At 52.5% G+C, this 68,570-nt stretch overlaps 4 protein-coding genes across 16 annotated transcripts; 3 read left to right on the top strand and 1 right to left on the bottom strand.

Annotated features, from left to right (window-relative positions):
* The first annotated feature begins 16,083 nt into the window (after positions 1-16,083).
* Positions 16,084-42,687, top strand: MSANTD2 (Myb/SANT DNA binding domain containing 2). 13 transcript variants are annotated; one of them, XR_008629148.1, is made up of 5 exons: positions 16,084-16,746; positions 25,384-25,507; positions 32,053-32,142; positions 35,728-35,827; positions 37,617-37,640. XR_008629148.1 is itself a non-coding variant. In XM_055130672.1 (5 exons), exons 1-4 carry the CDS (start codon positions 16,228-16,230, stop codon positions 37,644-37,646), a joined length of 819 nt encoding a protein of 272 aa, XP_054986647.1. In that variant the 5' UTR covers positions 16,084-16,227; the 3' UTR covers positions 37,647-37,677; positions 41,135-41,272. The 13 variants fall into 13 exon arrangements, 5 of the variants coding, with proteins under 5 accessions (XP_054986647.1, XP_054986649.1, XP_054986648.1 ...); XM_055130672.1 differs by lacking the exon at positions 32,053-32,142 and adding an exon at positions 41,135-41,272 and having other exon boundaries at positions 25,338-25,507; positions 37,617-37,677; XR_008629152.1 differs by lacking the exon at positions 25,384-25,507.
* A 3,659-nt stretch (positions 42,688-46,346) lies between these two features.
* ESAM (endothelial cell adhesion molecule) lies at positions 46,347-53,922 on the top strand. The gene is made up of 7 exons (XM_004604782.2): positions 46,347-46,548; positions 49,172-49,359; positions 49,914-50,118; positions 50,313-50,468; positions 52,458-52,580; positions 52,911-53,043; positions 53,168-53,922. The coding sequence occupies exons 1-7, from the start codon at positions 46,479-46,481 to the stop codon at positions 53,481-53,483; spliced, it is 1,191 nt and encodes a 396-aa protein (XP_004604839.1). The 5' UTR covers positions 46,347-46,478; the 3' UTR covers positions 53,484-53,922.
* Positions 53,923-54,636: 714 nt separating this feature from the next.
* Positions 54,637-59,165, top strand: VSIG2 (V-set and immunoglobulin domain containing 2). The gene is made up of 7 exons (XM_055132195.1): positions 54,637-54,711; positions 55,017-55,229; positions 55,591-55,798; positions 56,320-56,478; positions 57,243-57,362; positions 57,439-57,583; positions 58,223-59,165. The coding sequence occupies exons 1-7, from the start codon at positions 54,637-54,639 to the stop codon at positions 58,353-58,355; spliced, it is 1,053 nt and encodes a 350-aa protein (XP_054988170.1). The 3' UTR covers positions 58,356-59,165.
* Positions 58,668-67,327, bottom strand: NRGN (neurogranin). The gene is made up of 4 exons (XM_012931970.2): positions 67,120-67,327; positions 59,867-60,093; positions 59,609-59,626; positions 58,668-59,405 (listed from the first exon to the last, which is right to left on the bottom strand). Exons 1-2 carry the CDS (start codon positions 67,132-67,134, stop codon positions 59,872-59,874), a joined length of 237 nt encoding a protein of 78 aa, XP_012787424.1. The 5' UTR covers positions 67,135-67,327; the 3' UTR covers positions 58,668-59,405; positions 59,609-59,626; positions 59,867-59,871.
* Positions 67,328-68,570: the final 1,243 nt, after the last annotated feature.

Raw genomic sequence — 68,570 nt, 5'->3', positions numbered from 1 at the left:
AGACAAAGTGAGGAAGCACTGGAAGGAACAAGAGATCAACTGTCAAACTTCTGCCAGGTCAAATAAAATGAAAGAGGGGGTTGGAGTGATAGTACAGTGGAGAGGGGAGGGTGTTTGCCTTGCATGTGGACCACTCTGGTTTGATCACTGGCACCTCACAAGAGTTGCTTTTTGGGGGGCCACACCCAGCAGTGCTCAGGACTTAGTCCTGATTCTGCACTTAGGGACCACTTCTGGCAGCCTTCGGGGACCCTATGGGATGCTGGGGCTCGAACCTGGGTTCACAGTGTGCAAGGCAAATGCCCTACCCGCTACATTATATCTCTGGCCTCAAAATGGGGTTTTGGCTAGGAATTTTAGCAATGTGGAAGCCTTCAGCAAGATCAGTTTTTTGTTGGGTTTATTGGGCAACTGAAGCCTGACTGGAATTAGTTCAAGAATTCGGCAGAGTGGGAGAGAAGACTGTGAAGCACCAGCAACATGAGCAGTGTTCTAGTCCCGGCAGCCACTACTAGTGGCCACGCCATTAGTGGCCAGACAGGCCAATGCTTGGACCCAACAAAATTAGAATTTTCAAATTAGAATTTTTTTCTTTTGGGGTTGCACCCAGCGATACTCAGGGGTTACTCCTTTCTCTGCACTCAGGAATTACTCCTAATGGTGCTTGGGGACCATATGGGATGCTGGGGATTGAACTTGGGTTGGCCACTTACAAGGTCAAAACCCTACCCGCTATACTGGCTCTAGCCCCAGTTTTTGACTTTTACGTTATTCTGGCCCCGAAATGCTAGGGGTCAGCTGGGCCAGCCTGGTGGTACTTGAAAAGGGCCATGTGATGCCGGGACAAACTCGGGGCCTGGCATGTGCACCGCGGTGCTCCAGCCCTCTGCGCCATCTTCAGGCCCTGTGGTACTATTTTCTCAGTACACATTTCTGCAAGTGGAGAAGCCAGATCATAGGGCTCTTACATTTTTCAAAACTTTAGATATTTATTTAAAATTTTCTACGGAATTTTTCCCCCAATTTATCCCCTCTCCCTATTTTTTTTAGGGGGATGTGGGGGCAGGGTTTGGACCATACATGGCTACGTTCAGAGGCCACTCTTGGCAGTGTCAGGGAAAATGCTTTTTCAGGAAGAAACCCAGACCTCTAGCATGCAAAGAAAGGTTGCTAGCCCCCCAGTTTACAGTCTTATTAGCAGCGTACAGACAGAACCTATTTCCCCAACCCTTTGTCAAGCAGGTATTATGAAACACTTTAGAAATGGAAATCACTTTTTTTCTTCTGAGTATAAAAATAATCCATGCTTATACTCTCATTTAAGACTATTTGCAAACTGAAAGGATAAAGATAGTATCTCATTATTTTAATTTATATTTCTTCTATGTTAATAAAGTTAAACATTTTGTCAGGAAAATGTATTATCTTTACTTCCCTTATATGACATTGATCTAATATATAATATTTCAAATGCTATTCATAAAACAGCATTTGAATATCCCAACATGGTATTGTGCCAACTATTAAACACACAAAGAAGCAAACCCTGAAAGTCTAAGAAATCCAATCCAAGAAAATCAACAAAAAAGGACCTACTCTGCGTACAGGACTGTTTTTGGGGTGGTTTTTTATCTGCCTTTCTTTCTTTCTTTCTTTCTTTCTTTCTTTCTTTCTTTCTTTCTTTCTTTCTTTCTTTCTTTCTTTCTTTCTTTCTTTCTTTCTATCACACCCGGCGATGCACAGGGATTATTCCTGGCTCTGCACTCAGGAATTACTCCTGGTGGTGCTCAGGGGATCATGTGGGATGCTGGGAATCGAACCCAGGTTGGCTGCGTGCAAGGCAAACGCCCTACCCGCTGTGCTATGGCTCCAGCCTCTGCACTCCAATTCTTTTTTTTTTTTTGCTTTTTTGGGTCACACCCAGCAATGCTCAGGGGTTACTCCTGGCTTTGCACTCAGGAATTACTCCTGGCAGTGCTTGGGGGACCATATGGGATGCCGGGGATCGAACCCGGGTCGGCCCTGTGCAAGGCAAACGCCCTACCCGCTGTGCTATCACTCCGGCCCCTCCAATTCTTATTGTACCAAATTTCACAATAGTTTCATAATTCCCCAGACATGGGAAAAGTGTCTGTCAACTGATGAATGTATTAAAAAGAGTCTCCAATGCTGCATCATTGGGAAGGACGAGTAGAGAGAGGCTTCTAAAATCTCATGGCTAGGACGAATGGAGACATTGAGACACTTGAGAAATTCGACGATCAATGGGATGATGATGATGATGATGATGATGATGGCTCAGACATACGGAAGTTTCCCACTCACTGCAAAGGACCCACACTTGGTAGGTCGAGGGAACCCAGGGAGACTCTCTGCGGATGCAGGAGGCAGTCAGAGCTTCCACCTGGTTATCCAACAAATAGTCCTGCCAACTCCCACTGGATTTCTCTGGGCACAGCCCTGTCACAGGTGGAGGAAGAGCTTTGGGAAGGAAGGAGTTCCTGTCTCACAGGATAACGAGGACCTTGTGGATGGCATCTGGCTGTGAGGGCAGACAGAGAGAGAAGCACTTCCAGGTGGAGGCAAAAAGGGAACCACTTGTCAGAACAGAGTAGGGTGGTGGTTAGTGGGGGAGAATGGGGGAAGTACCGAGGAAATATTTTAGAGTACAAATGTGAAACTAAAGGTTAGGTAAGTTCTGCAGCTCAAATGTCCACCATTGTGTTGGTGTTTTTGTTTTTGTTTTGTTGTTTTTTGCTTTTTTTGGGGGGTCACACCCAACAATGCCCAGGGGTTACTCCTGGCTCTGCACTCAGGAATTACCCCTGGCGGTGCTCAGGGGACCATATGGGATGCTGGGATTCGAACCCGGGTCGGCCGCATGCAAGGCAAATGCCCTACCCGCTGTGCTATCACTCCAGCCCCCTGTGTTGGTGTTTTTAACACCAACACCACATTATAAGATTCAAAGCTGCCCTTTATTTTTTTTTGAGGGGGTCACAACTAGCCAGATTCAGGGGGTCCATGCAGTACTGGAGAATGAATGTGAAGCATGCACGACAGCTGTTTGAGCCATCTTCCCAATCTCTCAATTCATTTTAATGTCAATTTGAGTCTTTGTTTGGGGGCCACACCTGACACAGTTCTCAGGCCTTACCTCTGGTTCTATGTTCAGGGATCACTCTTAGTAGGCTTGGGAGACTATGTTGGGTGTTGGGAATTGAACCTGGACCTGTGGCATGCAAAGCAAGTATTTACCCTCTGTACTCTCTCTCCAGTCCCAATTCGAATACAGTGTTTTTTGTCACTATTATGCAGTGGTATTTACTAATGATTTCTCACAAAATTATGAAAAAACAAAATTTCATGTTTTCCCTCTAGTGAAGTATAAAGTCATCCTTTTGTTTTGTGGCATATCTGATGGTACACAGGGTTACTCCTGGCCCTGTGCTCCAGGATCATGCCTGGTGGTCCTTAGGGAACCATATGTGGTGCCAGGGATCAACCAGGGTTGGCTGCATGCAAAGCAGGCAGCACCGAAGCGCTTTGCATCAATTTTGTAGTGGTGGTTACTGATAGCAAAAGACCTGAAATAATTTAGGCTGTCAGGAGGAAGGAAACAACTATATATATGTATATATGTGTCCATTTATTAAAAGACACAGACAAAAAGACTGATGGAGCGATACATGGTGAGGTCTGAATGGGTCCCAAGTATCTGAATTTCTGTCCCTGTGGAGTTGGGTGCGTCACCCTCCTGGTTTATGGACATGTTTACCAACCAGGAAGCTCTCTGAAGCTTGTGCTTTTGGGATTTTATGGAGGGCTCTCACGTAGGCATTGTGGAACAACTTCCTGGAACTATTTTGTAAATGACGTTGCTGAGGTACAATGAACCTACAAGGAATGTCTGTAGATTCTACAATTGCGAACTCCACTGAGCCCTTCAGATAGCACGTTTCCCCACCACCAGAGTTCCCTGTCATTGGTTATCTGATGTCCGGTGTGGTGGAAACCATTGTTTCATCTATTTTGTGAGGTCTCCTAGTACTTTAAGGGAGGTGGGGAGATCCTGGGACTGCACCCTGGTCAGTGGCAGCCTGCCCAGCACTGCTCCGAGTGTTGGATCTATTACAAGTGAACCAGTGAAACAAGACGCTCGGATTCAAGCAGCTTATGTTCTGGAGGAGTATTGCAGACAATAAATACATGAAAGAAAAATAAACATGCATAAATTAATGATTTCATAAAGTGTCGCCAAAATAAAATAGTAATGGGATAGAGAGGCAGTAACTGCATCTCTGGGGAGGTGACACTTGAAATGAGTTATCACAAGGAGGCTGTCACTTCAAGAGCTCGAAGAATTGGAAGATAAGGCCGTAGGACAAGTCCAAAGGCCCTGAGATAGGGCCTGGAGTGATAGTACAGTGGGTAGGGTGTTTGCCTTGTAAACAGTTGACCCAGGTGCCATTCTCAGCATCCCAGATGATCCTCTGAGCCTACCACGAGTGATCTCTGAGTGTAATGCCAGATAAGCCCCAAGCACCACTGGGTGTGGCCCCCAATCCAAACCAACTAACCAACCTACATACAAACACCTACCAAAAGGCTCTCAGAAATAAGCACAACTGACTGGATCCACTTTGACAGGCCAGATTTGGGTCTGGCTGCAGTGTATTTGAGGTAGGAGCTGCAGTTGCTGTGGTGAGCAGAGCTTGGGAGTCAACCCAGCCTTGCAGCTCAGGGTTCCAGTTGGAAGTATAACAAAAAATAGCAAGGGTGGCAAAACACACGACACTTGAATTTTGTTCCTGATTCCAGGCTGCCAGGGCTTGCTGGGAAGCTCTCGCTCAGGGCTTAGGAGGCTGCCGTCAAGTGCAGGCTGGGGTCCCCTCAAAGATTCCTCGTCCACATGTCTGCAGCCTGGATGACAGAAGCAAATAAGTGTGACCCACACAGAGGGTCACTGTGCGGTTTTTGCTCTGTGTGGCTTTCTCATGGGGATTTAGAGGAGCCCAACTTCTTATAGGGGAAATAAGAAGACACCTTCATAGTTGTCTTAATACGAAAGTATCTTAGCAGAAACACTTAGTTCTGTTCACTTTTTAACCTTCAGAGCAACCTGCAAAGACTGAGACCTGTACTCAGAAAGTTAAGCATAGGAAAACAAAACATCAGCCAGGAGGTCAGACCCCATCCTGTTTATCCTGAAAATCCCCTATTGGTTTTCAAGGAATGGACAAAATGGACAAATGGACAAAATGGGAGTTTCCATTCCCTCTTCCATACCCATAAATATTTTCTGAAATGGATGCTGGGGAAGAGAGACATGAGCATTGTTTATACCTTGCTTTGCTCTTGACTGCATAGTCTTTCTCTTCTTGCAAAGGCCGTTGGGACCTTATATTTGGCTTTCTGGTGCTCTGGGTAGAATGTCCATACTGCATCTTAGCTTTGGGGCATCCAAACCTGTATGAAAGTCACATGCAGTCACTTCCACCACCTTTGCTTTATGGAGGTACTCATGAAACTTACCCAGGTCCAAGTGCAATGAACATAGACGGAACTTTTGTTGGAAGCCTGTGCAATAATGTGGGGGTATGTTTATATAGTTTTGGTTTTGGTTTTTGGACTTAGTTGACTCTTGGCACCATGCCCAGTGATCACTCCTGGTGGGTCTCAAGGTAGCATATGCGATGCAAAGTAAGTGTGCTGTTCACTGTAATATTGCTACAGACCCTGAATCACACAATACACTGTGATCAAGGGAACAAGTTTAGATATATATTTACATTAGGAAGCCATTTGGTGGGCTTTTTTTTTTTTGGCTTTTTGGATCACACCTGGCAATGTTCGGGGGTTACTCCTGGCTCTGCACTCAGGAATTACTCCTGGCAGTGCTTGGGGGACCATATGAGATGCTGGGAATAGAACCCAGCTAGACCACATGCAATGCAAATGTGCTACCTGCTGCACTACTGCTCTGGCCCCCATTTGGTGGGTTTTACCAAGAGAAGCAATGTTACTCAATTGTTACAATTTTAGAAGACTGCTCAGGCAGGATCACTAGGTACAACTCAACATGCAAGAATCAAGCATACTTTTGTATGTTAAAAAAATCAATTAAAAAATAAAATGTTTCGAGACTAGGGATATAGCTCAGTGGTGGACAATATGCCTTAAAGGTATGAGGTTCTGAATTTGACTCCCAGAAATCCTCAAACTAGAAGAAAAGAAAATGTTTATAATAATACCATTTAAAGATTTTTTTAAAAAAACAACATAGGAATAAATCCAACAACAACAACAATAACAACAACAAAACATTAACACCTTTATATAAAAATATGTAAATTTTTAAAGAACTGGAAGATTAATAAATAAATATATAAATTCCAAGGATTTTTTTTTTGGGAGAAGCCATATCCTGAAGTGCTTGGGGTCACTCCCGGTGATTCCAGGGATCAAATTTGGCAATACAGCACGCACTTGGTCCTATTGAGCCATCTATACAGCCCATTTTATTCGGGGCCACACCTAATGACGCTCAAGGGCTATTCCTGTCTCTGTGCTCACAGGCCGCTGCTAGCAGTACTTAGGGAATTTATATGTGGTATCCCAAGATCAAACTGGGATTAGTAACATGCAAGGCAAGTGCCTTAACCTCCACATTCTCTCTCCAGCCCTCTTCTGCTCATTTTATTTATTTATTTATTTATTTATTTATTTATTTGCTTTTTGGGTCACACCCAGTGATGCTCAGGGGTTACTCCTGGATTTGCACTCAGGAATTACTCCTGGCGGTGCTCAGGGGACCATATGGGATGCTGGGAATTGAACCCGGGTGAGCCGTGTGCTAGGTAAACGCCCTACCCGCTGTGCTATTGCTCCAGCCCCAAGGTTTTTTTCCCTTCTTTCTTTCTTTCTTTCTTTTTTTTTTTTTAAGACTGATTGTTATGGGACTGGAGTGATAGCACAGCCTCAGGGCATTCCCCTTTCACACAGCTGACCCGTGTTCCATTCCTCCGCCCCTCTTGGAGAGCCCGGCAAGCTACTGAGAGTATTGCGTCCGCACGGCAGAGCCTGGCAAGCTACCTGTGGTGTGTTGGATATGCCAAAAACAGTACCAATAAGTCTCACAATGAGAGACGTTACTGGTGCCCACTCAAACCAATCGATGAGCAACGGATAACAGTAACAGTAACAGTGATAGTGATTGTTATGGGCAAGAACACTAGACGAAGGACAACCATTCGAGCAAGCCGGGTTCTGAAAAGGATTCAGCAGGATCGACCATATCCACACAGTGACCAAACTCATTGAAGTTTCACGAGAGTTCAAGATGCCGCTCTGTCTAAATTTAATCAACTTAAAGAAGGCCTTCAATTCTGTTGAGACTGAAGCGGTCATCGAAGCCCTAGCCAAACATAGCGTTCAAGCTCAGTACATCAAGGTCCTCCATGAGCTGTATTATGGATTCACCACCAGGATCTCACCATTTTACAAGGAAGTGATCAGTGACGTAAAGAGAGGGGTTTGGCAGGGCGACACCACTTCACCGAAACTCTTCAGTGCCACTCTCGAGAACAACATGTGATGACTGGAATGGAAAGGAATGGGAGTGAAGATACATGGTCGGCAACTACACCACTTCCGCTTTGCTGATGACATCATTCTCATAACGCCAAACATTAGCCAAGTGGCACAAATGCTGCTGACTTCGACCGCGAGTGTGGAAAGGTCAGACTGCAGCTGAATCTCAGCAAAACAATGTTTATGAAAAATGAACTAGTACTTGACATTCCATTTGCTCTCAATGGAATGAACATCTCCGAATGCAGCAGCTATGTGTACCTGGGTCGAGAACTCAACATGAGGAAAAACTTGGCGCCAGAACTGCGCAGGAGGAAGAGAGCAGCGTGGAATGCCTTCAAGAGCGTTGAAGAAGTGGTTAAGAGGACAAAGAATCTCCGACTCTGGTCATATCTTTTTTTTTTTTTTGGCTTTTTGGGTCACACCTGGCGATGCACAGGGGTTACTCCTGGCTCTGCACTCAGGAATTACCCCTGGCTGTGCTCAGGGGACCATATGGGATGCTGGGATTTGAACCCGGGTCGGCCGCGTGCAAGGCAAACGCCCTACCCGCTGTGCTATCTCTCCAGCCCCTGGTCATATCTTTTTGACTCCACCATTCTTCCTGCACTAACATACACCTCAGAGACCTGGGCCCTACGCAAACAGGATGAGAACGCTATTCAGGTATCCCAAAGAGGAATTGAAAGAGCCATGCTAGGAGTATCACGTTCCACTCAAGTGAGAGAAGGAATCCGGAGTTCTGACCTCTGTCGATGGTCAAGAACCAGGGACGCTGTCTTGTTAGCAAAGGTGTCAAAAATCAGATGGGTCGGACACGTAATGCGATTCAGTGATGACCGCTGGACTAGAGCTGTTACAGACTGGATTCCATGGGATGTCAAAACACTGAGTGACTGCCTATCAACGAGATGGTCAGACTTCTTTGTCAAAACCCTGAATGGGGGCTGGAGCGATAGCACAGTGGGTAGGGCATTTGCTTTGCACGAGGCCAACCCGGGTTCGAATCCCAGCATCCCATATGGTCCCCTGAGCACCTCCAGGAGTAATTCCTGAGTGTAGAACCAGGAGTAACCCCTGTGCATCGCCGGGTGTGACGAAAAAAAAAAAAAACAACCCTGAATGAACGATTTGAGGCTCTTCCTGTTCCTGGAGAAAGCAGATATCACTGGGCTACACTAGCACATGACAGGGACAAATGGAGACAGTACTGGCGCCCGCTCGAGCAAATCGAAGATCAAGGGGATGACAAGTGATGCAAGTGATTTATATGGAGTCAAAAAGATACTACTGGTATTAACGCAATTGACTTGCATGTAGCTGACACTGATTCAATCCTGATACTGTATACGATCCACCGAGCACTGACAGGAGTGACTCCTTGGCACAAAGCCAGAAATAGCTTCTGAGCACTCCTAGAGTAGCCCCCAAACAAACAAAAATGACTGCATCAGTTTTTCTTAAATTGGTTCGGAGATTCAATGAAATACTGGTCAAAATGTTCACAGCTTTGTCTGTAGTCACTAGTTTAATTCTAGAATGCATACAAAGGGCTGGCAATAGTTCAAAGGTGCTGGAGACCATGCAGTGCTTACTGGAGCCCTGGGCTCAATCCCAACACTACATAGTTCGCAAGCACTGAACACTTGGGAATAGCTCCTGAGCACTGCTGGCATGTCCATAAAACAAAAAAGATAACAGATATTTGAAAAGATGACAGATCAAGGTAGATACTACTAGAAAAGAAGAAAGAAGAAAATGAGGAAAAGGAAGGTTTTTTTCTACTTGACATAAGATTGATTACACAGCCAGTGTGACTTGTTACTAAGGCAGCATGATTGTCAAAAAGAGCACAAGGGGATAGCCAAATAGACCAATTTAGCAGGCAAGCTCAGGAGCAGAGCTACGCACAGAGGGACACTTGATTTATATCAGAAATGACATTACAAAAGAGGGTGGAAAATGATGCTCTTTTTAGTAAATGAAGCTGGAATAACTGGGCATCAATCTGAAAAGAAGGTAGAAGAAATGGGAGAGAGGGAAGGATGAAGGGTCTGTACTCAGTAGAAATATTTGCATTTAGACACTAGGAGACCTATACAAAATGTAGGAATGCCAATCTTAATTTATAAGATTATAATTTATAATCTTAATTTCTGAGAGAAAACTCAAAATTCCACAGTAGGTTGGATAAATAAGCTTTGATATATTCATATTTTTACAGCAACAAAATAAAGCCATATAAATTGCAGCTTTACAGAGACTACATGAATCTTAAAAGCACAATGTTGCATGAAAGAAGCCAGATGTAGAATACATATTATTACAATTATGGAAAAGCAGGGAAGGTGACCAGAGAGCAAGATCAAAGGGCCGAGTAGAGGCTTTGCATTTTGCAGGAATAGGTTCTATCCCTTCTACTGCACATTCCCTAAGCAGCCCTGGGAACCAGGAGCAGCCTCTGAGCATCACCAGGTGTGGCCCTCAAAAAAACTAAAACCTTGGGCTGGAGTGGTAGCACAGCGGGTAGGGTGTTTGCCTTGCACGCGGCCAACCCGGGTTCAAATCCCAGCATTCCATATGGTCCCCTGAGCACCACCAGGGGTGATTCCTGAGTGCATGAGCCAGGAGTGACCCCTGTGCATTGCTGGGTGTGACCCAAAAAGCAAAATAATAATAATAATAAAAAAATTGAAAAAAACCTAAAACCAGGGAAAACCTTTAGTGGTGTATAATAAGGTGTTAAAACTCATTTGAAGATCAGTCAGCACATGGGCTCTTTTTTTATTTCCAGAGGAAATAGGAATTAACAGAGCTAAAGGGTTATGGAGGGCCAGAGTGATAGCACAGTGGGTAGGGCGTTTGCCTTGCATGTAGCCGACCCGGGTTCGATTGCTCTGCCCCTCTCAGAGAGCCCGGCAAGCTACCGAGAGTATCTCACCTGGACGGCAGAGCCTGTCAAGCTATACGTGGCGTATTTGATAGGCCCAGAACAGTAACAATAGGTCTCACAATGGAGACATTACTGGTGCCTGCTCAAGCAAATCAATGAGCAACGGGATGACAGTGATACAGTGAAAGGGTTATGGAGCAGGGATTCTAGACACAAGCCCTCAAAGGTGGTTCTGTGGCATTAACTTTCTAGCAATTCATAGAGCAGCTCTGCATTAATTTTTCTTGGTTTTGTTTGTTTGCCTTTTGGACCACCCCTGGTAGTGCCTGAGAGCTACTCCTAACTTCCAGCTCAGGGACTGATCCTGGTGATGCTCCAGGGACTGTGAGGTGCTGGGAATCAAACCAGGATTGGCCACGTGCAAGGCAAGCCCTGTACCACTGTATCCAACATTCCTGTTTAATATATTCCCTTATATGCATATTATATTTGACAAGAAAAAAATGTTTCAAAAATTATGTTCACTTTGGCTACTGTGTGGCCAGGTCAGCCTGCAAGCAAGAATTCCATATGCCCAGTAAAAGGTATGATGGAGGCTTGAACTGGGGTTGAGATTAGGAGACTCAGAGACTAGGAAATTTGGAGTTAGAGATAGGAGCACATCATGTGGAACGTGAAGCGATAATAAAGATAGAGCAACAGGCACTGATAGCCATCAGTGAGAGAATGCAGTCAATTAGCCACGGGTTTGACACAGAAAACTGAGTGAGGTTTGCAGATATTAGATGAGGGACTTCTGTGAGGCTCATTAGGGGAGGCTGCATTAAAAAGCTGGGAGAAAGGACTGGAGTGACAGCACAGAGGGTAGGGCATTTGCCCTGCACTCGGCCGACCCAGGTTCGATTCCCAGCATCCCATATGGTCCCCTGAGCACGGCCAGGGATAATTCCTGAGTGCAGAGCCAGGAGTGACCCCTGAGCATCGTTGGGTGTGACCCAAAAAGAAAAAAAAAAAAGCTGGGAGAGGCACCGCATAGACTGTGAGCACCACTATTAAAGGGAATGGAGGGCCAGAGAGATGACCAGGGGTTAAAGAACTGCCTGGCTAGCAGCTGACGCTGGTTCCATACCTTAGCCAGGATTAACTCCTAAGCACAACAGAATGTGCCTCCCCCACCCCTCAAAAAATAAGAGGGATAGGGGCTGGAGTGATAGCACAGCGGGTAAGGCACAAGGCTGACACGGGTTCGATTCCCAGCATCCCATATGGTCCCCTAAGCACCGCCAGGGGTAATTCCTGAGTGCATGAGCCGGGAGTAACCTCTGTGCATCGCCTGTGTGACCCAAAAAGGCAAAAATAAATAAATAATTAAAACAAGAGGGATAGCTAGTTACAGGGAGAGTGTGTCGTACTTTTTAAAAATGAGGGTGAGGGGCTGGAAAAGGTATGACACTTGCCTTGTATGCTGCAAACTGGTTCCATCCGCAACATTTCATTTGGCTTTCTGAGCCCTCCAGGAGTAATTCCGGAGGAATGCAGAGCCAGGAGTAAGCCCTGAGCACCACCGCTGGGTGTGTCCTCCCACTCCCCATTTCCCACCCCTGCAAAAACATAAAACAAAAAAACTGGGATCATACCCAGAGGGCCCAGAATCCTTCCCAGATGCAGCCCTGTGCTGCCAGCAGTGCAGCCTACGAATCTGGTACTCATGCCTTGGGTGCTCTAGAACCACCAGAGCAACTCCTGGAGGTTCTGAGGGGGCTATGAGGAGCCAAGAATCAACCTCAGGCCTTTGCAAAGGCAGGGCATGTGCTATGCCAGCTCATCCATGTCCCTAGCTCTGTTCTATACTCTTGCACAGTCATTTTAAAATATAGTTTTAGGGGCTAGAGCGATAGTACAGTGGTAGGGCATTTGCCTTGCACATGACCGACCTGGGTTCAACTCCCAGCATCTCCTATGGGATGAGCACCACCAGCAGCAATTCCTGAATACAGAGCCAGGAGTAACCCCTGTGCATCACCGGGTGTGACCTAAAAGCCAAAAAAATAATTTTATACATTATCATTTTATACTTTATCTCAAAAGTCTCTTTATTAAAGATCTATTTTGACTATCATTTGGATTCACACTAAGAGGCGAAGCACATTATTTCAGAGAAAGCATTCCATAAATCTGACTGAACATGAACTCTTGAAGAAGTGTATTCCACAACCCCACAATCCAGGATTTGCCATGCAAGTTCACATGTCACACACACACACACACACACACACACACACACACACACACACACATACACACTCTGGTGACCTCAACACACAAGTTCCGCACTGCATTGCCTCAGGGTGCAGCACAGAGCACAGTGAGAGCTGCTACACTGCCGCCCAAGTTTTAACTTTAGGTTAATTCTGGAAAGTTTATTTTTGAAATGACTCTTTGCATTAGTCTGAGGGGTGTGGGAATACAGTGGATATCTAGAAATAATGTTGAGTTTGTGGAAAATGGGACTGATATATCAACTCTATCTAGGAAGGCTTCCTGTATGAGTCAGTGGATTTGAGAACCATCCAGAATTAACAATAGAAAGAGGATTCCCCTCCCACCCCCCCAGGCTCCTGGGAAAATGAAAGATAAGCAGTGGTTTTATTTACTTCTTTATTTTTACATGCTGGGGATCAAGGCCAGGTCCCGGTGTGGGACTCTGCTCTGCCATGGAGCCAGGTTCATAAGTGGTCTTTATTTTTTTTTAATTTAAATTTATTTATTTTTTAATTAGTGCATCACAGTGAGGGTACGGTTACAGATTCACACATTTTCGTGCTTGTTTTTCCCTCATGCAATGTTTGAGAGACCATCCCTCCACCAGTGTCCATTCTCCACCACCAATGAACCCAGTATCCCTTCCAGCCCCCCAATCCCATCCCCCCACCCCACCCCACCTCTGTGGCGGGGCATTCCAATTTAATATCTCTCTTTCCTTTTGGGTGTTGTGGTTTGCAATAGGGGTATTGAGTGGTCATCCTGTTCAGTCTCTAGTCTACTTTCAGCACGTAAGCGGTGGTTTTAGAGCACTCTGGAATCGAGGTGTGCTTTTCAAGTCCATGTTCTTCCTTAAACACCTATCTCCCGTGCCTAAACCCTGAGCATTGTCAGGTGTGGCCCCAAAGCCACCACCACAAAAACAGATTTTGCTTCTTCGCTTGTTTCCATTCTGGAGAAGCCTGTGTTCTCTCTTGAATAGGTAGGTACTTCTCTTGTTCTCTCCTCTCACATTTTTCTAAATAAATTTCATTAAAGACTATCTTGCCTCACCATTTCCCCTCCTCCTGCAGTTCTTTTCTGTGAGGGGGTGACCAAAAAAACAAAACCAAACCAAAATATCCAACAAACCACCTCTCTGAAGAGTGATTTCGTTTGCTTTAGAATGACACGCCTTTCCTACGTCCTACTTCCCTACCTTAGGACACAACTCTTTTTTTTGGGGGGGGGGGTCACACCCAGCGATGCACAGGGGTTACTCCTGGCTCATGCACTCAGGAATTACTTCTGGCGGTGCTCAAGGGACCATATGGGATGCTGGGAATCGAACCTGGGTTGGCCGCATGCAAGGCAAACGCCCTACCCACTATGCTATTGCTCCAGCCCCAGGACACAACTCTTAATGGTGACTCAGATTAGGTGAGAGTAAACTTGGCTTTGATAAATGTTTGTGGTTCCACTATAGGCCTAAGGGGTCTGAGAACTGAGAACACTGAAAACCAATAGTGAAAAGTAACAAAGGGAAATTCTTGTAACTCAAGCCAATGCTTATACCCTGTTTCCTGAGAGTGAGTTGCCAAAATCAGGCACTACTTGAAGGACATCACTGCTTCATTCCATTCTCACAACACTGCTTTATAGAGGAAGACACCGAAGCACAATCGGGTTGGCTGCAGAAAGCACCAAAGGGTTTGTCAGTCAGTTGAGGTGGAAATTTAAACCTGGCATAGCACTAGTCTTGCTCCATCCTTTAACCAATAGACCCTGTTCTTTTTTAGGAAAAGCAAATTCTAACTTCCTTATGCTTGGTCGATGTACAAATAACAGCAGCTTCTTCTCAGAAGGGGCGACATCGCTAAAGCATCTTGAGGTGACATTGGCTGCAAAGGAGCTTCTCTACCTCGTCCCAAATGCCTTGGCTCTCCAATGACAACTGTTCAGTTTGGGGTAGGGGAACTCTTGGGAGTTAAGACTGGCTGCCCTTGTCTCTATTTTAATCAAATCGAATATATTTGCTACTTCAAAAATTAAGGGAGGGGCCGGAGCGATAGCACAGCGGGTAGGGCGTTTGCCTTGCACGCGGCCGACCCGGGTTCGATCCCAGGCATCCCATATGGTCCCCCAAGCACTGCCAGGAGTAATTCCTGAGTGCAGAACCAGGAGTAATCCCTGAGCATCGCTGGGTGTGACCCAAAAAGCAAAAAAAAAAAAAAAAAAATTAAGGGAGTAGGGTGTTTGCCTTGCACGTGGCGGACCCAGGTTTGATCACTGGCCTCCCATATGGTCCCCAAGCACCACCAGGAGTAATTCCTGAGTGCAAAGCCAGGAGTAACCCCTGAGCATCGCTGGGTGTGACCCAAAAAGAAAAAAAAATTGATTATTCGTATGGGAAAGATACGAATGGGAAATCGTATGGGAAAGAACTCTGAGGATGTTCAACAGTTTGTTTTGAAGGGATGTGTACTGATACCCTCTCAGGAATAGGATGGTCAGCGCCTCAAAGGGGAAAAGTGGCCGCCAGCGAGGCAGCTTGGGGAGCGGGGGAGGGAAATTGGGGACACTGGTGTCAGGGAGCGGCCATTGGTGAGGAGACTGGTGCTGGGACATCTTACACCTGAAACTCAACCGTGAAGTGCTTCGTAACTTTGTCATTCCGGGTGACTCGAGTAACAAAGAGAAAACAGAAGCCCGTCTGCTCTATTGGACGCCCCTTGGCGTTAGGCGCTGATGTCCACCGCATCGCCGCGCTGAGGCGGCGTCCCTGAGGCGGCGTCCGGGCGCCTCAGCAACCGCGGCTCTCGTCTACTCTTCAGCCTCGCACGTTCTCCAGGCGGAGAAAGCGGGAACTCGGGGCAACTCCCAGATTCGGGGGGCTTGGGGGCGCGTGTGGGGAACGCGATTCGGGGGCTGGGCGCTGGAAAGGGAGGGGGGCCTCGGGCGCCACGCGGGCCCCGTGAGAAGCAAAATCGCGCTAAACACACACACACACCCCCCAAAAAGCCCAACCCGATTCTTCCACGAACGGTCACAAGAAGCCCGGCTACGGGGAACCGCGCCCCGAGTCCGAGCCGGGCCGAGCCGGCGGCCGGGGCCGAGCGGGGGGGGGGGGTGGCGGGGCGCGGGCGCGCGCCGGGTCCAGGGTCCCCCCCCCTTCACTCGGGGCCCCTGGCGGGCAGCCCCCCTCCCCGCGGGCGCCGAGAGCCCGGACGCGGCGGCAGGGCTGCAGCCCGCTTCTCGAGCACGGCGTCCTCATGCCTCCCCCCGGCCCGGCCCGAGGCTCCGGCGCGGCTCCCCCGCGGCCCCGGGAACGGGAGCGGGGCGGCAGAAGCGGCCGGGCGCGCGGCGAGAAGCCGGCGGCCGCGAGAGAAGCGAGCGACCGGGCCGCCGCGGAGCCAGGCCCCGGGGCAGCCCCCGAGCGCGCGGCGGCCGGAAGTGCGGGCGCGTCACTTCCGGGCGGTGCCGCGGCGGCCGCTCGCAAGATGGCCGCGCCCTGTGGCTCGGAGCTGCCCGCCAACTCGCCGCTCAAGATCCCGAAGATGGAGGTGCTCTCCCCGGCGTCTCCCGGCGGCCTGAGCGACGGGAACCCATCGCTGTCCGACCCTTCCACGCCTCGGGGCGCCTCCCCGCTCGGGCCGGGCGGCGCGGCGGGCTCGGGGGCGGCGACGTCCGGGGGTCTCGGGCTGGGGCTGGGGGGCCGCAGCGCCGCCTCGTCCTCGGTCTCCTTCTCGCCGGGCGGCGGCGGCGGCGGCGGCGGCGGGGCCGCGGCGGCGGCGGCGGCCGCTTGCCGGGGCATGTCGTGGACGCCGGCCGAGACGAACGCGCTCATCGCCGTGTGGGGCAACGAGCGGCTGGTGGAGGCGCGGTACCAGCAGCTGGAGGGAGCCGGCACGGTGTTCGGCAGCAAGGCCCCCGGGCCGGCCATGTACGAGCGCGTGTCCCGGGCCCTGGCCGAGCTGGGCTACGAGCGGACGCCGTCCCAGTGCCGGGAGCGCATCAAGGTAACCGGCCGCCCGGCCCGGGGCCGCGAACCCCCGGCGGAGAGGAGGCGCGGGCGGGGGCGGGGGCCGGTGTGAGCGCGCGCGGGGCGCCCCGCAGCCCCGCCGCCTTTTGCTGCGCCCCCGCGGGAAGGGGCTTTTTCCCAGCGGGCCGCCAGCCCGTAGGTTTCCCGAGTTTGAAGTGGGGCGTGCCTGCCGCCGCCCCTCTCGCTTGCCAATGGAGGAGGTTCCTGCTCCCAACTTGGGAGTTTCGGGCTTTGTGCGCGGGGGGCCGCGCGCCGCCGCCGCCCGCCCCTCCGCGGGGGCCCCTCGCTTTGTTCCCGGCCGAGGGGCCCCGGGTCGGGCCGGGTTAAGCGGAGCGGAGGGGGAGGCCGGCCGACACCCACTCCTCCCGGGTTTGGGATTTTTTTCCCCTCCTTTTTTTCCCCAGCGCGTGGCAGTGGCCGAGCCGCGCGGAAAGCGCCTGCCGACGGGCTGGCCTTTGTGTCACGTCGCCGCGCTTCGAACTTGAGCTCCCGAGGCCGTGGCCGACGCGAGAGGCTCCCGGCGACTCGGGAAAGGGCCGCTGGTGGCCGCGGAGCGCGTGCAGGCCGGCGCGCCCCCGGGGGCCGGCTGGCCTGGCCGCGAGTTGGTGGTGTGCAGTTTGGAAGGGCGGGGGCGGGGGGTTGCCCCCCAGCATTGGGGTCCAGCCCGGTTTCTGCCCTGGCCCCTCCCGCGTTTCCACGGTTTCGCCCTCCCTACCCCCGCCCCCGTCCCCGCCCTCGCGTGTGTTGGGATGCTTCGGTGTACGGGCCCGCTTTGGGGCCAGGACTGGTAGCATTTTGCGGTTTGTCCTGACCTGAGATCAGGGCTGTTGCGTCTGTATTGACCCTGCGGGGTTATTTTTCCCCCCCTTTCTTTCCTTTCCCTTTCTCCCCGCTTCTAATTTTTCGGATAGGCTGTTTTCCCCCAGTTTTCACTGAACTGCGTGCTTGGAGTCGTGGTGTCTGTGGACTTGGCTGAACGCCGCTTAGGGTAGGCGGGCGTGGAAGGGCAATCCTGTGTCCCCTCCCCCTCCCCCAGTTCAAGATCAGGGCTCAGAGAACGATCCTGCGTATGCAGTGTTGCTTGGAAAATTGGGGTCCGGAAGCTAAGATCTTGCAGACCTATTGTTCGAGTGATCTGGCACCTTTCCTAAGTTACCTTCTCAAGTATGAAATGCAGTTGGCTTGCTTGACACTGTGTATCCTTGAGTCGTCCTATGCCCTCCACCTCTTCTCTTTTTTTTTTTAAGTAAGGATGTCCTGAAGTCAGTAGCTGAGGGTCGCCACTGTTCTCTGGATCTCATTCATTGTTCTCAGGTTAAAATTGGGGGGAGAGATTTTGCCTTGTGCTGGCTCACACCTATCTCTTAACTGCAATAGAGTTTTCCCGAAGGGGAAAGGAGGTGTGTGAAACCTGGGAAAACACAAACCTCCCCATAAAATACATCACTAAAAAATTTTGTAGCATTTCAAACCCTTGAAAACAAATCTTGGGGCTGGAGAGATAGCACAGCGGGTAGGGCGTTTGCCTTGCACGCGGCCGACCCGGGTTCAAATCCCAGCATCCCATATGGTCCCCTGAGCATGGCCAGGGGTAATTCCTGAGTGCAGAGCCAGGAGTAACCCCTGTGCATCGCCGGGTGTGACCCAAAAAAGCAAAAAAACAAAACAAAACAAAACAAAACAAAACAAATCTTTAGATTCAGAGTGGGAAAAGCCCGTTGAGAACAAGTAATGCAGAAACCTTGAGAACCTCAAGAAGAGGTTCAGTAACCTCCGTGCTCTGGTTTTAAGAATAGAAAGAAAGTAGTGCAGTGAAGTGTAGGCTTGCCCAGGGAAGCCACTTTACATTGTGATATACCTATATATAGGTGATTACCTGAAGTCAATGATAAAAACTCAGTAAATAATTTCTTCTAAGTTTGAAGGGCTATAGGCTATCCATGGAAACTTGTTTTCACCTCCTTCAAGCCTGTGGGTGCTTCAGCCTTTCACCTCACCGTTGTGAGCCATTTGTCATGATTTCCCCTCCTGAATACCCACCAGCCTACACTTGAGGCCTCTCCCCTGTACGAAATAGTAAAACAAGAGGCCCAGTCACCCTTGGATTTGCTGTTAGGGCACTATTTTAAAAGATTATCCAGAGGAATTTACCTTTCTGAGCACCAGGATTTTAAATTTGAAGTAAAAAGCATTTGTTGCTGCATTGAGCTTTATTTTGAAGTCTGAACGTGTCATGTTATTAGTCTCTGTTCTGTCATTTAGGTCAGATGGTTGTGTTTGAGGCAGCCTGGTTCTGCAGATTCCACAAGTTTGGGTTCCAACGTTTTGTTGCTTTCTGTTTGTTTACCAGAAGAGTTTTCAGCTGTTAACAATTCCAGCCTAATTTTGGAGTCCTGTAAACAAATGTGGACCAGAATCTGCCTAGATATTTACAGGATAGTCTAGATATAGACAGATCCATAGATCTTTCGAGAATGTTCGTTCACCAAATATTTGAGTGCTTACTGCATGCAGGCTGTCTGCTAGGTGTGCTGATAGATGAAAGAACGAATAGCCCGAGAGCACCCAGTGCATTTGGCAGCTCCAGGCACATCAAAGCATTCGAGTGCTATACCAGAAAACCGAGGAACTGGGGCGCTGCGGTGCTTGATGAAGTGTTAGGAGGAGAGTGGACAGTAAGTGGGATGGCTTCAAAGGAGGGTGAGAGTGCCTCACAGTCCATACTCAGGAGTTGAAAGATGGAGCTAGACTTGGGGGAATTTATGAAAATGTTCCATTCAGAGCCAGATGCTGTATTCACACTTCAGCCCGCAAAACTCCTGCTCCAGTCCCATATTTTTGGGTGTTCTCCAGAAATTTGTCACTTGGGAGTTGGCTTTATATCTCTGAAACAGATGTGTTCTTCTGGCTCTGCCTCAGGATAAAATACAAGGTGTGGCCTCAGAATCCCATCTTTGCTGGATCAGGGCTGATTGCTCATCAGATGGATTTCAAAGTAGTAGGGGGTCTTTTACTTTGTGAAGCAAACAAAAGTGATGAAATTTCCAGTGACATTGCTTCCATTTACTCCTCAGTGTTATTATGGTTACAACAAATTTAGCACTCATATAGACAAGTCATGATGTAGTGTATTTGGTCTTGCATTTTGCTGTCAAGTCTTGTCACTGTTTTCGAGAGCAGAAAGGATAGATGAAAGGTAACTTTGAAGCCCAAAGCTGCTACCAAGTCCCAAGGGCTTTTCTCTGGTATTTGCGGATAATAAGACTTACACCCTGTGTTAGCACTGAAGAATGGCCCTGAAGTAACAGCACACTGCCCAAATTGTTTGTAAAAGAGACTTGTCAGAGTCTTGTCCCATCCCGTCCCACCCACTTTTCTGTTTCTGTCCCTATAGACGCCTCACTGCTGCCACTGATGGCCTGTGTGTGCTGTTTGCTTGCCTGCCTGGGAACCCACAAAGGTTTGATGGGACGCTTGGACTCAGCTTTGACTGCCCATTATCTGTTTATCTTTAGACTTGCAGCTTTGGAGGGAAGAGATCCAACATTCACATATTCAGATGGAATGAAAAGGCTTGCAAGTTTATTTCCTGGTGTTTGGGGAAATATAGTAGAATGAAGTTAAATTTTGTGGAGGATATGTAAAAGGAAAAAAAGAATTTCCACCAGCGCGATAACGTATCACTCACTTGTGGCTGACCTGGGTTCGATCCCCAACACCCCATATGGTCCCCCAGCACTGTCAGGAATTCCTGAGTACAGAGCCAGGAGTAACTCCGGAGCATCGCTGAGTATGGCCCCCCCAGAATTTCCAAAGTACACAGTACAGCTAGTGCTGTTCAGTAAAACTGCCTGTAAAGAGGAAAAACTGTCTAAGCAGTTTGATGTAAAAGCCACCTTCACTTGTTGAGCCCCTGGAAAGTGACTTGAGTGCCCAAGGAACTAACATTTTAAGTAGGCTATAATTCATTTGATTTTAAATGATAAGTATCTGCGTGTGGTCAAATGGCTCCTATATTGAACATTGTAGGTAAAAATGCTCTGAAGTAGGGGGCCGGAGCAATAATACAGCGGGTAAGCACTTACCTTGCATGAGACCAGCCCAGATTCAATCCCTGACACCATGAATCAGCCCCTAAACCCCTCCAGGAGTAAGCTCTGAGTACTAGGTGTGGCCCCAAACAAAACAAAGCTCTTTAGAGCCTGAAAGAATTTTCTGGGAAGGGGTTCTCTTGGCTACACACTCACACCTGCAGGGGGAGCTCAGAATTCCCTCTTGCCCTTCCTGGCACCTAATTCAGTAAAGACTCCGTAGGAAGGCCAAAAAAAAGGTTTTCCCTCCTGGGGGGCCCGGGGCAAACTCCTGGTGCAGATAATGAGTGGCACAGCCTCAGTTGGCCAGGCCACTGTTGCAGTCTCATTCTCACGTCCAGTGGAATTTAGTGGGATGACCCGTCCGTGCTCTTCGCCCTCACCATCTGGTACTACAGTGGCATTGGCCACAGAGGGCTGGGGAGCACTTGCCACGTCACTGCAGCTGTTGCTGTGACGGTGAGACAGGACTTGATGTTTCAGTCGATTTAAGTCTGAATAGTCACATGTGCCCAGTGAGTTTTCTCACTGTGCTCCCCTTCACACTTGAAAGCTGATAGTAAATGTTTTCATACATTTGAAAGTTTATAGGCAGTTAACAGGATATAAGAAACAGTAAATCTACAAGGATATAAATAAGATGAAGACTTGATTTAGAATTATTAAATAGATAATGTACTCTGAAAATCCACCCAAAATTGTAACTGTTGATTATATCAGACAGATCTTAGAAATGATTGATGATCAGTAAATATTCTGTTTCTACTTAAATAATACTTCTAACATATTTTACTTTGGTTATTCTGAAAATACAGAGCCGATAAGCGATATGGGGCTGAAAAATGATAGTATAGCAGATGGGGCATTTGCCTTGCATGTGGCTTACCAGGGTTCGATCCCTGGCACCCCATATGGTCCTCTAAGCCCTCCAGGAGTAACCCCTCAGTGCAGAACCATGAATAAACCCTGAGCACCTCCAGAAAGAAAAAGCAAAAATTTAGGGGCTAAATTTAAACTTAAAATTTAAAAAATACAGACAGAGCAACCTGGATTGGGGAGGAGGGGGTAGGAGTTCCTAAAGGCCAAGTGCCTTAACTAGTTATTACAGGTGTTTGGGCACCCGGGAAGAACCCAGCCGTACTCGGCACCTCGTCCCTGTGGCTTACATGGAGTTCTAGCTGGACTCTACAAAGCCCAAAGAGAGAGAAGGGAAAGACAAGGCACTTAACTCCCTGCCTCATTCCAGGCATCTGGGAGGAAGGATTTGGTCATCTTGCAAGTTCCCTTTTATCACACTCAACTGACACATTTTCACCGGGTTTCTTTAAATACCAAGATCTGAAATAAGTCTTTGTTTTATTTTTCCCCTCCAAACAGTAGAGACCCTCCTGCAGGAGGCCCAAGAGCAGAGCAGACACCCTTCCCGCCAAGGTGTGCCCCTCCGGGCCCTGGGTGCAGGCTCAGGCTCCAGTGCTACAGCCCACACAGCAGGTGGACACCTAGGCACCCAGTCCTGAAGGTGAGCGGAGCCGGGCCCTGTCAGGCCCAGAGCAGTCCAGGCTAGTCCAGGCTTTGCTGGAGGAGCCCGGTGGCGGTGTCACAGGGAACGGTGTAGGCTACAGATAACAACAAAATATGTCATGTATTCTGAGAATCTGAAGTTAAAATTGTATCACGTGGTAGCTTTCCCAAAAGGGCAAGTCACTGACGGTTTCAAAAGTTTCTGGGTGGGGGCTAGGGAGATAGTATGGCAGACAAAGTGCTTGCCTTGCATATGGCCGACCGGGATTCAATCCCCGCACCTCATAGTGTCCCTTAAGCCCTGCTACGAGTGACCCCCGAGTGCAGAGCCAGGAATAATCCCTGCACATGCCAGGTGTCACCCCCAAATCAAAATAAATGGTTTCAGAGAGCTGAGAGCCACAGAGGTTAAGGCACCTGCCATGCACGTTGGCTGGTGCCCCATATGGTTCTCCCAGCACTGCCAGGAGTAATCCTTGAGCTCTGCCAGTTGTGGCCCAGCCCATCTAATAAAATAGCTAGCAGGGCCGTAGTATGTGGCAGTCAGGAAGGTCTGAGTTGGGAATAGCAGGTTGGTGGTAAGGGCTGGGGATGGAGCTCGGGCAGAGAACTGGCATGTGTGAGGCTCTGGGCTCAGTCCTTAACACTGCATGAAAGAGAGAGAAAAGAAAGAAGGGTGAGAAGGATGGAACGGGAAGGTTTGGGATAACTGTGTACTGGATATCCTAATATCCAGTGTGTGTTTGGTGGGGAATAGGGTTGAGTGCACTGGAAATGTTCCCCCTCTGTGCTGGGGGACATTAGATGGTCAGGAACAAACTGTGAGTGCAGCATGATGTAAACCAAGTGCTTTAACCCCAGCCTCTGAACACTTAGGACTTTATCGTAGTCATCAAAGAATTTTAAGCTGGTGGCCCAGGGAGATAGGGCATATGCTTTGCACGCAAGAGTTCCAGGTTGGATCCTGGTACCATATGGTCCCCAAGCGCCGAGCCTGCAGTAGCCTCTGAGCATCTTTGGGTGTGGCCCAAAAGCAAAAGTTTTAAGCTGAAAGAGTTAGCATGGCCATGCTCAGCTCTCCACAGACTGCAGGGGACAGTAAATGGGGAAGGGTAAGGCACAGGCCTCTTGATTCTTCCCGTAGTAAGCTCTTCAAGAGGTGAAATAAGCCGCAGCAAGAAATAGAAGCAAATTTCTGGTTTCTAAATCAGTAGGTCTGTTCAGAGAATCCAAAAGTTCTGTTCTATAGGATTCGTCTATTCTTAACCTGCTGGCAGCTCAATATACTTTTTATCTCCCAGCCACATGAGGAATCTTTGCTGTGTCCTCAGGGACCCTCAGAGTCCTTTTTGTTTACTTAAGCCCCCATTTTCAGGTGGTCTTGTCTCTCACCATTAGGATATACTCAGTAAAGATTCCCTCTAATTTGTCCAACAGGATCTGAGGACAAACACTATAAAATTCAGATCTAAGAGCCTACAGTTAATCGTCAGGCCAGTATCAACTAGGTGGAAGTAGAAAAACATTTCCTCCAGGTAGCTTGTATTACAATTCTGGAAAATGTTCAAAAGTGGGGGAAAGAACTTCCTGAGTTTGAAAACTCAGGCCGGTCCTAGGTTTCAAACTGGCTGTTAGGATTGCAGTGGAACTCTTTCCCTTCGCTTCTGTTCTGGGGCTCACTCGAGGAATTCTGCTGGCTCTGTACCTTCACAGAAGCTTCATTCAGTGTTTGCAACAAAAGCTTCGTGATTCCATGCACATGGGGTACAGATTGTGTGCAGTTTGTAATCTCTGGAGCCTTTCTCCATATTGCTTTGAATAATTCTTTAAAAAGTCAGTTGGAAAAAATACACATACCTGTGTAATTCTTACCCTTGTAAGAATTTGTAGTTCACAGTCCTCTAGAGCCAGTGGAGACACTTTTTTTTCTCTTGGCGCTAATCGAGTGAACATTATTTTGTCAAGTAGTGGGATGTGTTGTTATTCCTCAGTAAGATGCAAATCTGTGTTTAAGACATTATAGGAGATCAGCCATCACATTATTTTTATATGTGTTTTCTTGGCTGTATTTATAAATTACATATTTTGAGTTACCAAATAATACCACATTCAAAATAAATTGATAAAATAATGAAAATTATTTGCATTTTCTCAACCTGTGTTTGTAATAGCAAACTTTGTTGTAATAGCTTGGATTTTTGAAACAGTAATATCTACTAATTATCTTCAGATGACTTCACTTATTGGAAAAAGTAAATTATGTTTGTAATTGACTTAAATAAACCCAGAATAAAAATTGTATCTACTGCAAACTGCTTTATTATTATTATTTTAATCTGCAAATACTTTAAACAGAAAGAGCTGGCTCATAAGTTAGGAAGAAGAGCATGATAGGTGAAAAAGTACTCCCAACTTTATATTTGCTCTCGCCACTCCACATCGCATCTGAAGGAAATTTTATTCATTCATCCATTCACTCATTTAGCCAGAACCTGATACCTGATAAGCCCCTTGTGCACGCCAGGCATTAAATTGGGATCGGAGATGTGTGTGTGTGTGTGTGTGTGTGTGTGTGTGTGTGTGTGTGTGTGTGTGTGTGTGTGTGTGTGTGTATGAGGATATATATGGAGAAAACTGAAAATAAGCCAGAAAAGAAAAGGAAAGAAAGAAATCCTTAGCCTTTAAGGATCTTACATTCTGGCAGAAAACACGGTGACTCCTTTAAAAGAAAGCCCCTCGGGCACACCATTCCTTTATAGTCCTCTCAAGGCTGTCTTATCCACCGTAAAAACTGTGAGTGCTGCTTTTTATTATGCCTAAAAAAATAGGAATTCATTTGTCTTTGCTAAGAAAGAGTTACGTGATTTTACATGATGCCTTTTTATTGTGATGTGTCCGTTGTCACTGAGACACGCGCCTCTGCACAGCAAAGTGCAGCTTTGTCCCTTTTATCCAGTCATTAGCCACTGAGGTCCCTGGACAGTGCCTTTTCCCACCTGCAGACGGACTTCTGCCCTGCGTCAGTCCACGCCCAGCTGTTACCACCAAGGCGGAGAATGGTTATCCCTCTTTCTCCACCATGGACCGGTTTGGAAGACCTGTAGGCTCAGTCTTCTCCAGAACCAGGTAATGTCCCATCGCTCTCATGCAAATTAAGGAGAAGGATTAGTGATTGGACTTTGAGAAACCAGAATCGTGCCCGTTTGCAAATGTGAAAATAAGTAATAGAAATCCATCACAAAATGAAGAATTAAGATGAAGCAGCTCAATTCACTTTAACAGCACAGCCAGGAAATGTTTGTTGTTTTTTGAGATGTGGGAGCATCTCGGTTTTAATCCCAGTAAATTCCAATGTAACAAAAGGAATGAGATGTCTACATGCTCTTTGTTCTGTCAAACTCAGAAAATACTCGAGTTATTCATGCTTGTTTGATTGATGCTGGGCTTTCTCCCCGCCCGCTTAGAGGCTGCCCAGGAAGTGAGACCAGATTCTCACTTTGGACCAGGAGTCAGGATTCCTTCTTCTATATGTCAGGAGGATAGCCCCATCTTTCTGCCAAGAAACTTTTAAAGATAGCTAAATGATTGGCATTTATCTATGACAGATGCTTTAAGAGCACAAAATTGAGCTGTGAATTTACAGCCAGGGGTGTCTGAAACTTGAGTACAGACCCCAGAATGTTTCTACCGCCCTGTTACTCACATGTAACAAACCTATATCTAGGCATAAATCTAGAATTCTTTTTCTGTCTGGCTCTCACATGTAATCATAAGCAGCTTTATAAAAGCACCAAGTATAATAAAAACCAAAGTTCAAAAAAACCTAGTTAGGGGCTAGAGCAGTAGCACAGCAGGTAAGGCATTTGCCTTACACGAGGTCAACCTGGGTTCGATTCCAGCATCCCATATGGTCCCCCGAGCATTGCCAGGAGTAATTCCTGAGTGCATGAGTCTGGAGTAACCCCTGTGCAATGCTGGGTGTGACCCCAAAAAAAAAAAAAACCAACACCTAGTTAACAGTTGTTTAATAGTAATTGATGTGAGTTAGCTCAAAGTTACTTGCTTTTTCAAGTAAGATCTGAATAGTGGCACCTCCAGTAAGGTTCTTTGGAGTTTGTTCTTCCTGCCATGTGCTTTGTGACAAACTGTGCTGTGACTGTTTATCTGCCTTAACTAACCTTTACTCACGAGCAGCTGGGTCTCCGTATCGTGTGACTGCCATCTGTGTGATACTAATGGCTAATATTTGCTAAATGCAGACATTTAGCAAATTTAAAAAATGGTCTGCCTGGATTTTTCATGTAAAGCTTTTCTACATACCTGTGTCAGCATTCCTGCTATTAGCACTATCTTAGAGCATTCGAAGCACGATGATTCCTGTGTCTAATGCCACAGACCCAGCCGGGAGTGGAGACTACATTGACCAGTCTGCCTCCAGGCCTATACCAAATTAGTTGGTTATATTGTCTCCCTACCCGCCCACCTTTATTAAAACCTGACAGTGGAAGAAATATTTTACCAACACCTGGATCATACACAGCCAGAAATGCAAGACCAAAATCATACAGCAACGCCCAGAGGGGCACAATTCTGCTTAGGCATGTTCCTCATTGAATAATGATACCAGGGGAGAAGTAATGACAGGGAAAGGAGACTGGGAAAGAGAGCTCAGTGCAGAGCAGATAACCAGCATGTGCAAAGCCCTGAGTTTAGTTCCTTGCACTGGAGACCCCCTCCACCCAACACTGCTGGGTGCCAGTGACTGAGCACTATCGTACACGTGGGAGGCCCCGGGTTTGGTCTCCAGAACCACCAAGAAAAGAAGGCAAAAGAGCACAAACTGTGAACATCTCTTGTAGATGGCTTATGGTATCATAAGATTCTAAGCACTGTAACAAAACATTGATTTGGAAGTTCTAGGGAAATTTTTAAGCAGAAATTGAAACGTATACACCTTCTATTGTATAAGATTAACTCATTCAACTCTTTATATAAATGATGGCATTGAGGCCAGAGAGATAATGACAGGGGTTTAGGCACTTGCCTTGCAAGCTGCTGACCCTGGTTTGAAAACTCAGCACCACACACGGTCTCCTAATCACTGTTAGGATGTCACTCCTGAGCACAGAGCCAGGAGTAGCCCCTTATGGGCCAGAGATATAGTACTGCAAGTAGCTGGCCGGGTTTGATCCCCAGCACCCTATATGGTCCCCCAAACCCCTCTGGGAGTGATCCCTGAGCACCACTGGGTGTGGCCCCCAAACTAACTAAATGAAAAAGAGTCTCCTCTGCTATGCCGGAAAAAAATTTAAGGAATCCTCTTGAACTCTTTCGTTTTAGTTACCACGTGCTAGTAAGAATGAACCTCTTTAATGTCCTCTGTAAGAGTAAGTCCTGAGAAAAAAAGATTCAACAGAAATGCTGAGAGCCGCCTCAGAGGCGAGCTGTGAGGTAGGCAGAAGTGCCCTCTCCACGCCGCCAGTCTTCCCTTTGAGCGGGGGAGGAAGTTTCCGACAGTGTTCTTTGCCTGTCTCTGAGATGAAGCTGCCTGTTGCTGCGTGTGTCTCAGGTAGTGGAACATGCCCTGACCCAGTCTGGAAGGACTCTCATGATGGCTTCTGCAGGGTCAGGGCCCTTATCTGGTGAAGCGAGTTCCTTGAAATCGGGGGATGCTTGGTTTGGTCAGGCATCCTCAGGACGTCCAGCAATTTGGTCTTTACGGTCGCGTGGACAAGACCCTCAGTGGCTGGTCCTGCAGGAACTAGAAAAGTCAGGAGCATGGACTCACTGAGAATCAAAAGTTCCTGAAGTGTCTGTGAAAGAATTCCTCCCTCCTGGAGACACAAAAGTGAGTCATTAGCCAGGGAGCCCAGTTCTGAAGCTCCTGCTGGTAGGACTGAGTCCTGGACAGGTCCCTACATGGCCCCAGGCTTCCAGGAGGTAAGATCTCAAGCCAGCATGTGGACAACCTCTAAACAATCGAGTCTCTTTTAATTGTTTAATTTGTAAGGCTTAAGAAATAAGATTTGGGCAGGATTGCGTTGGGTGTATGAGCCAGAGCGGAACTGTTTTCAAAGTCTTCTTGCCCTATGCAGTCAGTCTTTTTTTGTTTTTTCTTAGAAAGACATTAGTTGGCTTGCTAATTATAGCCAGAGATGTGCTTTATACCCTTTATTGCTGCTGCTTTTTTTCCCCCTAAAAGGTTGTAGAAGCTTGGATTTATTGATTTTATAAATATAACCCACCATTGTGGTTGTACAATGAGTGTCTTGATTTTCTTTGCTAAGAAAAATGTAATGATCCGAGTAGTGATGTACTACTTTTTAAAATTACATTAATGTATTGGGGCCAGAGAGAGAGTCCAGGAGATAAAGTGCTTGCCATGCAAGCAGCCACCGGCTGACCCTGGTTTGATCCCTGGCACTGTGCATGGTCCCTTGGGCATCACTAGGAGTCACTCCTAAGCACAGAGCTAGGAACAGCCCCTTGGCACTCCCAGATGTGGTCCATCCCCCATTACATTAATTGACATGATTAATAAACGCATAGCTAGCAATCCTTACGTGAGAGGCACTGATCTGACCTCGGGGAAACGCGGCAGACCAGCTCCTGCTTCATGGAGTTCACGGTCAGTCTGGTGGAATCAGCTCACTTAGGAAACATTAACTTGGGGAGTAAGGTTGGTGCCTGGGGCCTCAGGTCCTCATTTTTCACCACAGAAGCTGGACAGGAGGGTATCTAAGGCTCTTTTCCATGGAAGACTTCCACAGTGTTTGAGAAGTTGGAGCCTGGTTTGCCATTAGCACCCTGGGCAGTTCCACTCTCCCTGGGCAGTTTGAGTTTTAGCCAGGAGAAAGGTGGCAAGGGAAATGATGTGGATAGGCGACAGAGGTACGTCAGGAGCCATAGGAGAAGGCAAATGATGTCACCACAAAGTTTAGAACCTCTCTTCTCAGTAATTACAAAGGTAGCACCGAGGAGAACACGAGCTATTCAGTGGAAGAGAAAATTGCGCTTTGACTTCCTTTGGTTTAGGACTGAAATCCTGCGGACAAAGCTGGCCTCTGGGATACCCTAGTGTGACTGGGCGGAGGGAACGTGGCAACAAAGCCATGGTGACCCCTGGGAAACGTAGGCAAGATTTTTTTTTTTCTTTTTGGGTCACACCTGGCAATGCACTGGGGTTACTCCTGGCTCTGCACTAAGGAATCACCCCTGGCGGTGCTCAGGGGACCATATGGGATGCTGGGAATCGAACCCGGGTTGGCTGTGTGCAAGGCAAACGCCCTACCTGCTGTGTTATTGCTCCAGCCCCACATAAGCAAGATTTTGTTTCCTTCCTGCAGGTTTCTGTTTTAAGTTGTTCCCTTAGATAACTTATTTAGCGTCTGTGTTGATAAGTCAATCAGGCAAGGCAAGTACTATATGATGGGAACAGGCAATGAACATAACAAGTGATTTTTTTTTTTTTCAAATTTGGGCCACACCCAGCGGTGTTCCCGGACTACTCTGGATTTAGAGCTAAGGCTTGCTGAAGTGCTGGGGCTCAAACGAGGGCACCCCACATGAAAAGGCCCACTGAGCCCTTTCCCGGGCCACCAAAGTGAATCTTCTAATATTACCTAATTGCCTCCCCAGAAAAAGATTTTTTGCCCACAGGTGGAAAGCTGTATGTGTAATTTATATTCTCGTCTGCTTTTACTGTTAGAGATATTTTCTTTTAAGAAAAGGGAGCAGTGGGCTGGAGCGATAGCACAGCGGGTAGGGCGTTTGCCTTGCACGCGGCCGACCCGGGTTCTAATCCCAGCATCCCATATGGTCCCCTGAGCACCGCCAGGGGTAATTCCTGAGTGAAGAGCCAGGAGTAACCCCTGTGCATCGCCGGGTGTGACCCAAAAACCAAAAAAAAAAAAAAAAAAAAAAAGAAAAGGGAGCAGTGCTGGAGGGATCTGACCAGGGTACGAACCTGGGGCAAAGCATATGGGCCCTCGCGTCCTGCCAGGAGTAAATCCTGAGCACCGCCAGGTGTGACCCAAAAACAAATGGAAAAAAAAAAGAGGGAAAATTAGCTAATCTACCTCTTAAAGGAAATATCAATATTATGTTATCTAAAGGAGCAGGCTTATTGAGCAAACTGGATGAATCATACCTAAACTGGTTGCCAACTCTCTAAATGTCTATTTAAAAAAAAGTGAAAGCACCAATGAATTCCACTTTTAAGGTTCTGACTGCTACTTGTTCTGTTCCACTGAAGAACTTTTAACCCGAAGTCCTTAATCTGGGCTCACACCACACACCTCCCCCTTGGAACCAGATGAAACCAGGATAGAAGTGCCTGTTTCTGGGGAGGAGATTCAAAACCTCTTTTCTGCAGAGGAAAAAGGAGAAAAGAAAAGAAAAAATAAAAAGATCATCCACTTTTCAAAGCTTCTTCTGTGGTGCCAGGGCTGAGGGTGGGGAAGTAGCAATTGGGTGGGGTGGGGGGGAGGTGCTGCTTTTGAGACATTTTACAGATTGGCAGGTCAGTTTGCCAAGTTTTAATGCACAGAAAGCCTAGGAAATCAGGCAAAGTTCTGCTGGCCCAGATGGCATCTGCCATAGGTGACGCCTCGAAAGGAACGTGGTCTCTCCCACTCACTTCCCTTTTTTTTTTTTTTTTCTTTTTGGGTGGGCCGCCTGCAAGGCAAACACCTTACCTGCTGTACTATCTCTCCCGACCCCTCCTCACACCACATGCCTTCACTATCCCTTTTCTTCTTTCCTACCTCTGTGCTCACAGCAAGAAAAAAAAATAATAAGTGTTTGTATTTTTTTAAAAAGATGCTGAAATAAACTCAGAGATGTTTTGTTGCCACAATTCCGACTTTTGACATCTACCGTGAACATAAGTAGCTTCAGTTTAAACCAAGACGCAAGGTTCCATGTGGTTTGGCTTTGCTCAGCACCCCCACGGTCTCGACCCAAGAGGAGAATCCCCCAGGTCTGAAACTTTGCAGATAAGCGTGTTCTTTATTTAGGCACGTGGGCAAAGAGAACCTCTCGTTTGTCATGGTTAGTTGGCAGGGGGTTAAAGCCATGTAATCCATTTCCGATGGTGCCGGTTTGACAGCTGCATTGGACAATCTGTTTCACTGCCTGTTTTCCCTTGTACCCCGTTTCCTTGCTGTGATAACGAAGCTTTTCTCCCTGCAGTTCGACTTGGTTTTTCATTTGACATCTTCTGCTCATACCCGAGGTTTCTGAAAAGACATTTTACTACAGGCCCTATTCCTGTCTCTCCTGGCCCCCATCCCTGGAATCAGTTGTATTAGAACAGGAATGTGATCATGGTGTTGATTTCCTCGTTTTATGCTATGGGGCAGATTTTGAGAGAACAATTGAGTCAGTAGCAGAATTGATTGGCATATGCCCATGTGATTTGTTTACTTTGCTTCCTGCTTTGCCATAAAGGGAGAATCTGGTTCTCTCCACTTCCTAAACGTCGGAAGGGACATGAGATGCTGGAGAAAAAACAAAACAAAACAAAAAACCAAGTATTTGTACCCCAAAGGTAGCTGGTGACAGTGTCAGGGAGGACTTTGATGCAACCACTGTCCCTACTTACCTTATTTTCCAAGCCTTCATTATTTTATTTGCCCTTTTCTGAACTCTACAATTTCCCTCTCTTGTAGCTGGTTCGATGCCCAGAACTGAACGCTGTGCTCCAGCTGTGGCCTCACCGGTGCTGAATAGAGAGGAAGAGCCACCTTCATAGCTTACATGTGATTCCTCTGCTTATGCAACCCAATACTGGATTTACTTACTTGGGCAAGATAGCTGCACTGTGCACTGTATTTAATGTTCCGTGTGCTGTAACCCTGGGTCTTTCTTTGCATTGCTGCCGTTAACCCCCCCCAGTCCTGACCATCTAAAACCCCTGCCTTTGTTTCCCTGTCCCTCTCCCCCATAGACACCCCCTATATCCATCTGCAGTGGATGTCGCCTTCTTTATTCTCTCATTTCCTCTCACTCTGACCTCAAGCTCCAGCAAAGCTTTCCCGCTGTCCTAGGAGTCGTCAGTTGTCAGCCATGTTATTTTGTTTCTCCCTGCTTTGGGGCTGGGACAGCTTTCCAGTCTTTTCTCTGGTTCTTTCCCTTTTGTAGCCACTAAACATTTGACCTGGTGGGTTTAGCAAGCTTCCACCTGACCTTTCTTCCAGTTCAGGTACCTGCAGCTCCCTCCATGGAGCCGCCCAAGCAAGTCCCTCCTGGTACGTTAGTTCTCTCACTCTTGACCCCTGTCCCGTGATTTCTAACAGCAAGGAGAGCATTATCTTAATTGCGGAGACAACAATAATTGGAAGCAAATTTTCCTTTCCCTAGATCTTAATTTGAAAACACGCCCTCACCCTGCCCCCACCCCTACTCCCCCGAGTTTCTGATGAGGAACCTAAAGCATATACCTTCTAGACTGTGCAAGGCTCAGGAGGATGGAAGGGCAGCCAGGTTTGTGATGCTCCACGAAAACTAAAGTGAGGGTTGTGTCAGGTTTGGTGTGGTTGGCTGAGGTGGGAGGTGAGTCTTCGCTTTCCCCAGATTCCAGTGCATTCCCCTCATCAGATCTAGAGTAGGATTTAAAGGTTTGTTCCTGTAGGACTGTTGACACAGATACACAATCTTTTTTTTTGTTATATCTTCGGTGAATCATTTTAAACATGAAAAGTATAACTAATGATTTCTTTTGGGTGATAAAAATTGGATGGTCTCCATAAGTTCTTTGTATCCATTTCTGAATTCCCTGAGTTGAGCAAAAGCCTAGTTTTCTTCCAGAAACCATGGAATGGATATGTCTCAGTCGATCTGTCCTACTTAAACTCCCTCCTGTGCAGCTGTGGTCTACACTGAATCCAGAAGTTACCTCTTATGTCTTGACATGAGCTAAAAAAAAAAACAAACAAAAAACCAACTTGAAAGTCTCTTAAACATTTTAGTACGTCAAGTCCCTATCGTGGGGATTTAGAAATGACTGCATATTTTTCCTGCCGACCCCGAAGTACTTTGCATATTACACTGCCGAAATTAACCGCAGAGTAAGAGGTGGAAGGTCTACTGGGCTTTTCAGATGAAATATAGAGTCTGTCTCCAGACTTTTCACAACAGTAGCTATTGCTTGGTTCCATGTTTTAATTACAGGAACCCAGTGAAATTTTAGGGCAGTTGGATGGTTTCAAAGAAAGTCAGTTCTTGCTGGATCTTCCTGGGATCTGGTGGTGCCCTGTGAAATGCGGCATCTCCTTCAGAGGAGCGTGAGTTCTGAGGAACCCGCAGGTGGGGCCGAGCCGAGGGCCCCTCTTGAGGCCGCAGTGGGCTGTGAGCAGTGCCCGGTTTCCATCTCCATTTATGGTGAGAGGCACATGGCCGGGGTTCTCCATTTACGGGCCTTGCAGAGTTGGAAAGGGGATGGGGTGTTCTCAGAGGCAGAAAAACTTGACATTCGAAGATAAAAATAAATTGGCAGGAGCTGTTTGCAGTCCAAATTCCAATCCCTGCACGGAGGGCAGAGGGCACTGGGAAAGAGGGCTTTGTGGGAAATGGAGTGAGATTGGCAGACATCTGTCTGCTCCGTGGGAAGGGTTGCCCATGACATATGGCTCCAGCTCATTGCTGATTGGTTCTAGAAAGTTCTGTGTTCTGTAGTTGTGACTGACCTTTACAAGGAGACAGAACGACCCTTTTTGTTTCTTTAGAGAGCCTTTGTCCTGTCAGGCGCCAGAAGAGCTCTCAAGAAAGAGAGACTGAGGCAGAAGAGCATACGGCGGGTAGGCTGGCGAGAGGGTCTTAGGGAGCTCTTCCATTCTGTGACATCCTTTTAAGGACTCCTTTTGCTCTTCCAGATTTCTGGCCTCCTGGGACAGATCTGCTAATAAGTATTTACAGAGTGTCACTTTCGGAGTTTGTCTGTTGGAATTTAAAGACAAGAACACAAAACTAAGAGACGTTTTGGTTTGGTGAGAACAAGTAACACGGCCTTATAATGTCACATTTGGGCGAAACCAGTGGTCTGGCGAACACATAAATTAATCAGCGGTGAACTGGTTTTGCCCAGTTGAGTTAGGCAGTTTTGGGGCACCACCCACCACCATTGAGAGGGGTCCTGCCTTAAGAAAATTCTTGAGTGAAATCTGACGAAGTCAGAGAGAGATTGTTAGAAGCTGGATGGAAGAAAACTAAAGTGGGAAGGTGGGTGCTGTCCGTATTTGAGATATCATCTCTGGGCACATCAGGTGTCCGGTGCCCTTGGAAAATGGAGCTAAGGTCCGGGCTGTGCCCAGAGACCTCGAAACACGCTGAAGAGCTAAGAAGTGCGCCTGCCAGCTTCTTTCTCTAGACTTGCATGGTCTCTGTTTGCTGTGTGCCACGAGGCAGAAGAATAAGTGACATGGCACCCCTCCACCTTACTTGCCCCTTAGAGAAGAGCTTGTTGGCAGTGTGTGGATTTGAGGTGACAGTGCATGCTGGCTGGATACGCCGGCAGGTATTAGTGCATTGTGTCCTGATGTTTGTGGAGATCTGGGCTGTAGGAGTATTGATTTGACCTCTTACACATTGGCAGCCTCCCCAAAGACAGTTAGGAAGGAAGACGGAGTGTGTAAGTAAGAGGTTTTACCAGCTAATTCAGTTGAGGCAGCTGTTTCTACTCCGTATTCCTTCTCAGTAACGAGTGAGGAAGGCCATATTCCTTACTTTGGGCAATTCTTCTTTCTGTCCTTCCTCCCCTCACTTTTTTCTAAATTCTGGGCCCCTTAGCAGCTCCTCCCCTTCTGTGGCAGGTGTGCATCCTATTGGCTGGCTGGTATTTTCTTGTTTCCTTTTTTCCTTTTTTTTTCCCTTTTTTAATTCCTTTTTTTAATGGAGGGTGGGGGTGTAAAATATATGTATGGGGTACATGCCATGCAATAATGTTGTAATGTTTCTTGTTGTTTAATGGATAATTAATTGCAAAATAATTGTTTGAATTATAACATGTTTTGAGTAAATGCTAAAACAGTAATTTTTTTCTAATATAATAATGAATTTGAAATATAGCATTTCTGTAACAATGTGTCTCTGTTTGTCTGTCCATGTCTGTCTAATAGTAATTAATATCTGTGGTCCGTACCTGGAAGAGGAAGTACAGCTTTAAAGGAATAACAAAAGACTTTGTGTCTTAGACCCTTCGCAGGTGTTACAGTCGGGTGAAAGAACATGGTGTTGGGAAAAGAAAGAGCAGTTACACATTTGAACAGTTGGAACAGGTGTTTGGTCAGGGAGGATGGGATGCTCAGCCCTGCCAGCCTGTACTTATTAACAGTAGTGGCTTGTACCAGGAGCTGGAGTCAGATGGCAGCACTTTGGAGGAGTATTCACAGGAGGACTGGGGAAACCACAGTCAGGATCTCCATGGCTATCCAACAGATCAGGAATTGGGTAAGCCGATCCGTGTGTGTGTGTGTGTGTGTGTGTGTGTGTGTGTGTGTGTGTGCGCGCGCGCGCGCGCGCGAGCGCATGTACTTTTGTCTGTTATGTCTTCTCGTCCCCTTCTTGCTGTATCGTCACAGAGCCCATCTGCATGGGGCATCAGGTGACAGTGTTTTACCTCAGTGCGTGGTGCTGGTCTTTAGGTGATGTTGCTACCAGCAAGGCTCCTGGAGACACAGAATCCCCAATTCTGAGCCTCCCCATCCTACGATGACTGCCAAGAGCACTGACTCTTGTTCCAGCGCCTAAGGAAATAACTGTCTCTTCCTTCCGTTGCCCAAATACACGTGCCCTTTTGTTTGTGGTTTGGAAAAGTTCCTCTCCTGGTCTGAACCAAAAATCAAGGGAGGCCTGATCTGCTCATGAACAGAGCTGAGATTCGGACTTCCCCACGCTTTTGCTCCTATGGCTTCCCAGCGGGACCTGATCCCCGTGGTAGCGGTGTGACTCAGAGGCCATCTGAGACATTCAAAACCAAAACTCCAACTCCTGGAGACGGACCCAGGCCCAGTGGCGCTGTCTGTTGTGCCCAGGCGAGACAGGCCCACCCCGAGTCCCTGGGGCCTGTCGGGAACTCCTGTCACGGATGAACACTCACTGGACAGACCCTGGACACTGACTGTCCCTGCCATCGCTTTAAGAGATTTCAGACAGTTGGTGTGCATAAGCCCTAACCACTGATTTATAGAGCCCCGAGAGAAAGTCAAGTCTCTCCGGCCCGCAGGTTGCACCAGGGCGCAGCGAGGCAGGTGTTTGTAGTGGTTTTGTTTCTTGGGGCCAAAACGGCTCCCACTTTCCTCTCCAGGATTTGAAAGCACTAGTCCCCTTTCTGCTGCAGCCGCGGGACCTTGGCCAGCGGTGTGTGAGCACTCCCGATTATGGGCTGATGCTTTCTCTCCCTGGGGGAACCAGGCCAGCCCAGCCCAGCTGTTGGTGACATGGGCACTGTGTGCGGCCTCTCAAAAGCCCAGCAGTGCTGTGCTGCAGAATTCCTCAGACAGAAATGCTGACTCCCCAAGGAAAGGGTTAAATGTTGTTTCCTACAAACTTGCCTTTCAGAAATAGCTCTCCTCCTGGAAGGGGGGAGGGAGAGGACAGGCTCTGAGGCCTCAGAGCTTGGAAGAATAGTGCTGGCTTGGCCATCACAGGCCCCCACAAGGAACAACGCAGGGTAGATGAGCATCGCCCACGAGCTGCAGTGACACGTGTGTGACTCGCCCCATGTGTTGACACATTTAGACCTGTAAAAATTACAAGATTAGGATAATAAAGGGGCCAGGCCACTGCCTATTGTTTTTAAAGCACAGTCTGAATCATCGTGGCTTCTATAACTCTGATTTTGCATAGAGGGTTCAGTCACCCAAACCTTTGGGAAGAAAATAATACAGAGAGTATTGATTCTGGGAAATAATCATGATAGGAAGCCTCCATGGAAAATGGATAGGGCAGAATTATTTTCACTCTTGCTCTTTTAAAAGTCGTGTTTGTGGTGAAATTAAGTTTTAAGCTCCTAGTTAGAAATCCACTGGTGACCTTGAAGAATCACTTACTTGCCGAGCTGGTGTCTGATCTTGCATATAAATGTTTGCATCTCATTATGTTATATTTATAAATCCGGCATTGGGCATTGGATACTAGAATCAAGGCCCCTTGCTGGAAAATGTAAACATAGGTAAACATTGAATGGTGTGTCGCCCTGTAGGAAGATATAATCGGTTCCCAAAATTTTGCTTTTCAGATGAAATACCTGTCACAAAGAGAGCATTAAAAATAAAACAGGAATCTTCTGAGGAAGCACAGTAAGTAGATTCTTTGCCTTTCTACACGTGTGTTTCGTGAACAGCCGCGGGGAGGAGGGGGAGGAGACCCCATGGCCACTAGACCTGCCCACCCGCCAGGCAGCCCTGATCACCTGCTGTCCCTTCTGAGCCCCGTTTTTTCCTGTGGGTTAACTCTAGAATGTTGAAATTTTTTTCAACAAGGAGAAGTAACTGTTAGATGACAGTCAGCGTATTTCTGGTGTTTGCCTATGTGTGGATGTGGGTATCTGAGTGTGTAAATGCGTTAAAGGGCAGAAGCTGTGGCTTTGATCCCCCTCCCCTCCAGAGTTGCAAAAATTAGGGAGCTCTGAAGGTGAGCCACAGCCCCATGGGTGTATGTGGGGGGCAGCTGAAATGATCAGGACACTTGAGTTCATGACATCCCTAAACTGACCTGTGTGTTATACCCTTGGAAAGGAAAGCATTGCTGCAGGCAAGACTGAAAAGGCCCAGGCTAGCGCCCTTGCATAGGTCGAATCCCAGCCCTCCTCCTGAGGGCTGCAGAGTGCGCCTGGCTGTGCTGGGCAAGGCATGTGGTGCCAGGGCAAACATAGGCCCCTCACATGAGATATGCCCACCCCCCACCCCCCAGCTGCACGCTGTCCTGTAGGACACCAATTCTCTCTGCCTGGGCTGTGAACTCGTGTTTGTAGCTTTGAAAGGCCTGATTTATGCTGAGTGTGGAGGAGTCTTTATCTTCAGGGTAATGGAGGGGAAGTGAGGGCACCGTTTTCTCACCTGGCAACCTCCAAGTGCCCATGGCACCACTTGTGAGACCACACAGGGTGGCAGCGTGCAGAGTCCCTAGGGAACACGAGCTGAAGGACCTTGCTCAGTGCAAAGTCACTGGTGCTCTCCATTGAGCAAAGCACCAGCCCCTTTGCACATGCTCTTGACACTCAGAGTATCTCTCGGAACAAAGAGTTCCCAGTATCAGTGGGTTCCATGTCTGGGGAAAGGGAACATTTAGGGATAAGGATTCCCATCCCTACTCCCTACCCCCCAGAAAAGATTATTTTTCATTCTTCAGAGTTTATGACCCAAATCATTGAGTTTTAGACCTTTTCTTGTTAGTGAGTCTTTTTTTTTTTTTTTTCTACAATTGTGAGCGCCAAATACCCCAAAGAAAGAGAAAACGGTATTTTTAAAATGAGGGGTAGCAGGAGGGAACTTGGGACATTGGTGGCGGGAAACTGCACTGGTGAAGTGATGGCTGTTGGAGCACTGTATGACTGAAGCCCAGTCGGGAACAACCTTGTCACTGTGGAGCTCACTGCGATTCAGTTGAAAAAGGGGGGTTGGGGGTGTGGTGGGATGAGTCCATCCTTTTAAATCCCTAAGCTCCGAAGAGATGGGTAGCTTCTAGAAGCTTAGGGAAGGGCCATTGCTGTTAGGGGGATTGAACTCCAACTTTGCCGATTGTCACAATCTTAGGGTTGGAGTTTGGGAAGTCGGGCAGGAAAAGGCCGTATCTTGGGGACAGTTGGGGTCTCACAGTGCTCCTGGCTTATAAAAACTGGTCTGCGCCAGGAGCCTAGGAGTGTGAGGCTGGGTGGGCAGCAGGTACGTCAGCCCCCAGAACCGGTCACTGAGCAAGGCTCCCAGGAGGCGGTTATTGGCTCAGCACAGGGCCCTTTGATGGTTAGGCTCTGGTGGACCAGATAAAACCTCTTCACTTGAGCATAGGTGTGGGGAGGGTCAGCCTGGCAGAACTGAAACAGGCCAGTCCTCATCCGTGATGGAAAGGGAGGGCTCCACCTTCCTCTGACTCCTGATAGACCGTGTCGCAGCCCCTGAGCAAGAGGGCTTGAAGCCAGGACTTGAGAGGTTTTTTCCCTAGAGCATCCCATGAAGATCAGGTCTTTATCTTAGCCCCACAGCACTGAGTCTGCCCTGAGGAAAGCAGATCTGATGGGGGAGACTCAGCCCAGGGCTGTCTGGGGTGCCAGGAAGCTACAGGTGACAATGTTAGCTCGTGCCGGCATCAGGGTGTGTGCAAGAATGGCTGAGTGGAAGCTTCCCCTGGTGGTTCCAGAAGCTCGTCTGGAAGGGCTGAGAATTGAAGAGGAACTCTTTTTTTTCCTTTTTGGGTCATACCCGGCGATGCACAAGGGTCATTCCTGGCTCTGCACTTGGGAATCACCCCTCAGTGGACCATATGGGATGCCAGGAATCAAACCCGGGTCAGCCATGTGCAAGGCAAATACCCTACCCACTGTGCTGTCACTTCAGCCCCTAAAAGAGGAATGTTTTAAGGATCCATTCCCTTCTGGGAAGCTGATAACAAACACACCTCCCCCACCTCTCTTCATCTGTGTTTGGTTATACAGGTTTCCCTGCTGAATATTTTTGTAGCTTAACCCTTTAATTGATGCAGAGCTCAGTCGTTTGTGCTAAGTTAGTGTGTAATTAGCTTCAGACTTCCAGTTATCAAGGCTTTGCCATGCTGGAAAGAACTTGCAGTTTGTATTCTTTAATGTCTATGAACCCTCACGAACTGCCAGTCACGTTTTAATATTGGGAAGAATATTTAATAAGAGAAGAATTTTCCTGCATATTCTTACTCTGTCCACTCTCCAAATCCAAATTCAAATAATTTCTCTACTTTTGCTTTTCCTTTATAAAATAGTAGTGTAGAACGGTCACGTTAGGCTTCGGAAGCCTAAACTTAACATGGGCCTTGCCTTTTCCACCTGAATTATCAGGTCTTAATTCTGGATTAAATTGGTAGGTCTTTAAATCATCAGCTGAGGAGTGATGGGATTCGCAAATTATTTCAGACAAACAGAAGAAAATGTCACTTCATTTTTGTATCAGGTCATACATCACCATCAGTAAGTGACAGTGGGTGTCTTTCTGAACAGATAGCCTCCGTCACGTGCTTAACTGAAGGCCATCAATAACCAATATTAGAACAATGCTTAAAATATGAATGATCCTTTGAGTTTCTGAATCCTGGGAGTATTAGAAGTAACTAAGTTTTGGGGCTGGAGTAATAGCACAGCGGGTAGGGCATTTGCCTTGCACTCGGCCGACCTGGGTTCGATTCCCAGCATCCCATATGGTCCCCCAAGCACCGCCAGGAGTAATTCCTGAGTGCATGAGCCAGGAGTAACCTCTGTGCATTGCCGGGTGTGACCCCCCCCAAAAAAAAGAAGTAATTAAGTTTAATATGTTTAGACTGTGGGGGACCGGGTGTTTCTCAGATTTGAATACTATGGTTATCACCATCTGCACTACACAGCATGATATGTGACACGGGAGTCACCAGTCCCCTGGGCCCCTTGGAAGCAATTCCCTAGAAAAAGCCTGCTGTTTCTGCTGGCGGCTACCATATTGTGCAGTACAGACCGTGTAGGGCATTTCTGTTTTTGCAGAAAGTCCGTTGGACACTGATGATCTCGACACTTAAGGAATTTGATTTTCATTTTTCTAGGAAGAGAGACATCATGCAGAATATCGTACAGATCTTGGAATCGGTACAGTTAAAATGGGAACTCTTTCAGAGCTGGACAGACTTTTCAAGGCTTCATCTCTCGAATAAACTGGCCATTTTTGGAATTGGTTATAACACTCGTTGGAAAGAGGATATCCGTTATCATTACGCCGAGATCAGCTCCCAGGTGCCCCTGGGCAAACGACTCCGAGAATACTTCAACTCCGAGAAGCCCGAGGGCCGGATCATCATGACCCGGGTGCAGAAAATGAACTGGAAAAATGTTTACTACAAGTTTTTAGAGATCACGATTAGCGAAGCGAGGTGCCTGGAGCTGCACATGGAAATTGACTGGATCCCCATCGCCCACTCGAAGCCCACCGGGGGCAACGTGGTTCAGTATTTACTGCCAGGAGGCATCCCCAAAAGCCCAGGTCTTTATGCCATTGGCTATGAAGAGTGTCACGAGAGACCACCCTCCCCCCATGCGGACCGACGTGCCCTGGACGCTGGGAAGGAGGGCCGGGTGGACCTGGAGCCCCTCCCAGCCCAGGCCTCATTACAGGTGGAAATGGAAACCGCCCGCATCGTCTATTGCTACCTCGGCATCGCCGAGGTCAGGACTCTCCAGCAATGCCTGTTCTTACATTTCCAAGCAAATACCAAAACCTTCAGCAAAGACTGGGTTGGTATTAACGGGTTTCTGTCTCAGAACTGTCTCGTGGATCCTGGCGTTTCCCCCAAGTCCATCTACATCAAGTTTGTAGAAGTTGAGAGGGATTTTCTTTCCGCTGGCTCTCTAGTCGAGTGCCTGGAAAAAGCCATCGGATACCCCTTAAAATTCAACAACTGAACGTCATCCTTCATAAGGATTTGGGCTCTCACCTCCCTCTCCACTCCCCACTTCCCTTGACCCAGACCGCCCTCATCGGATGCTGCCAACAGACTCTTCACGGGAACTCGGTGCATCGGACCAGGACAGCTTCTAAAGGATCAGCGAGGACTATGGGCAGCAAACAGAACTTGCCCCAAAACGCCTGTTCAGAGCAAGCAGGATACTCTGCAGACTTAGGCAGTGGGCCGGTTACTTTCCTTTTTTAAAAACAAGACCGATTTTTAAATGGTTTTCAGAGCCCTAGTATAAACAGATGTAGGTACATTCCATATTGGACCAGACTTACACTTTGCGTTTCATATGAAATTGAAAAATTGTATTTTTTTCACAATGTTTCATTTTTACACATCTCTATGTCTCTATATAAGTATTATTTACAACCCTGAATAAAATAAGCAATAGACAATGAACACATTCAGTCTTGAATCACAGTGAATAAGACTGTTTTTCATACCACCCTTAGCTACTATTGTATATAATCTAGAGTTTCATTTTTGGCACCAAGTGTTTTGCTATTCCCAATCAGTGTTGCCTGCCAAGACCTTCGTTTCTGTGATGTGCCCGCTTTCTGGTTGTGTTGCCATTTAAACTTTTTATATATTAAAAAAAAAAAAGGAATATTAAAGTAATTCCTGGCCTCTTGACGTGCTCATGGGGCTTCTGGGGGCTGAGGTGGCTGTGCTGGCAGGGGCCAGCGTGCTCTGATGTCACCGCAGAGGACAAGCTTCCTTTTACATGTGCATTTGGGGGAGACACAACGAGAACTGTTGATCCATGCGGAGAGCGTCTAGAATAGTAGTTGCCGCCCCTGGTTCCTCCACAGCCCCATCAACCTGCTCCTTTGTGGAGGGTGACCCAGCAGTGCTCCTTCAAAGGGACGCCGTCGTGCCCCAGTGTGAGCCAGTGTGCCCGCACCTCCGTCAGAAGAAAGCCCCGAGGGCCCATGGGTGCCAGGCACCAAGACAGCTTCCCAGTAATGTGCTCTTTTCCTCTCTCCTGCTCCCCCAGTGATCCAGGTTGGCAGCCTGACCTTGGAGAGGGCTCTGCCCTCTGTACAGACCCTGAGCCCATCGGCAGCCACCGCAGCATTCTCCCCAGGGGCCTTCTAGAAGGTGCCTACCAGTGCCAGTGCAACCTGTATTAGCTCCAGGTGTGTGGGGCCGGATAGACGGTACAGTGGGTAGGGCACTTCTGGCATGTGGCCAACCTGAGTTCAGTCCCTGGCACCACATAGGATTCCCTGAGCACTGCCGGGTGTAGCCTAGAAACAAACTGCAGGTGTTATCACATTGTTGCAGTATGGGTGTTCTGGACCCCTGAGGTTCCAGGGTGGAAGGCAGGGTCTGGAGCTCCCTCCTGGCTCTGCCACACTGGCTTGGGCAGTGCAGCAGGTGCCAGGACCCCGTGAGCACATTCTGCACCTTGAATGCCACCAAGGGTCATCTTTGGGTAGGTCCCCCCAGAACCCCAGGTAAAGCTTCACTGGCAAGAAATATACTGGGGAGAAGGAGATGGGGATAGGGATCAGAGCGGGTCTGTCGCCCCTACCTTGGATGCTCATCTTAGCCAAGGTCCAGCTCTTCCCCCTCCCCTCCCCACTGCCTATGCCCCTAATGATGTTCGCTGTCTCCAGCGAGGCTGTGGGGAACATAATGTGCCAGCAGGGCTGGTATAGACACTGGCCAGGTCACAAATTTTAGCCTGACCTTTGTCCATCCAGACTTTGTGGGTAAAAACTCCTCTGCTGGGGGGACCAGCACTGAGCATCATTCACCAGCTCCCTGGCAGAACAGCTATGGACACGGCCCAGTCCCTTTTTGCAGGAAGCTGACCTGCCTGTGAGACACATGATGCTGGCCTCTTGGATGTCAGGACATAAGTCTGTTCACTGGTGTCCCCCCTCTGCATTGCTGCTCCTGCCTTGGGCTCAGAGCAACCCCTCACCGCCACTTGCATTTCTTAGAGATCACTTGACAGTTCCTTCTGGGGCTGTAGGGGGGTTGGGGAGGCTCACCTGGCAGTGCCAAGGAACAATCCTAGGCTTCCTGTGTGCAAACAGTGCACTCTTGCTGTTGATCTATCTCTGGCTTTTTTTTTTTTTTTTTTTTAATTTTGGGCCACACCTGGCAATGCTCAGTGGTTGGTCCTGGCTCCGCACTCAGGAATTACTTCTGGCAGGTCTTAGGGCACCATATGGAGTGCCGGGGATTAAACCTGGATGGCGGTGTGCAAGGCAAATCCATTGTACTATTGCTTTGACAGTCCCCCACTTTGTGGGGGTGCAGGTTTGGACTATACCCGGCAGCACTCAGGGCTTACTCCTGGTGGGCTCGGGACCATATGGGGTGCCTAGTATTGGACCTAGGTCTGCAGCATGCAAAGGAAATGCCCTCCCTGCTCTGCTACTGCTCCACTCCACCCCTTTTTTAAAATGACCCTGAGCACTTGAATTTGAGCTGAGACTCCACCCCCCCCCCCACACACACACACACTCAGAAGCCAGGATCCAAGGAAACATCCAGAACCTCATAGGGGTAACAGAGTAGAGATCTGGCTTTTACTCTTGGCACAGACTTCTGCAAAGCAGTGGAGCTGCTCTGCTGACTTCTACCCCTTGGCCGCTCAGGGTCAGGAGGAAGAAGCGGTTGGGTTAGGTGAAGAGTCTGCTCAGGGCCCTGAGTCTTGCTGGGTCTGCCCCTCTCGTGGGCATATCACTGCACTGCTCGGTGGCAGCTTTACTTCAATGTTAAAGGAAAAACTAGTTTCAAGTGAGTGTGGACACTGCCATATTCGACTCCCAGCTTACATGATCTGGGGTTTAGCCAAGACTACAACCTTCAGAGTTACTGCATGGGGTGATTTAGCTCTGATCTGGGGAGAAAGAAGGGATACTTACCAGAATCTAGACCCCTCGAAGAGATAGTACAGTGGGTAAGGCTCGTACTTGTCTTGCATGTGGCTGACCATGGTTGAATCCCTGGCACTGCCAGTTGTGCCTCCCCTCAAGGAATATAGAATAAAGTCAAGAAATTGTGAGCACAATACAAAGAACACCAAACCCTCAGTCACGGGAGAACCCTCCCCCCCCCCCGCCTCCCCCCACACAATGTACTCTGCAATTCCAAGTGCATGAAGTAGTGAGCCTGTTAGTGACCTCCTCCTGTCGCCTCTGCTGCCGCTGAGCTGCCAAATATCAGATTCCAGGGGCCGCATGAGCGGCATTTCGCAAAGCCGCTGCATGGCAGGTATTTGAGTTGCTGCCAAGAGGACCCAGGTGCGCAGGGCAGCCGCCTGGACACGCTGCCCGGAGCCAGGGGAATCCAGAGGGCCGGGCGGTGCTTCCCGGTCAGTGGCCACGCCGAGCGGGCAGCGCCAGAAATCGGTTCTGCCTTCTGCCGTGGGCGACCACTGCCCACTGCCCGGGGAGTGCGGGGCTCTGGCCGTCCTCCGAGCATCTGTCAGGTGCGTGCGGGACGGCACAGGTGCGCGCGCTCGCCGGGCCGGGCCGCCAGGGGGCGCGCGGGAGGCTCTGTGCCCGCCGGCCCGGAGGGCAGTTAAGCGGACCTCGCCCCCAGGGTCCCGGCCCGGGCCTTAAAGGATCGCAGCGGACCGTGGAGGAAGCGGCCAGCGCGGAGACGAGAGGGGTCGAGCGCCGCAGGCGGAGCCCCAGACCCCGCGCTTTCCCGAGCAGCGGAGCTGGGTGCCGGCCTCAGTTTCCCTTCCTGCTCCCTGATTCTGCTGGTGCCCAGGAGACTAGAATCGAGACCCCGGAGCTCCAGGATGTGAGGACGACCCGACACCTGCCAAGGCCGACCCCCGCGCGGACCGCGTCGCGGTGGACCCCAAGGCGTGCGCTCGTCCCGCGGGGGACCCTCCACGGGCAGCGTCGGGGCCGGACCGCGTCTGCGGGCTCCTGACCCGGACCCGCGACCCCTCCGGACAGCTCGGTGGGTTTCCCGGCTGGGAAAAGCCAGATTCCGGCTCGCAGAGCGGCTGCGACCCGGCCCCAGCAGCGCTGCTCCTCCTCCTCCAGGAAGGCCGCGGCGTCTGGGATGGGGGACAGCGCAGCTCATGCTCCGAGTCCCCGTCAGAGGCCCCATCGGAGACCAGACTTGGGGATGTCCCTGCTGCCCACCCCGCTGGCTGGGGGCCTTGGGACTCCGCGCGCCACCCGCTCCAGGCTCCCAGCCCGCCGGGCAGCGCCACCCCGCGGTGGGCCCGCGCGTCCCGTCCGAGCCCGGCCACCTCTCCGCCCCGCGCACGCCCCGCCCCTGTCCCCGGAGGTCCCCACCCGACACCGGCGCGCACACGTACTGACTCTGCCGCTAGCTGCCCGACGCGCCGGGTGTCCCCACTCTTGCGGCCGCACCCGCCGCCAGGCAGCCTCAGCACCTGCGCTCGGGACGTCCTGAGCCGCCGGCACCCGCTACTGTCGGGCCAGAGAGGGCCATGGGTTTCCTGCCCCGGACCGTGGCCACCAGCTTGCTGCGGTGTTTCTTGCTGGGACTGAGCGCGCTCGGTGAGTGACCCCCAGACCTGGGCCGCGTGGGACTCGGGTGGGAAGAGAGGAAGAGATTGCGGCACCAGCTGCGGGGTGGGGGGAAACAGTGTGGGTTGGGACTCAGCCCTCCCCCCACCCTGGGGCCATCGTGTCTACTGAGAGCTCTGTCCCTGCTATGTCCCGTATAGCATCCTGGGGTGCTCCGGTGGGGTGGGCATCTCTGCCCACCATTCATCACCCCGCACCCACCGCCAGCCCGCAGAGCTCAGGCGCTGAGCCGCTAGATGAGACACTGGCTAAAGAGCTTAAGGACTTAACTCGGGCCCTCCCAGCTCCTCATCTACACACTGATGACCAGGAGTCCCCCCCCCCCTTCCTGTCCCCATGCCCTGTCCCCAGGCTGGACATGCGGACTTTATGTCGGTTTCCCAGCCCAGATTCGCCTCCTGCTTCCTGCCAAGGAATCAGGGAGGGGCCCGGAGCTCAACCGTGAGGTCATTTGGGACACAGGAAATGGGGGAGGGATACAAAGGCCTGGAGATCAGAATTGTGACCCCCCCACCACCCCCTAAACCCCACCACCCCTATTGCTAGTCAGAGGACAAAGGGAATTAGCAGGAGGGCCTTTGGCAGGAGCGGGGCAGTGCTGTCTAGGATGGATGTGAAGCTGAGTGGTCAGCAGGTTCACTCCCCCCCACCACACACACACCCAGGACGCCTCATGCCCCTCCTCAGGGTTCCCAGGTGGGGCCGAATCCAATTGGCAAATAGAACCAGGAAGAGGCCAGAGGGGTTCAGCACGAGAGTGGGGACTGAGCTAGTCCCACCCCCTGCTCTTTTAGCTCTGTGTAGGGGGCTTGGGGTCCCAGAGAAACCCTCTGAGCCAGAACTGGGGTCCCTGCTCCAGAACCCCACGAAATCACAGCTCCCCCTCCACATCCTCCTGGGTACTGCCCTGCGCCCACCCGCTTCATGCTAAGGCCTTGTGGGGAGGGTGCCCAAGGCTGCTCACATCCTGCACATCTGGCGCTGTCCCTAGCTCTCAGGTGGCTCCACTGCCGGGCGAGGGGTAAGTCACCCCGAGGACCCGGCTGGGGTCTGTCCCTGGGACTGTGGAGGCCCTGCTGGTGCTCTGGGGTGGCGCAGGCAGCTGCCCCTGGGGCGTGAGAAGCCCGAGGGGGGAGTTTCTCAGCGCAGTCCGGGAGACTAAAAATAGTAGCCCTGGGGAGAAGCCGCTTTCCATCCCGGCCTGCGCCCGGCGCTCCGAGGGCGCGCACCGGGACCTTCTCGGGCCCTGTCCGCTCCCGGACCCAGCCAACACTCGAGGACAGAAAGGGAACCGGGCTTGGGGGGGCCTTCCTTCCCGCAGGAGCCCCTGGGGCTGGGGAACACTTGCTCAGACTCCACCCTCGGGAACCGTCCAAGGCCCCGCCCGAGAGGGACGGCCCAGGGGGGTCCCTGGGCGAAGGATGTTGGCACCCCTCCTGGGACTCAGATCCGTCCCCCCACTGTACCCGGTGGCCACAGGTGTGCGGCAGGAAGGCAGAGAAGCGCGGTCCCGCCCCCCAGCTTCCAGGTTCTGGACCGGGCGTCCTGGGGCTCCTTGAGGCGGAGGTTGTTTCAGCGCCGCCCCCACCCCCATCCCCGTCATTGTCTTCGGGCTTATCACCGGGCACAAATTTCCTGCCCGGCCCGCAGGGACCGCCAGGAAATGAGAAGGGGGTGCCGCGGAGGCCAAGGAACGGGTGTGGGGATGCTAAGGACGTGCCGCTGGGAAGCGGTGGGGGTGGCGACATCCTGTCGCGGCCCCAGCCGGCCGCAGAGGCTCCAGCCGGCTTCTGCGGGGCCCAGAAGCCCGTGGCCGCCACGGACCCCGCGCGCAATGGGGCGCGCAGCTGAGCGCCAGGCCCGACGTGCATCGGGGCAGCCGTCCGGGTGACTGCCCGCAGGGCCGAGCCTCCTGGTCCCCCTGTGCCCGGACGGCTGGTGCTCTGGCGCCCAGGGGCGGAAGCCAGGCCGGGGAACCTGCACCCCAGCCCTGGAAACCCGCGGCCCAGCCCTGGAAAACTCCCGCCCCCACCAGCCCTGGAAACCCGCGGGCCCTGCCCCCCCCTCACCTCACAGCACTCGCAGGTAGCAACCCGACCCCTGCAGGGCCCTTGCGACTGTTCTGGTCCTCCCCTGCGGGGAAGGCATGGGGGGGGTGAGGGGGAGGGGGATGGGGACGGTCTCACATTGGATAGTGGGGGGGTGGGAAGCAAGGTTAATCCTGAAGGGCAGAGTGTGGTGCTGCTGGCCGATGTTCCATCCAGGGGTAGAAGGCAGCACAGCTGATGTGTACCCTAAAGCCCTAACCTGCCACTGCCAATCCGCATGTGGATCTGCCCCTTCATCTTGGTGCCCAGCAGTGTTCGACTCTGGAAGCAAACGAAGGGCTAGACATGTGTCCCCAAGCCTGCTGCACGGGGGCACGATCAGCTCTGGCGACTTTTTGGAGGGTGGGTGGAGCTGACCCACCATGAGTAGCACTCAGGGCTGACCCAGTTGTAAGCACGTCCCTGGCCCTGTGGTTCTGGGCGCGGGAGAGACGCCCCCCTCTCCCTCTCCCAGGGGGGCGCTCACTGCTCACCTTCTCCCGCAGTGGTGCCCACGCCCGCCCAGCTGCAGGTGCACGTGCCGCAGGGCCTCAGGGAACTGCAGGTGGTGGAGGGGTCGGAGGCCGTTCTCCCCGCGTGGTACTCCGTGATGCAGGAGGGCAGCTGGTCCCAGCCCTGGGAGGTGCTCTCGGCCATCTGGTACCTGCAGCGCCAGGGGAAGGATCCTGAGCAGGTGAGGAAGGGCGCTGTATGGTGGGGAGCTCGCTATGCAGGGAGGCAGGGGCGTGGGGAAGGGAGGTCAGGAAGGAATGGGGGTGGGCAGGGCCGGCCAGGTCCTTTCTCTTTTGCTCTGAAATCTGAGGTGTGACTCCCCCCTCCAACTTTCCATGGAACTCTGGAACTTTCTCCAACTTTCCATGGAAGAAGTTGAGGATTTGGGGTTGGGGGAAGGGAAGGGCTAGGGCAAGCAAAACACTTGTCGGAATTCTAGCATCTCTTTTTCTTCCCAAATGACTGTCCTGCTCCTCCTTTCTGCCCCCTCGAGGGGCAAGGGTCAGCCCCCCAACTGGTTCCACCTCACCCCCTTCCTAACCTTTCCTAGTACCCCAGGAAGTGGGGGTCCCAAGAACCCCTAGGGGGAAGAGGACCCAGGGGCAGTCGGGATGACTAGGGAGCTGGGACAGGTGGGACCCCGTGGCTGCAGGGAAGGGACTGAGGGGGTGTGTTAGTGGGGGGGGGGGCACAGAACACTCATGGAGTAACTCGGAGGGGTTATGCCCACAACAGGTGCTGGCCTACATCCGGGGGACCACAATTAACAAAGACGGAGTGGCCCTGGTCTACTCCATGCCCTCCCAGAACGTGTCTCTGCGGCTTCGGGGTCTCCAGGAGAGAGACTCGGGGTCCTACTACTGTTCCGTGAACGTGCAAGACCGACAAGGCGTGAGGACAGAGCATGCCAACAGCCAGATCTTGGAGCTCAGCGTGCTGGGTGGGTGAGCCCCTGCAGGAAGTTGACAGTCCCTTGGGTGTGTTACGGTTAGGTCTGGGGGTCACACCCAGGAGTGCGGGGGTGGAGGGGAACCCTTTGGTGCCAGGGACCCAGTGCCAAGCAAGCCCTCCAGCCACTAGGACCCACTTCCCCAGGTCCCAGAAGTGGTTTTTAATCTGCCATCCCGCCCCCAGTTCCTCCAGCGCCTCCATCCTGCCGTGTTGTGGGCGTCCCCCGGGTGGGGACCAACGTGAGCCTGAGCTGCAAGTCCCCGAGGAGTAAGCCAGCGGCCCAGTACCAGTGGATGCGGCCGCCTCCATCCTCCCAGATTTTCTTTCCACCAATATTAGGTGAGGAAATTCCCGGAGACTGTGGTCTGGGCGGGGCGGGACAAAATGGCAGGACAAATGGGGGTGCATGAAAGGAGAGGGACTCACTAGGGAGGGGAGGAGGGAAGGTTGCGAGGGAGGAGACGCTGTCCTGCTCCATGCTGAGTTCCCGGGGCTCTGGAGCCCCATGATCTGTATTCCGGGCCAGCGGGGGGTGGGGGGGCTCTCCAGGTGGGGTTTGACCCCACCTCCCCACTTGTAAATTGCCACATCAATGACCCTGATTTGAACACACTAGTGTAAAGTTGGGGGCAGGGGAGACAATTAGGAGGTTTGGTTTTATTTTGGGGTTTTGGGGATTCCTCCTGGCTCTGTGCTCAGGAGCGACCCCTGGTGGTGGTTCTTAGGAGACCACATGCAGTGCCTGGGTGGAACCAGTAAACCAGGCGCAGGTCTAGGGTCTGACTTCACATCTAGTCCTCCGGCCCCTGGGAGGATTTAATATGGAGTGTCGGGCCTTTTAGAAAGTGGTTATAGCTGATCACCACAATATCAGCTTGGTAATGGTACTGCACTTATGTGGAGCTCTGTCCCTTATTATTATTTTTTTTTAGATGTATGATAGTCTTTATTTTAAAATGTTTCAGAAAATAAATAATGCAACAAGTATAGCAAAATGTCAGCAATCGTTGAATGTAGGTAGCATATTTTCATTTTATTCCTCTTCCTACTCTCCATGTGTGCTTTCTTGGGCAGGGGGAGTGCTGGGTTGCCCCCAGCATTGTCTGGGGTTGCCCTTGGCTCTGTACCTGGGGTGACTCCTGACAGTGCTGGGGGCATTAGGTGTGGTGCAGAGGTGCAAACCAGGTTTGGTGAGATTGCAAAGCAAACACCTTAACCCATGAGTTCTCCCTGCAGCCCACCCACTCAGCCGTTTTTATAATAAAAGAAACCTGGGCTGGGGAGATAGTGCAAGGGTTAAGCATGTGGCCTTGCATGTGGCCAATCCTGGTTTGACCTCTGGCATCACATGGTCCCTTGAACATCCCAGGTGCAGGGTTAGAGAGCCCCTCCCGGCATCATGGGTGTGGCCCTGGAGCCCCCTGACCCTCCCCCCCACCCTTTCTCCACTCACCATCCCACCCCCAACCACACTGCTGGGATGACCAGCGCTTCCCAGTACCATGGGGCCTTATCTGCATCTCAGCCTCAGAAGACTTTCACATTGATTCACAGCCGGATGGCCAGGAATCACTGGGAGGGGCCCGAAGGCTTCCGAAGCACATCTCGGGCACCAGCCCCCTTAACTTCTGCCACAGAGAGCAGTTCAGCTTCTGTTCTGCACTGCCAACTTGGAACTCCAATGATTATTATTATTTTTTAATTTTTTTGCTTTTTGGGTCACACCCGGCGATGCTCAAGGGTTACTCTTGGCTCTGCACTCAGGAATTACTCCTGGCGGTGCTCAGGGGACCACATGGGATGCTGGGGATCAAACCTGGGTCGGGTGTGTGCAAGGCAAATGCCCTACCCGCTGTGCTATCGCTCCAGCCTCTTGAGGCTCCAATTAACCCCAGGGGAAGATCTTAGCCTGGTCCAACTTCTTCCATCCTACACACAAAGGAACCAAGGCTCAGGGGTGACAAGTCACTTATTTAGAGACCTCTGGCCCTTTCTGCCTTCTTCAGAAGTGATGTGGGGAGTTCAACCCAGTGCCTGGCTCACGCGAACATGTGCTCTGCCACCAATCACATCCCCTGGCCCTGCGGCCTGGTCTGGACCCCATCCTCCCTGGCCCAACCTGGGTCTCTGCACAGCCATGCTAAGGGTGGAAATGCTCTTCAGTCTCTGCAGGCCTCACTTCCGCAGCCTGCTCTGGGGTGCTGGCAGGTAGAGTGGGAGGCCTGCCGCACTGGGAACAAACCACCGAGCCCCCCGGAATTTCCAAGAGGACCTTGGGGTCTGGGGGGAAATAGGGGCCGCAGAGTGATGGCTGTGTCATGCCCACAGATGCCTACAGGGGCTCCTTGAACCTCTCCAACCTGTCCTCGTCCATGTCTGGCGTCTATATCTGCAAGGTCCACAATCAGGTGGGCAGCGGCTCATGCAATGTGACCCTGGAAGTGAGCACAGGTCAGTGAGGGGTAAGTGAGTTCAGGAGAAGGCTGGTGGGGACCCAGGGCTGCAGGGGTCAGTGTGCCGACGCCATGCACTCTGAGGGCAGCATAAGGAGCCGTGCCCTCGCCCTGGTCAGTGCCTGGTGGTTGACTGGCTGTTTTCTGCCTGGCAGTCTCGTTCTTCCTGACCTGCCTGAAAGGCAGCAGTGGGTATTGGGGCTGGAGGGGCTGGGAGCGGCCGGGTTCACCTTCTGACCGCAGACTTTTAGGAGACCTGGTGTCAATGGGCAGTGGGGCTGGAGAGGCAGGGCGCGGCCGGGTGCCCTCTGACTGCAGACTTTTCCAGGACCTGGGGCTGCAGTGGTGGCTGGGGCCATCGTGGGCACCCTGCTGGGGCTGGCGCTGCTGGCCGGTCTGGTCCTCCTGTTCCAGCGCCACCGCCAGACCAAGGGCGTGGAGGAGCCAGCCAACGATATCAAGTAAGAGCTGGGCTTCTGTCCCCAGAGGTTGGGCTTCTGTGACACTTCTTTCATGCCCAGTGGAGATGGGGGGAGCATTGAGCTGAGATTCTGACTCCCCACTTCCTTCTCCTCTGATGACCAGGGAGGACGCCACGGCCCCCCGGACCCTGCCGTGGCCCAAGGGCTCAGACACCATCTCTAAGAACGGGACCCTGTCATCTGTCACCTCCGCGCGGGCCCTCCGCTCACCCCCAGGCGCTGCCAGACCGGGGACCATGACCCCCACCCCCAGTCTCTCCAGCCAGGCCCTGCCCTCACCTCGGCTGCCTGGGACAGACGGGGCGCACCGGCAGCCGGCAGCCCCCAGCCCAGGCGGCATCTCCTCCTCCGTGCTGAGCCGCATGGGTGCCGTCCCGGTCATGGTGCCCGCCCAGAGCCAGGCTGGGTCTCTGGTATGACGGCTTGGCCGGGCCCTCGTGGGCTGACACGTGTCATCTCTCCCTTTCCCCTTGGGGTCGGTCACGGACTCTTGAAAGGGGGCCACCACCCAGGCCCCGGGTCCTCTGCCTCCCACCTTGCTTTCCTAGAGGAAAACGGAATGTGGGTTAAGGACCCGCATTTCCAGAAGGTGGGGAAGAGGGAGGGGACCTGGACGCGCAAAGAAGCCCCCTCTGCCCCGAAACAGCCACAAGATCCAGGGGACCTTGTGGCATTGTGCCCTCCCAGCCCCGAACCCCTAGTCTCTTAACACTCCCCAGGCCCCCTGCATTCTGGGGAACCTGTCCTGCTGGCTTGGCCGGGTTTGGCTGGGGCAGGGACCCTGTTTTTAAAACTAACTTGAAATGTGTGTTTCTGGTTTTATTTTGCGAGTCTCAATAAAGATGCACTGTGTTTGTAAGGAAAGTGGGGTGCTTGCCTGTGCACGTTTTCAGCGGGGCGGGGGGGATGGGGGGAAGGTGAGCTGCAGGATGTGAAGAGGGAGGCCCCTACTCTGGGAACGAGGGGGTCCTCTGCTCAGACTTACAGGCTTGGACAGTTTCAGGGTCTTTGAAAGGGTCTGGGATTCTCCCCCACCCCACCCCATGCTGAGGGGCTAGCACTGGGGCACTGAGGTGACTCTGGCTGGGCTGTGTCCCCTCCCAGATCATGAAGGCCTTCACAAACATGCCCTGCAGGCAGCAAGCGCCCCCCCCCCCCCGCGCCCCCCTTCCCGCTCCCCGTCCTGGGCTGAGCAGGGCAGGGGACGTGGGCACTGTCCCACTCTGCCTTCTCTCTGTCCCGCACACCAAGGGGTGCTACGTGCAAGGCGCTAGTTTCCATGGAGACACCCACTCCAGTGAGAGGAGAAGGGAAGGCGGGAGGGCAGGGAGGGCTAAGAAGGAACTTGGCTGTGCAAGGGGTCGCCCCAGCCCGGCCTCAGGAGTTGGGGGCAGGTCTTGCCAGTGCCAGCCCGGGACCTGGAGGAGGAGGAGCCTTGCTCCCGGGGCCAGCCCAGGCCTCTGCCCTTATTTGCTCTGAGATAACCAAGCTCCTCCTGCCCGGCACCCAGCCCTGGCCAGGCCCTCACCAGGACCCAGACCCCCACGGGCCCGACGGCTGGAGGGCAGGACCATGGCCCTGCTGCCCGGCTCGCTCCTTGGGGGGGTCCTGCTGGTCGTGGCCCGCCTGAGTGGTGAGAAGGGGCTGGTCTCAAGAGGGTGGGCACTGCCCGACAGCCAGATTGAGGGGGCAGGGCACTGCATGGGCGGGAGGGACGGAGAGGGGCTCCTGCCTGTGGAGCAGAGCACCCCAACTCCCGTGGGACCCTGGGGTCTCTCTCTCTCTCTCTCTCTCTCTCTCTCTCTCTCTCTCTCTCTCTCTGCGGCAAGCACACCCTCCTGGTGCGCCTAGTGGGGGCCTTTGGCCCACACACTGAGCAGGCCTGGGCCTCTCTGTCCCGGAAGCTACAGGGAGCCAGGGGGAGGGCTGAGCTGGAGAGATAAACTCTTGAGGGGGGCCCAGGGCGGACCCCACATCAGGTCACTGGCCCCTGCCCCCCAGTGCCTGGGCTTTCCGTGGAGGTGACGGTGCCCGCCGAGCCCCTGAGTACCCCGGTGGGTACCACAGCCAAGCTGAGCTGCACCTACCGCACATCCGTCGGGGACAACTTCGCCCTGGAGTGGAGCTTCGTGCCGCCGGGCCAGCCCCTGTCCGAGTCCCTGCCCGTGAGTGAGGGGGCGCCTGCCAGGAGGGGTGGCAGGCCAGGCTGGGGGGGGCAGTGTGCGTGGACAGGGTGGGGGCACCGGTGCCTTCCAGACTCTCACCACAGAGCACCTCCCCTCCAGCCCCTTCCCCAACATCAGTGCAGTTCCAGGTTTAGTTCCGAGCCGAGCCCCGAGGCCATGCTCCGGTGACTGGTCCGGGGGGATAATGCCGGCCCTTCCAGGCTTGCTGGGGGGGGGCCATGTGCCCACCCAGAAGGGTGGGATTCGGTGGGGGGAGCGCTGCCCTCCAGGCTGCCATGCAGGGGAGTGGCTTCAAGCCCCCTTTCAAGAAAGGACTAGTGCGCCCTTTGCTGCCCCCCAGATCCTCTACTTCACCAATGGCCACCTGTACCCCACGGGCTCCAAGGCGAAGCGAGCCAGCCTGGTGCAGAGCCCCCCCACGGCGGGAGTGGCCAGCCTGCAGCTGAGCCAGGTCCAGCCCTCAGACACCGGAACCTTCCTCTGCCATGTGAACAACCCCCCAGACTTTGACACCAACGGTTTGGGGATTATCAACTTCACGGTGCTGGGTGAGTCAGGCGGGGGGTCCGGGGCCATCACCCTAGTCCTACTAAGAGCCACGCTGGGGACCCCCAGGGAGAACATTTCCTTCCCCCCACCTCCTGCCCCACCCTCTGGGGAACACATCTCCCTGGGGCCTGCCCTGCCTTTACACAGGCATCTGAGTCACACTCCGGGAATCTCCGGGGGGCTGATTCTGCCCTTTCTGGCTCAGTAGCCCCTCACCAGCCTGTTCAGAGCTTCTGTCCTTCCCAAGAAGAAACTTCCAGAAGCTGGGGGTGGTTCACTGGGAGCCAGGACTTTGAGGTGGTGTCCGACAGCTGCTTCAGGCATCTGAAGGGCTGAGAGCCGTTTCCGGTCCCTCTGTGAGCTCAGAGGGCAGGAAACTGAGACCCAGAGGGACTTTACGAGCTCTGGGCATTTCCAGCGGGAGCTGGGAGTGGGGTGGGGGCAGAGGGGGTCCCTTCTGGGGGCTGGAGTGGTTCAGGAACAGGTGCTGGAAGGTCCTGACGGCCTTTGGGGTTTGCAGTGCCCCCGAGCCGCCCCTCGTGCAGCCGGAGCGGTGACACCGAAATCGGAGGTGCTGTGGCACTGAGGTGCAGCTCTGCTGAGGGAGCCCCCAAGCCTGTGTACAAATGGGTGCATGTGGGCTCTGCTCCCACGGCTCCCCCCGGCGGCATGGTGCAAGGTAAGGCGTAGGGCATGGGGAAGCGGGGAGCCAACACCTCCCCTGTGCCACCCTCCCCAGCGTCTCTACAGGCCTGGCCTGTGGCTGCATGATGGGGGCGGATAAAAGGGGGACAGTTCCCAAGCTGGAAGGGGGTGGAGGGCAGAAGTACCCCTTGTGCCCTGCACGACTATTCCAGGGGGGGTTGGGGGGAGAGTTTCTGCCACGCATGAATCACTCCTGAGCCAGCTATCGGGGCGTGTACTGGCCTGTCTCGTCCCCCAGTTTCAGGGGCGAAAACTGGAAACAACTCCTTGCTTCCCCCTGTCCTGGGCTAGTGCCAGCGCCTTCTTCCTATCCCCGTAACCCCCTCGTTCAGTCCGAAGACCTCCCCAACCCCCAGTGGACCTCGGGATGTGTGCTCTGCCTGCAAGGCAGGTACACGGCGGGGACAAGCATTTGGGAGGATATAGCAGCAGCAAGCCTGCCACACCCCAACTGGACACCAGCCAGGGAGAGCCGCACCCCATTCCCTTGCCCGTTTCTGACCCCTACACACACCGCAGCTGCCCTCTCCCCTGCAAATGGCGAGGGAAGGGGGGAGGGTGGACTGCAGAGGTTGCCCAGGCTTGGGCACTTCCTCTCTGGGCTACCTTGGACAAGCTACTTGGCTGCTCCTGTCCAGTTTCCCACTGCCAGAAGGGCAGGACTGGTGGGAGGAGGCGGAGCTGCCGTCCTGAGATGGTGCTCGGGGCTGACCCTTGGCCGCCTCCTCTGCTGTTTAGATGAGGTGTCTGGCCAGCTCATTCTCTCCAACCTCTCCCTGGCCTCCTCGGGGACCTACCGCTGCATGGCCACCAACCAGATGGGCAGTGCATCCTGCGATCTGACCCTCTCCGTGACTGGTATGGGGGCCTGGAGTGGTGGTCCCGTGAAGAGGGCGGGGGTGGCACTGCAGCTCTGAGGACCCCGTCTCCTTAGATCCTTCTAGAGGCCGGGTGGCCGGAGCAGTGATAGGGGTGCTGCTGGTCGTGCTGTTCCTGTCCGTCAGTATGTTCTGCCTCATACGGTGTCAGAGAGACAGGAGGAAGCAGCCCAAGGAGACATATGTGGGCAATGATCTGAGGTGGGCAGGGGGGTGAGGGTGGTGTGGGCAGGGAGGGGAGGGCCCCTGCCTTGAATGGGTGAGGCCCTAGGCTGGATTCTTGGCACCACACAACAAGAAAGGTGACATCTTTGGGGCCCTGGGAGGGGGTGGGGGTGAGCCCCAAGATTCAGTGACAGTGAGGGGGACCGTGTATGGTGATGGGGACCATGCACCTGCACTCTCACTCTCAATCAGACTGTTTTCCAAGTCCTGTTTATAACACCTGCAGGGGAGAGAAGCCGTGAGTGGGATTTGCCCTGGACACTCACTCAGCTGAGTCAAATTCTGTGGGACCTGCCCTGGGCACTCAGCTGAGTTCTGAGCAATGAGCTGGTGAAAGGGAGCACAGCGGCCTCTGCCAGCCAGTTAGCTGTTAGCTGCAGCGTCGGATCCGGGATCAGTGCAATAGTTCTCAAGTGTGGCCTTGGGTTTACCTGGGATCCCAGGGCGCTTTTTCAACTCAGTGTGTGTGTGTGTGTGTGTGTGTGTTGGGAGGGGCGGTGATGAGGTCTGGAATCTTGACTGAGTCCAGCTGAGTCCCACGCCTGATTCCCGTGGGCCAGAGGGCGGGCCTCTTCCAGGCTTCCTCACACCCGTGTCCGTGTCTGTACTCTTCAGGGAGGATGCTATGGCTCCTGGAATTTCTGAGCATGCTTCTGCCAAGCCTGATTCTAGCCGTGGCCTTCTGGAGAGGTCCCCCTCTGCTAGCACCGTGTCCACCACCAAGTCCAAGCTCCCTATGGTGGTGTGATTGCACACCCAGTCCCTGGGGTGGGACATGTAAATAAAAAAAATTAAAGCCTTCTGGCACCAGACTGTCTCTCCCTTTCTGCCAGCAGCAGCCAGTTCTTGTAGGCGGCCACAAACATAATACTGATAAGGAGCGGGTGCTCTGTGCTCCAGCCAGAATATGGGTTGGCCCAAGTGGGGTGGGTGGGGGATGCTTTGAGCACCCACTCCCCTCCCTACCCTTACCATTGGGTTGGGTCCAATGCAACTTGTGCAAACTTCCAGCCCGTGGCCGATGCCCTGGAGCTCTCTCCCCTCCGGCACCCTCGGAACACTTGGACATTCCTCTTTATTGTTCACATTCCAACCCAGCACGGTCACATGCACACACCGAGATGAAAAAAAAACCTTCCGGCCACAGCCCAGGAGCCCGGGGGAGGCGGGGCCGGGGCGGACTCCTCCCGTCGGGCGTCCCGGGCGTTTGCATATAAACCGGAGGAGCGCGAAGAGGCGGCTCTCGGGGTGCGCTGCGGGGAGGGGGCGGGGGGGCAGGATACAGGCAGGCGCGGAGCTGGGGGGTGGAACAGGGGCTTGCCTTCCGATCGGAGCGAGAAAAACCCGCTTCCCTTCTTCACTCCGCGCCCCAGATCCGAAGGGCTGGGGCGGGAACAGCACGGAGACGCCGGGCGCTCCCTTCAGCGGCGCGCAGAACGCAAGGACTGGGAAGGGGGGAAAAAAGAAAAAAGAGAAAAAGAAAAAGACAAGAAGCGATAATACTCGGGCCACGCGGGCCGGCGGCCCAGGGCGGAGCTGCATGCTGGGGGAGAGAGGACGAGAAGCCGGAGAAGAGCGAGTCGGGCGGGCGCGGGTTCGGGCCAGGTGGGAGGAAGAGCGCGGGACCAACTCAACGGGCGCGGGCGGAGACTCCGGGACGGAGCCTGCCTGGGAGCGGGGGTCTCCGGGGGCGCAGGGCGGGCTCCTGAAGCTGCGGGGCGGTGGAAGGAGGGTCACGAACACGGCGGGGAAGTCTCGTCACTGCGAAGGGGACGCGGCATCCATCTCTCCTAGAGAACTGAGCAGTGGGCCGGGCTAAGCACCTGCTGCCCAGCCACCCCACACCCCCTCACCCCCAAAAGCGGGACGCCGGGGAGCCCCCACCCCGCCGGGGCGTCGCAGCCGCAGCCTCGGGCGTTCTGATCCAACACCACCCCCGCGCGCGGCCCGCGGCAGTCCCACCCGAGACCCCCGAGCCGCAGCTCCAACTCGGTCCATTACCTTCGAAAATGCTCAGCTCTTCGGTCCAGGGCGGGGCGGTGTGTGGTGGGAGGAGGTGGAGAGAGCAGCGGGGTGAGCTTGCCGGAGCACCCCCATTCTTGCCCCCGTCCCTCCCCCGGGACCCCCAGTCTCCTCCACCCGCCCCCGGGCCCCCATTCTTGCCCCCGTCCCTTCCCGGGCACCCCCAGCCTCCTCCCGTCCCCCACTCCCGGATTCCCGGGTCTCCCCAGCAGCCTCGCCCCGACCGCGTGCGCTCACCAGGCCTAGTCTCCGCTGGGGCCGCCGCCCGCGCCCCCCCGGGCGCCCCCGGCTCCGCCCGGACCCCCGGGCCCCGGGCCCTTCCGGCCGCGCTCCCCGCTCTTGATCTTCTTCCGCGCCATGTGGCCCCGGAAACTCGCCTGGATTTTTGCCGCGGCCGCGTTGGCGCCGGGGTCGTCCAGGGGGATGTCCAGGATGTCGTCGTCCGGCTTGGAGCAGGCGCTCTCCTGGGGACGGGGTCGGGGTGGGGGGCACTGGTTGGGGTGACGGAGCCAAGTCTCCCGCGAGGAAGGGGTCGGGGGAGAAGCAGGGGTTGGGGGGACCGAGCCCCTGGCGACGCGGGGTGCCCAGCGCGGGGGACGTCTGGGGCGCCACGCGCCGGCGTCTCGGTGCCTCGCAGGCAGGGGCGCTAAGCTGGGGGCCAGGTGGGCTAGGGGTGCCTCGGCTTGGGAAGGAGCACGCGAGCCAGGAGCCGGGACAGTGGCGAGTCCAGGGGGCGGGCACGACTTGGCTCCGTGTCTAGTGGAGCTGGGGCTGGGGGCAGCTGCAGAGATGGGGAAGGGGCGTTCGGAGGCGCAGTCAGCTGCAGGGAACCCCGCTGGCACCCCCCTCTCCCGCGGTCCACGGGGATGAGCCCAGGTGAGGAGAGGGCTGGCTGAACCCCTCCTCCTCGCTCTCTCTCTCCCTTCCCCTAGGGTTCTCACAAGCCCTAGGAGCGGGTGGTCTGCAGCTGAAAGCTTTCACTCCCTAAAAGACAAAGGAAAGCTAAATGGGGAGCAAAAAGCCTTTTCGGATAAGGGAGGAGACAGGCTGCCCCACCGCAGCCACATTACCGTGCCAGCAGGCAGCCTGGTCTATAGGACACAATCCCGGATAGTTTTGGCAATGCCATGATGACGCACCTTTTGGGGGGCACCCTCCGTTATGCCTTGCCATTAATAGGACTGTTTCAGAACCTGCCTGGGGTAGTTCCCAGACCCAGACCCCAACCCTACTTGTCAGCCTCAGGGTGTAGCTTTAACCCCTACTCTAGGGATAAGAAAAGGCCATCAAAGGAAGAAAACCTGTGTCTGCTCCTTGCTAACTGTGCCGGTCTTGGGTGGTTATCTAATCTCTTTCCATCTCAACTCCTTCATCTGAAATCAGGATGATAATTATCTGCTTCCAAGGGCTGAGGGGGAAGAATAAACATCATGATATGCCTGAATTTCTGGCACAATCTAGCTGCTCAATTAATGGAAGCTATTATTATGATTCTTTTAGATAATAAAGAGTTGATGTGAAATAGTTGTTTTTGTCGACCCAAAGTGGTAAAAACAATTTCCCAGAGTTCAGCCTGGTAATAACCAGTCCTGAGCCTCCGGATTCTGCTCCGCCCACAGCCTGTCCTATGTGACAGGAGGAAAGGTTCAAGGACTTGGGAGGGACGGGGGAGGCGGCTCTCAGAGACGGACCCCCATCTCTGCAGTGGCAAAGAGCTCCCCTCACTAATGGGTGCTTGCATATGCCTGATCACTTTGTCACTTTGAAAGAAAAAGATACCCTTTTCTTTGTTTTATGATTAAATTAAGTCTTCGATTTGAGGGTCCATAGTGGGGCTTAGGGGGGTGACTGTTTACTTCCAGTGCAAGTCTCACCCCAGGCGCCTGCATAAAAGCATCTCCCAGAACAGTTGTCCTCTGATCCACCCTCTGGCTTCTAGGCAACTGCCCTCACCTTTGTCTGAGGATTTGACACTTTCACTGTTTTGCTTCCTGGGTGCATGCGGAAGCCCAGGTCATGTGGGAATGATGCTTTTTTCCATTTTGCTCCTCACCACCCCCTTCGATTACAGGTGGCACTCAGGGAGCTTAGGGGATGACACCCCACCTGGCTTGTGCCCCAGGAGCCTCGGGCTGCCTCCCAGGCCCTTGCCCAGGCCCACAGCCACCTTCCCCTCCTTCTGCCCCCCAAGGCGGTCTTCATTTCCTGGGTTTCTGAGTTCTCAATCTGTTCAAGATGCCCATGTGGACTGAAATGCAGCTGGGAGTCCTCATGAGGCCTGCAGCACGCAGGCTTGAGACGCACTTTCTTCCTTTGTAGGCCTTGTGGCTCCTCTCTGAGACTGATGCTCCACCAGTCTTCAGAAAACACCCCTGGGGGCTCCTGGTTCTCAGAGCGCAAGCATTTCTCGGGATATTCGGAGAATAGCGAAGCTTCTCAACAGATAAGTACTTCAAGCTCAACCCATTCCTGACCCAACTCTCCTGGGCTTGGCGGAGGCTGAGCTTGGAGGAAGGGCTATCTCCTTCCAACCACTGCTGTCACCCACCCACCCCAGCTGCATCCAGAATGGAAACCTGGGACAACAGGCAAAGCCACCCCCAAAGCGACACGCTGCTCCCCACAGCTCCTGCTCCCACACTGAATCCGCTGGCAGATGGCTGGGTGGCCCGGCCACAGGTGGGACTGGAGGGGCGTGAAGGAAATCCAGAGGGGCTCTTGGCTCATGATGCTTGGTGGTGCCCCCTAAGGCCAGGTTTGGTGATGTTGTGGAGAGCCCTGTATGAATGCAGGGGTGTGCTTGGGTGCAGATGGAAAAGGCACGAGAAGACCCCCAACACATCACTTCATCTCGGAGCGTCTCCATTTCTTTCTCTTATTTTCCTTCCTTTCTTCCCCTTCCTTCCTTCCTTCCTTCCTTCCTTCCTTCCTTCCTTCCTTCCTTCCTTCCTTCCTTCCTTCCTTCCTTCCCATTCTTTCCCTCCCTCCTTCCTTTTCTTCCTCCTTCCTTCCTTCCCTCCCTCCCTATCTCCCTCCCTCCCTCCCTTCCTTCCTTCCTTCCTTCCTTCCTTCCTTCCTTCCTTCCTTCCTTCCTTCCTTCCTTCCTTCCTTCCTTCCTTCCTTCCTTCCTCCCTCCCTCCCTTCCTTCCCTTCTTCCCCTCCCTCCCTCCCTCCCTTCCTCCCTCCCTCCCTCCCTTCCTTCCTTCCTTTCTTCCTTCCTTCCTTCCTTCCTTCCTTCCTTCCTTCCTTCCTTCCTTCCTTCCTTCCTTCCTTCCTTCCTTCCTCCCTTCCTCCCTTCCACCCTTCCTTCCTCCTCTCTCTCCTTCCCTTCCTCTCTCCTTTCCTTCCTTCCTTTATGGGCCACACCTGGTGGTAATTTGGCTTACTCCTGGCTCTGTGCTCAAGGATCACTCCCGGTGACATTGGTGGACTGTATGGGGTATCGGACCCGAGTCAGCCGTGTGCAAGGCAAACGTCCCACCTGCTGTGCTATCGGGAGTCTCTGTGGCTTTAACTGCAACTAGAACTTGTCCTCCATGAAGTCTCCATCAGCTTCCCAATCCAAAGAGGTTTTAGAGTGGTCCCTGCCGGGCCACAGATAGGGCCTGCTGGTGCCTGCCATGTGTGAGGCCCGAGTTCAGTTCCCAGCACCCCCTGAGCATTGCTGGAAGTGGTCCCCAATAATCTGATGCCTACTAGTGTGCCATGCCCTGTGCTCAGCCCTGTGGGCCCTTGAGAGTGCCGAGTCACCAGCTGTGCAGTCAAGCAGCAGCCCGTCACTTCGTCATGGTCACTCGGCTGACAGGAGTCGAAGCCACTACTCTGGGCAGGTCATTCTGCGCATTCATTCAAGTCAACGGGAGACTAAGCAAAAAAGTAAGACCTCCCCCTAGCCGCCCCCCCCCCCCCCCGCCCAATACTCGTCTTTATATTAGGTGAAGGCAGGAGTGTCCCGTATCTGTGACTCTATAAACCAGCAACTGCAGAGCTGGAATCATCAGCTCTGGCTTTGAAAAGAGAAATCAAAATGTGGCCAGAGAGACAGCCTGGGGGAAGGTCCCTGCCTTGCACTCAGCACACCTCAGCTTCAGCCCTGCAGCAGATGTGGAACCCTACCAGGAGGAAGCCCTGAGCACAGCTGGGTGTGTCCCCTTAAAAGAGAAAATAAAACAACAACAAAACCTCCCAATTAAAAACCTGTTTGTGGGGGCTGGAGTGATAGCACAGGGGGTAGGGCATTTGCCTTGCACGCTTCCGACCCGGGTTCAATTCCCAGCATCCCATGTGGTCCCCCAAGCACCGCCAAGAGTAATTCCTGAGTGCATGAGCCAGGAGTAGCCCTGTGCGTTGCCAGGCGTGACCCAAAAAGAAAAAAAATAAATAAAATAAAAACCTGTTTTCTTCTTTTCATTCCTGTTTATGCCTACTTCCCAAGAGGGGAGAACGAAACAGGGCAGGACAAGGAGGTCTTTCAAACGCTAGGTCAGAGGGTCAGCAGGTGAGGTCCTGGTGGAAGGGGAGGCGGGGACTCATGGCCGGGCTGCACTGTCCCTCCTCTGGGCACCAGACAGACCCAGCCACCCAGAATGGGGTAGGAAGATGCCGGGCGCAGCTCGGCCCTGCCCGAGCCCCTAGCACCCTTCCTCCCTCTTTTCTTTAGGACAGGGTGGCAACCTGGCTCAGGGCTTACTCCTGGCCCTGTGCTCAGGAATCACTCCTGGTGGGGCTGAGGGTCCTATATGGGGTGCTGGGGATCAAATCAGGGTCAGCCACATGTAAGGCAAACGTCCTTCCCGCTGTGGCTGTACCGTTTCAGATGCCCCCTTTTCCCTCTTTTGTGCCTCCCCGCAGTCTTGCAGCAGAGTATCTCTTGCTCAGGCCTGTGCCTGAAGACCTCAGCATTCTTTTTTTGAGTGGGGGGGGCACACCCCATGGTGCACAGGTCACTTGGGGACCATGGAAGAGCAGGACGGAAAGTGGGAGATGCACACCAAAGCAGGTACTCTGGCCCTTTGCGCCATCTCCCCTCCACCAGGAGCTGCCCGCTGTAGGGACCCTCACTCCAACAGAGCCTCCCGCCGCTCAGCACCATCTCCTGACACTCAAGAGCACAGTCCAGGGCAGACCAGGGCCTAGGGGCAGACACGAAGCTCTACTGTGGTGCTCCTGGTGGGGCCAAGCCACATTCTGCCTTGAGCTTTCTGAAATCTTAGCTCTCTCACCAGTTTCCACTGACCTTTCCTGTCTCGCCTTTCCCACCATTCTTACCCTCTCTGTAACACTCCGCTTGCCCCATGCCTTATTCCCCACATCCAATTATTATCTTTATTTAAAATAATCCTGGAGTCAGAGCGATCGTACAGCAGGAAGGGTGTTGCCTTGCATGCTACTGACCTGGGTTTGATCGCCAGCATCCCACAGGGTCCCCTGAACACCGCCAGGAGTAATTCCTCATTACAGAGCCAGGAGTAACCCCTGAGCATCGCTGGGTGTGGCCCCAAAACAAAACAAACAAAAATTCCTGAGGGATCCAGAGCTCAGGAACCATCATTAAGAGTCAGCTTCTTGGGGTCAGAGAGATAGTACAGTGAGGAGGGCACTTGCCTTGCACACAGCCAACCTGGGTTCAATCCCCGGCATCACATATGGTCCTCTAAGCCACGCCACGAATAATTTCTGAGTGCAGAGCTAGGTGTGGGTCCTTCTCCCCCCCAAAAAATGTCCACTCCCTCATCTAGACAGCTGATAAGAGTCAGGGAACAGATACTGCAATGAATCCATGTAACAAGTGCTAGAATGTGTGAAAAAAAAAGGAGTCCACTTCTTGGCTGGAGATGAGGCAGAGCCTGAGCCGTCACCCATGCAAGGCTCTGGGTTTTGGGTTCAGTGCCTGGCATTGCAAAAATGGAGGGCAAAGAGGTAAAATAGCAGATTAAGATGCTTGCTTTACATGTGGCCAACCAGGCTTCAATTTCTGGCACCACATATGGAGTGACCCTGAGTGCAGAGGCAGGAGTAAGCCCTGAGCACAGGAGGACATACCCCCCAACCTGCCGTGCAAAAACAACAAACAAAAACCAAAACAAAATAATCCATTTTGGCTATTATAAACCCAAATTATCCTGATGATGGAAGAGACTGGAATGAGATACACGATCACATGACCAGAGCTTTCTCAGGGGTGGGGGTGGGGGATGGGGCTGAAAATAACTGACTTTCCCCTGCTCTCCCCCCCCCCCCCGGGACTTTCTTTTAGTTTACTGATTTTCCGTTATGGGCACACTGCCTTTAAGGAACAGGTACAGGGAGGCTGTAGGTCAATAACCTGAGTCAGACAGGCCTGGGTGTGAATCCTGCTGGCAAGGGGATGCAGCCTCTTGGTATGTCATCTGATCTCCCAAAACGCCCCTCTGCAGGTGTGTGAGATGGAGGGAATAATCATATGTGCCTCCCAGGATTGCTGTGATGTGATACAGAGAGCCAGGTAGACAAGAAGGCATCCAAGCGCTATTGGTGTTAACTGGAATTAAATCTGAACAACCCAATGACTTGCCCCTAAGTGTTTTTGCTTCCTCTTGGCACCCGGCTTTACCTGGCGGTGCTCAGAGGTCGGGAGGTGCTGAGGCTCAAACCGGGGGCCTCCGGCATGCAAAGCTGACCTCAGTCGCTCCCCGCTCCTTGCATTAGCTCTGTGATGGGGAGCGGGGAGCAGGCGGCGGCAGTGGTAGGTACGGTTCACCTACGGCTGCTCTCGGCTGTGAAGGCGCCTTCACACCCCAGTCACCTTAGCAGCAACCCACTTTGCCGTCAGGCCCCTGCGCCCCCAGGTCTGCGTGTGGGCGCTGACGAGCCGCAGACGCTTCCTCTCCTCGCCCGCACCGCTCCCTCGCGGTCACTTCTCCCAGCCCCCTCCAGCGCCACAAGGCGTTGGGGGCCGGGCCAGCCCCTCCTGGGGCTACCTCGAACAGGTTCTTTGCAGGAATCCAGCATGACTCCTAAGCCAATAGCTCAGATCAGCTGCCCGTCCCCGCGCCGCGCTCATCCCCGTCCCCCGCCGGCTGCGGCGTCAGTGCTCGGGGCTGGGGGTGCGGGCCAAAAGCCAGGGGCGAGGATGGATGGGCAAGGGGGTCGCCGCGGCTTCCCCCAGAGACGTTTTCCAGCGTGCCCGTTGGGGTGCGGGGCGGGGCGGGGCGGGGAGGAAGTCCCCTCTGTGGCCGCAGAGCCCCGCCGAGCTCGGGTCCACCCCGGAGCGCCTGGCGGATGGATGGGCGCCCAGACGCCCCCGCCAGCCGGGGAGCATTTTTTCCCTGCTTGCGCTTCCAAGTCAGGCGGACGCCTTCCACCACCCACGGATCAGCAGGCACCCCTTTTGCTCCGAGGATTTCGGCCTCCTCGCCCATCCCTCTCAAGCCTTCCAGCGGGGAGCTTGGGGGGGTGCCCTTCGCCCCAGACTCAGCGGAGTGCCCGTGCCCCCCGGCCCTCTAACTTACGGTACAGCAATCCATGCTGCCGTGGGGATCCTTGGTCGGGGCGGAGGCTGACGCACGGCGGGGCTTGGGGCTGTGTGGGGCCGGGCGGGGACCTCTGGGGCTCTGGGCTTCTGGGGTGCCCCGCGACCTGCCCCAAACCTGTAGCTCAGCTCTCGGGTCCGCTCTCCCGCGCTCCGCTCCGCTCGCGAATGTAACCTGAGCCCTGCGGCCCCGAAGCCAATCAGGAGACACCCTCGGTGGGGTGGGCGGGGTCTGAGGGTCACGTGGCAAGCGGCCCCGCCCCTGCTCGCCCCTCCCAGCTCCTCCTCCCGCTCCAACCCCTCCTCCCACACACTTCCATCCAATCCTCCTACACACCCCATCCTCCCCAAACCGCCTCCCCGGCTCCCTGCAGCGGCAGACTGCCAGGCAGATGCATGCCAGCGCGGGCACGAGGTCCCCCAACATCCTGGACTCGGGCACATCTGGGCGCAGCAGCCCTCTCCTCTGTCCCTAGACGGAAAACCACGCACCCAGCTCCCCACTTGGCTTAGAGTCCTTCATGGGTCTCTAACGAATCTCCCTCCCCCTCAGCCCGCAAAGAGAGAAGCCCCCCGGGGTGTGTGGTGCAAAGTCCCATCCTCACTCCTCTGCAGAACGGAGAAAGCTGACGACACACAAGCTGGCGCTGGGCTGGCATCAACACAAACCATCGCCACATGTCCCTATCTGATACTCACCAAAACATGTACTTCTTCACTGAGCAGCCAAGCCCGCCATCAAACCCGAGACCCTCTGCACACGCCGGGCAGACCCACGCACGGGCACACCCAGGAGCCAGCGCCCAGCCTAGGTGGCTGCATGCCTAGGACTGAGCTATGGCCTATCCTTCTTCTGCGGGCGCTGCCACATACAGTCTATGTGACAATATGTGACACTTGAATGCATTTAGACATTGCTGCAATCTTGGGAGAACCCTTTTTCCCTTCCCCTCCTCATCCCAGACTCCCCTGGCCTCTGTGTGAGTTAGACCACACAGGCTGCTTGTCCAGGGGTGGGAGCCAGAGGGAAGCGCAGGGAACTCTCTGAGGAAGGATGTGTGCTTTGTGGGCAGCTGGGAAGGGAGATATGAACAGAGTCTGGCCCATCTCCCTTCCGCGTTGGGGGACTTATCAAGGGTTGTCATGTTAGCGGGATCTGGTGGGTTTTCTCTGCGGATCAGAAAGCCATCCTGGCTAGGGGCCCAGAGGAGGGAGGGAGGAAGTTGGCTGCTGATCATGTATGGGAAGAAGCAGGATTGGGGTCCTAGGAGTGGCTTTGGTGGACAGAGGTGGGGTGTGAAGCACACGCTGGGAGGTCACCATTTCTGGTCACACAGAGCTCGCCTTTGGATGCCTCCTTCCAATCTGAACGTCAAGTCCATGGGCTTTGCGTGCTGGAGGGAAAAGGAGTAGGTGGGAAACTCCAGAGGC

Source organism: Sorex araneus, chromosome 3 (genome assembly GCF_027595985.1).
Source record: "Sorex araneus isolate mSorAra2 chromosome 3, mSorAra2.pri, whole genome shotgun sequence".
NCBI lineage: Eukaryota > Metazoa > Chordata > Mammalia > Eulipotyphla > Soricidae > Sorex > Sorex araneus.
The sequence above is the reverse complement of the archived record's forward strand: the minus strand, read 5'-3'. Positions and strand labels throughout refer to the sequence as shown.

What these genes read in the sequence shown, in the direction of transcription:
- VSIG2 (XM_055132195.1), top strand. Translation starts at nt 54,637, where the DNA reads ATGGCCCTGCTGCCCGGCTCGCTCCTTGGGGGGGTCCTGCTGGTCGTG. An exon ending in CCCCGGCGGCATGGTGCAAG is followed by an intron (nt 56,479 to 57,242) that starts GTAAGGCGTAGG and finishes TCTGCTGTTTAG; the next exon opens with ATGAGGTGTCTGGCCAGCTC. An exon ending in TCTGACCCTCTCCGTGACTG is followed by an intron (nt 57,363 to 57,438) that starts GTATGGGGGCCT and finishes CCGTCTCCTTAG; the next exon opens with ATCCTTCTAGAGGCCGGGTG.
- ESAM (XM_004604782.2), top strand. Translation starts at nt 46,479, where the DNA reads ATGGGTTTCCTGCCCCGGACCGTGGCCACCAGCTTGCTGCGGTGTTTC. An exon ending in AGGGGAAGGATCCTGAGCAG is followed by an intron (nt 49,360 to 49,913) that starts GTGAGGAAGGGC and finishes TGCCCACAACAG; the next exon opens with GTGCTGGCCTACATCCGGGG. An exon ending in GACCCTGGAAGTGAGCACAG is followed by an intron (nt 52,581 to 52,910) that starts GTCAGTGAGGGG and finishes AGACTTTTCCAG; the next exon opens with GACCTGGGGCTGCAGTGGTG.
- MSANTD2 (XM_004604783.3), top strand. Translation starts at nt 16,228, where the DNA reads ATGGCCGCGCCCTGTGGCTCGGAGCTGCCCGCCAACTCGCCGCTCAAG. An exon ending in TCCAACAGATCAGGAATTGG is followed by an intron (nt 35,828 to 37,616) that starts GTAAGCCGATCC and finishes TTTGCTTTTCAG; the next exon opens with ATGAAATACCTGTCACAAAG. An exon ending in GAATCTTCTGAGGAAGCACA is followed by an intron (nt 37,678 to 41,134) that starts GTAAGTAGATTC and finishes TCATTTTTCTAG; the next exon opens with GAAGAGAGACATCATGCAGA.